The 72,089-nt window shown below is 40.4% G+C and overlaps 1 protein-coding gene across 1 annotated transcript; it reads right to left on the reverse strand.

Annotated features, from left to right (window-relative positions):
* Positions 1–25,010: 25,010 nt before the first annotated feature.
* On the reverse strand, positions 25,011–40,067 carry LOC115823801 (SCAN domain-containing protein 3-like). The gene is made up of 4 exons (XM_030787826.1): positions 38,717–40,067; positions 38,294–38,530; positions 37,525–37,584; positions 25,011–25,207 (listed from the first exon to the last, which is right to left on the reverse strand). Exons 1-4 carry the CDS (start codon positions 40,065–40,067, stop codon positions 25,011–25,013), a joined length of 1,845 nt encoding a protein of 614 aa, XP_030643686.1.
* Between the last annotated feature and the right edge of the window lie 32,022 nt (positions 40,068–72,089).

The following is a 72,089-nucleotide window of genomic DNA, read 5'->3' on the forward strand; positions in this document are numbered from 1 at the left end:
TCAAGATGAGTGATTGTGAAGAAAATAATTCAACTGAGCGTGCACAAGAAAAGGTAAGACATGTCCACATAATGTATATAACTAAACAATTTTCTCCAAAACTACTCACTTCATGGGAAAAATAATCAAATGGCACAGCACTTGGATGGTACTGAACTCAGGGCTTTGATCATGAGAAGTTTCTCTCTCTCCCTGTGAATTTAAGTAAAGATACTTAAACCCAATATGCATAGCACTATATCCAAAAATCTGCTTTCTTTCAGCTGGAAATGGTTCCTAATTGATTCTAATAATTACTGACTTACATTTTTACTTTTTCATCCTCAGAAGATGTCTCATTTCATTTTAAATTGATATTATGCCATCATGTACCACTTCAGAAATTCACAAACAACCTTTTCCATTCAAACTGTTTCAGTTTAATGTCTAGTTTTATATGCAGTTTGGTATGGTGTAAGTATCAGGTAGTTTGTACATAGTTTGAGTTTTTCCAGAAGATGTTAGCACAGTTTGAATTGTTGGCATGAATCAGCAGGTCAGCGGCACTTTGAGTAATAAAAGAAATCACAAAAAGCATTTTTGAATAAGTATCATCCTCAGTTTATTGCGACGGCTGTTCCTCAGGGAGAATCAGCACTGGGCTGGATCTTAGCCGAGGCATCAACAGTAAACGAACATGTCAAATCAACACAAGAATACGGACACTTGTCGGTGTGGCAGGTACGCACTAAGGAGGCACTGCTGGAGACGCATCAGTAAACACACACCTGTAGCACACGGAAGATCTCCAGCCACCAGATAAAAGTGTGTGTCTAGAGGGAGGTAAGCAGAGAGTGCAGAGGTGAACTAACACTGTGTATCTCTTTCTTCTCCCTCAGACGTCGCGAGGAAGGACTGAAGCTGACTCAGAGGAAGAATTCCCGCTTCTCACACAGGAGACCTCCACTCCTGACCCAAATATGTCAACATCAGCACCAGCACCAGCACACAGCATAGCCAGTGACCAAGCCAATGTTAATAAAATAACTAGTCAAACTTTGCATTTTTTTCAATAAAGCTATTTTTCTCTTCTTTGCTAATGTTCCCTATATATTTAAATTCATGTAAATTTTCATACTCACATATATTTATTCAATACATCAGTTTAATGTGCATGTCCTTAAACTCTTTATTTATTTATTTTAAACAAACAGTGTCATCATTTAACTGTTGAAAAAAAATGTTCTAAGATCAAATTTTTAATCAGCTAACATAAACCAATACGTCGCATTTATTAGCTACACAAAAGTTTTTATTTCATCACACAAAAGCGAGCCCGCGTGTCTTTCAGCTTCTTACTTCCTTGTTTCCAAAATGTCACTATTAGCTAGGCCTTATGGGATACTGGAACGGTGTCTCCACTAAATCAACAGAGTGACGCAGAACATGAGTTAAGTCTCTGGGTGTCCTCAGGTAGAATCGTCTGCTCTGCTGCATGAGCCATCGAAGGGGAGCTGAGCTACGAGTCAGGGTAGACTCGTCTACTGCATGAACCATCGAACTCGGAGCTTTCGAACTCGAGCTGTCCAAGTTTGAACTCGTGGTTTCGAACTTGAACTTCCCGAGTTCGAACGCGAGCTTTCAAAATTGGTTTTTCGAACTCGAGCAGACTGAGGTCGAACTCATGCTTCCGAACTGGAGCTTCCTGGCTACGGAGCTGCAGAAGGCTGATAGTTGAGACACCAGAGTGGTTTAAGTCGATTCAAATCCTTTTGTTCATAATACAAAGATAAAAAATAATTACTTCACTGTGGTAACTGTAAACACTTGTAAATTTAAAAAGATCATTTTTTTGGGCCCATTAGTCCACACTTTCTTGCTCTTTGTTGACTGTTATTAGCACATTCCTGTGCACACTACGTAGTAATACCAGAGGTTTACGACCGATTGCGTGTAGTTGACTGGGAGCAGCTGAATTAGAAAAAAAGAATGACTCAGTTGTGCTGGTGAACCGGCACGAACGACTCACTAAAAAGATCATTCAAAAAGAACGACTCGTTTACAAACTGCACACCACCACTCTCTTCAGAACACATCTGTCCGTTAATGCTGCAAATTGGACGCCAAATTAAGCTTCGTTTAAGTAAGCATAAATTAGGCTATAGGCCTGTCTCACCAGTTGGGTAACCAGATTCAGAAATGTAATGTTAATCTCTCAGTATGGTGTTATGGACCTTTTCGTTGGTTTGTAGAAAGGAGGATGAATGATGATTAAAAGATTGTTGAATGTGGCTCACTGCTCTACTACTGCAAAAACTGCATTGTACCATCAAATTTACCATAATCTGTTGTTAGCAGTCAGTCTTCCTTTTGGTTCAGAAAAAGCATCAGACTTCACAGTATTTCATGGTATTTTGGAAAAACAGTACACCACTGGCTGTTTGGCTGTATTTTTACAGCAGTTTCTTAGAGTGCATGACTTTACGCAAAAATGTGTAAAAACAAACAAACAAACAAAATACCTCATGCTGCTGTCGCAATGCCATTGGGTTCTGACCCAACTCACACTAAGGCAAGGTGTGGTCCAAATATCCAAAGTGGGTTGATTTTCTATTGCTTTAAGTGAATTTGAAGGGGAAAGGTTTGAGGTACAGTCAAATTAAGGGACACGACCCCAGATGAGGTGTGAGAGGCCAGGCAGTTTTTAACTAAATATTTTGAACAAGTCACGATATAACTGCACTTATATGTCACACCCGCCTTCATCCAGCTCTCTGTTCAGTCATTTCAATCTCACCCTGCTCTGCCTCACCTGATTATTAGCAATCCCTGCTGCTCATTGACCCTTTATCCCCATTTATGTATGTATAGGACTTTTTGTCAGTCATCTCTTTGAGAGCCACTGAGTGTTTAAAGATGCATACTGAACTGTTATTTTCATATTCTCATTATCCTAGTTCTTATGCACAACTTGTGTCTGCATATTTAGTAACTGATTTCCTTGTCTTACAACTTTTCTGTGTTGATATTCCCCGCTCATTGTTGACTCTAGTCTGTTTTCAACCCATGCTTTTGGATTTTGTCTTGTATTACTGTGCACATATCTGTAACTGACCTCGCGTTTTCACACATGGAACCTCAGACTCCATCTTTACCGAATACCTCACCTAAACATGGATCCAGCGGAGGTTGAGGTGACACTGGAGGGATTCAATTCCTACAGGCTACCATGCAGTATTTTCAAGATATCGACCACCACCCGAAAATGTTCAGAGCAGGGAAAGATAAAATTCACTTTGTTATGGTCACGCCGTGTTATTGTTTTTGTCATTTTCACTTTGCCGCTTACGGAAAGAGGTTTGGAGTGGGCACCTGCACTGTGGCAACAAAACAGGACAACAGGGAGTTCTGAAGTCCAATTCTGTTGACTCATCAAGGAGGTTGTTGATCATTCTGCTGCTGAACATGATGCTGGGAATCAGTTTATTGAAGCATTTCGGAATGATTGTTTAGCAGCGGATTATGCCTTGGAATTCCGTAGTTTGGTAGCGGATAGTGCGTGGACTCGGCCCGCTCTTCCCAAAGTGTATTGTTCAGCCCTGACCTTCTAAATCGTCTAACTGGGTTTGGCTGGTTGTGGTGACGCGAAAAATGAACAAGACATTCAGATGTCAGCTTTTACTGATAATCTGCTCCATGATACAGGGAAGGGCACCACACAACCATCTCTGCAGCTCTTTCATCTGTCCTAGTCTCATCACTGACTGCATCTGTGGCCTGGCCTGTCCCTGGTCCTGAACTCATGCAAAGTGGACAAGCTCCCTTAATGCCAGAGACTCTGCCAACTCTGATTAAGCCTGTTCTGTGGTGGAACTTCAGGCTACCAGGTAAAACTTACCTAGCAAACAGACGAAAGGTGACTGAATCTGCTAGTTGCAGGACTGTTTCAGGCAGTCAAGATACTTGTAAGTGTTGTCCGTGATATCATTCATTCATTTATTCATTTTGTAGGGCGCTTATCCTAATTAGGGTCGCGGGGTTCTCCGCTCTCACTGGGCGAAATAAGAGGAAACACCCCGGACAGGTCGCCAGTCCATCTGTCAGTGATATTAATTTTACATTATTAGAATGATCCTCGAGAGAGTGCGAAGATAGTGAACCAGTCTAAAAGCTTGCAGTCTAGTTTATACCATTTCAGGAGTATACTGACCAAGCGCCAGCCAGAGGTTTACACATACTTGAAATGATTACTAAACCAATTTAAACTTCAGCTTCGTCGTATAATTAGCTTTCAATGAACTTTGTGAAAGCGTGACAACAATGGCCAGTAAAACATCAATAAAAGGACTACAATGTTTTATGCGTGATCCAACTAGAAAGCAGCGACAAATTTTATACACTCAGTCCCAATGACAGTAACGTTGGAATAACATTGATTTATAGTTGTCCTGATTATAACTGATTGAGCATCGATTTGTAGTTGACCAGGCAACGACAATGATGATGAAAAGCCATCGATTTATAGTTGACCGGGAAATGATGACGTGACATTGAAAAGCCATCGATTTATGGTTGACCAGTATGATCGAGAAGTCATCGAATTATAGCTGACAGAGTGACCATTGTATGAAAGACTAACGGCACCTCACACATCTGATTTGTGAATCCATATCAGGTAAGCATGCATTTATTTATCTAATGTTTGAATGTTGAATTGTACCAAATTGAATATTTGTAAACGTTTATAGTTTATTTACACTGTCTAACATTATATGCCGTCGTACAATCGTCCCTGTCACAATGGCCGTTATAATTCAGACACCTTTAAATGTCATTGAAACGTTAGCATCTGTTGCCAGGTTTAGGCATCACAGTTCACTCTACAGTTTTACAAATACCTACACTAAGTTAATTTAGTCAGTTAGCTAACCTTGGTTTACTGTTGTGTTTTTGTGGTATCTATAAATTAACTTAAATATTTGGGATGTTTTATTGTGAAAATGTCAACACTGAGAGATACAGATGCGTTAAATTAGCTCGCGGATAACTTTAAAGTTAGCATTAGATGACAGGACAGCGTTGGCTAGGACGAGTTGAGAGGAAGAGAGAGGTGTGCATATATTTCGTAGACAGCCCAAAATCTGAACAAAGATAAAATACACGCTATTTTCATGAATTACAGTCCTCAGTGCAGGATTATTTCTTCCGACGACAAAGTTAGCATTTTGCTTTTATATAGCGAAATTATCCTACTAAGTTACTGATGGGGCTCGGATATTGTGCTATAAAGTCATTATAAAATGGTATCGAACACTTATATTATTGACACTGTTGTATTATTTTGGTAATTGCACACTTTTACAGTCACTGAAATTGCTGACTTTATTTTTTTGCTCCTCTGTTTTCTGTTTTACATACGCTGACTTCTGACCAGGTGGGTGGGGATGGACGACAGACAGCGCAGAAGTAAAGTCGCAAGTAATTGAAATAAACTTGTTTTTTAACTGATGTAAAGTTGTCCATTGTCATTTACGTATAGATGAAACCTTATGTTTAATAATATAGGGCTATAAATATATTTAATAACATCCTGGCTGTAGATAAAGCAGGACATATTTTTTCACAATATTTTAAAGTAGTAATGGTAATTTGCTATGGTTTAAATTCGGTTGAAATACCATTGAAGTCCCGATCATCTTTAGTTATGATTTCAACGTTGTCTCAGTATAAACCGAGGGTGCAAAAGTTATGAAGAATCAACATCAGAGTTCGACACTGATTCAATGAACTTAACGTTGACAGTGGAATGTTGATTTAACATCATTTCAATGATTGTTTGCTATCTGGATCTTTCCTTTTAACTTCAGGGTCAAAAGACGTCTCATACAGTTGTGCGAATAAAAAAGGGAAGAAAGAGCGGTCACACTACTGGTGATGTTAATGTTCAAAGAAAAGATGTAATTCCTTAAATCTCATCATCGCCCGCCGACTGTACCTTCCTTCTCCCCCCCCCCCGGGACGGACCACCCCGAAGACACATCCTCATCTGTTATTGGCTATCTACCAGGTCGAGGGCGGAGTTGGTAACCTTCAGCGTATCAATGCTCCACCTGTGCCATAGTTTAGAGTTTAGAACCGCAGTCAGTGACACTCGCACAGGCGGTTTTGAGATTCAGCCACATTCTAACTACGTCGGACAATACGTCGATGCTCAAGATTTAGTCATTATCTTTCTGGCACGGACTTTTGCTCGATTTCCCTCCCATTTGAAAAGTTTTTCGTTTCTTAATGTCAGTCAAACACACCGCCGTTTTTTCTGCGCAAATGAGACCTAACATCTTCACTGGGTATTCTCATGTCCTCATCTGTCTTCTCTTCGCAAAAGGTACTGTTGTTTCTGTAATTATTTTGTTTAAGAACACCTACTTACAAAAACCCCTTTCGAAATAGATTCTGAACATTTGTAAACCTGTATATGTGATGCTTTTCGAGAATACGCTCACTGATCTACTAATAAGAAGAGTAATAAGAGAGTAAGAACGCACACTTAGCGGCTCAAGTTCAGCGCTAATACTTGGTGTGGCAAATGCGCACGCCGACTGTTACGAACTAGAACGTCCAAGAATTGTTAGTCTGTGCTGTAAGTGTTTGGATAGTCGCTGTTATAGGCTATTCGTTATAAGTGTCACAGACTTTTGAACCGCTGAAAACAAGGACATTCTAAAACGCTTACCGTGAAAAACGATTAACGTGGCTTAATGTTCCAGAACAGCGATCAATGATCACCAAATTTCTCTCGGATATGTCTCGTTGTAAACACACTAAATAAATTCTGATAATTTTCATTAAGTTTCGGGTGTTTTATTTAACTTTTATACACCTGTGATGTTCCCGGTCAAAATGACTGGTCATTAGAAATGAATGGGTGAGACTACAATAAGTGTGTAAAACTGACTTCAGGCACATGTCCACTCATCAGAGGGACACAGTTCCTCTCCCACTCCCTCACAAGTCAATGGAGAGGAAACAACTAACGTAGGACGACGACCATATTCGATGGATTTTGGTTTTGATTTTTTGATTTGTGAAAGTGTTTATGACAAGAGTTGTGTGAGAGAAATTTGGTTATCATTGATTGCTGTTTTGGGACATTAAACCACGTTAAGCTTTCTCCTTATAATGGGCGTCAATGGAGAGGAAAGCGCTTAATGTAAGACAACTTCCATACTCATAGGATTTCGGTTTTGATTTTTTGGCAGGTGGGAGTGTTTATAACGAGATATATCCGAGAGAAATTTGGTGATAATTGATCGCCGTTTTGGAACATTAAGCCACGTTAATCGTTTTTCACGGTAAGCGTTTTAGACTGTCCCGTGAAAACAACATGACGTCGGCTTGCACACGAGATAAACTATAAAATGTGTCGTGTTCACTTTAAACCGCTAGAGGCCTGTACATATTAAGATGGTCCTCTGTGTTCTGCTCTATAAGGGAGATACAGGACATAGTAAGCACTGCCTTCAAAATGCGACAATTTTATGTTTTGTGTGTGTGTGTGTGTGTGTGTGTAAGCATTCGCCTATGTGGTTTTAGTTAACTACAGTAAAACTCAAAACTCTCTGTCTGCCTGGTCTTTGTACCCTTATAGTGATTGTCCAAGGTCTTGTATTTTCTGTTTTTTGTTTTGTTTTCTTTTACTGATGTTTCTGTGAACAATCACATTGTGAAGATTTCTGTTGAAACGATGCTATGTAGAAGACTGAGTTGAAAATGTGTGTTTTTGCTTCACAGGTTTGTCAGGAGTTACTGTGGATGAGGAGAAGACAGTGACAGAGGGAGAGACTGTTACTCTACACACTGGTGTTACTGGACTCAACACCAGCGATCAGATACAATGGTTTTTTGGAGTGGATTCAGTATCACTCATTGCTGACATTTATAAAATGAAGATAACGTCTAACTACAGTGAAAGGTTCAGAGACAGACTGCAGCTTGACGGACAGACTGGATCTCTCACCATCAGGAACATCGGCACCACAGACTCTGGTGTTTATGAAGTAAAAATAACCAGAGATGAGATCTCATCTAAGAATGTCAATGTCACTGTGTATGGTAAGCAGTTTCTTTTTTATTGTTTTTATTATTATTATTATTAATATTATTATTACTTTAACACAGGTCTATTCACAGATACACATTAAATGCATGAGTCACTTTTCAGCATACATGATCCATAAGCAGCTCTTGACTTGGTTTACAAACAGATTTTTGTTTCCACATCGGATCTATTAGATGTATTATTCGCCCCTTCCTTAGTGTGAGGGATTCTGGGAAGGAATGTGCACATTAATGAAGAGAAGTTCCTCTTAGTTTATCTGCCTGCATCTAAAAGTGAGATGTACCGTGAAAAGAGAGAACTGACTTATTTTTATTTGAAGATGTGCTTAGCAGCTTAATGGGGAGTAAAGAGTAATTCAGAGTTATCAGACTCTATCATAGGAAGACACTGAGTTGATTCATACATATTAAAATCTGCTTGAGATTCATTCTGCCATCAAGATGATTTTTCAGCACAGTTCTTATCATTGTTCATTTCTCTCCATTTCTACCAGCTACTGTTCCTGCTCCTCACATCAGACAGAGTCACTCAGCAGTAAATGGATCATCTGGTCCAAAGTGTTCAGTGGAGTGTTCAGTGGAGAATGGGAGAGATGTGACTCTGTCCTTGTACAAAGGGAAAGAGATACTGAAGCAGACCAGCAGCCCTGATCTCAACACTAACCTCTCTCTCCCTCTGGAGATAGAAGATCAGGACAACAACACCTACAGCTGTGTAGCTGCTAACCCAGTCAGTAACCAGACAACACAACTCAACGTTACTGAGATGTGTAAGAAGTTGGAAAAAGTTTCAGGTAAGATCAATATTACTGAGCTCTGCTTTCAAGCTCCAAGTAAGAACATTATTGTGAATCTTAACTAGAGGCCAAAATGCAACAATATACCATCACTTCTTTCTTTTTTTTTCTTTTTTTTTAAATTTTTGAAATCTCTCTCTCTCTCTCTCTCTCTCTCTCTCTCTCTCTCTCTTTCTCTCTCTTTCTCTCTCTCTCTCTCTCTCTTTCTCTCTCTCTCTCTCTCTCTCTCTCTCTCTCTCCCTCTCCCTCTCTCAGAAAATCCAACTCAGCTCACAAAGCTTTGTAAGATGTTTGACAGTAATTTGAGTAAAATTTTCCTTTTTGAAAGGTTTAGTTTTATTTAGCCTTCTTTTGAACTGAGAATCATTTTGAACTCAAATGATATAGAGCTCTTGACTCCACCCACTTCCATTGTTTTTTTTATTTTTTATTTTTTAAATTTATTTATCTTTCCTGACACAGAGTCTTACGCAAGCTTAGAGAGCATAATCTCAAGACTTGCAGGTATTCTAACTCTTTTTTTTACTAAATTATCCTCTTTTTCAGAAGAGGATCCTTGGCTGATCGCTGTGATAGTGATCGCTGTGATAGTGATCGCTGTGAAAGTGATTGCTGTGATAGTGATCGCTGTGATAGTGATCGCTGTGATAGTTTGTGTCGTGATAGGCCGAGCGGTAGCGGCATATTTGGTTCTTCGGCGAAAGGGGTGGAGGTAAGTATTTAGAAACCACACTTCACATTTCAGTATTCAGGTATAATTGTTGCAGTTGTGAATTACTTGAAATGTATTTGAGCTTAACTCTTCCTTTTCTCAGTCCCTCAAGACGTACCATCAAGATGAGTGATTGTGAAGAAAATAATTCAACTGAGCGTGCACAAGAAAAGGTAAGACATGTCCACATAATGTATATAACTAAACAATTTTCTCCAAAACTACTCACTTCATGGGAAAAATAATCAAATGGCACAGCACTTGGATGGTACTGAACTCAGGGCTTTGATCATGAGAAGTTTCTCTCTCTCCCTGTGAATTTAAGTAAAGATACTTAAACCCAATATGCATAGCACTATATCCAAAAATCTGCTTTCTTTCAGCTGGAAATGGTTCCTAATTGATTCTAATAATTACTGACTTACATTTTTACTTTTTCATCCTCAGAAGATGTCTCATTTCATTTTAAATTGATATTATGCCATCATGTACCACTTCAGAAATTCACAAACAACCTTTTCCATTCAAACTGTTTCAGTTTAATGTCTAGTTTTATATGCAGTTTGGTATGGTGTAAGTATCAGGTAGTTTGTACATAGTTTGAGTTTTTCCAGAAGATGTTAGCACAGTTTGAATTGTTGGCATGAATCAGCAGGTCAGCGGCACTTTGAGTAATAAAAGAAATCACAAAAAGCATTTTTGAATAAGTATCATCCTCAGTTTATTGCGACGGCTGTTCCTCAGGGAGAATCAGCACTGGGCTGGATCTTAGCCGAGGCATCAACAGTAAACGAACATGTCAAATCAACACAAGAATACGGACACTTGTCGGTGTGGCAGGTACGCACTAAGGAGGCACTGCTGGAGACGCATCAGTAAACACACACCTGTAGCACACGGAAGATCTCCAGCCACCAGATAAAAGTGTGTGTCTAGAGGGAGGTAAGCAGAGAGTGCAGAGGTGAACTAACACTGTGTATCTCTTTCTTCTCCCTCAGACGTCGCGAGGAAGGACTGAAGCTGACTCAGAGGAAGAATTCCCGCTTCTCACACAGGAGACCTCCACTCCTGACCCAAATATGTCAACATCAGCACCAGCACCAGCACACAGCATAGCCAGTGACCAAGCCAATGTTAATAAAATAACTAGTCAAACTTTGCATTTTTTTCAATAAAGCTATTTTTCTCTTCTTTGCTAATGTTCCCTATATATTTAAATTCATGTAAATTTTCATACTCACATATATTTATTCAATACATCAGTTTAATGTGCATGTCCTTAAACTCTTTATTTATTTATTTTAAACAAACAGTGTCATCATTTAACTGTTGAAAAAAAATGTTCTAAGATCAAATTTTTAATCAGCTAACATAAACCAATACGTCGCATTTATTAGCTACACAAAAGTTTTTATTTCATCACACAAAAGCGAGCCCGCGTGTCTTTCAGCTTCTTACTTCCTTGTTTCCAAAATGTCACTATTAGCTAGGCCTTATGGGATACTGGAACGGTGTCTCCACTAAATCAACAGAGTGACGCAGAACATGAGTTAAGTCTCTGGGTGTCCTCAGGTAGAATCGTCTGCTCTGCTGCATGAGCCATCGAAGGGGAGCTGAGCTACGAGTCAGGGTAGACTCGTCTACTGCATGAACCATCGAACTCGGAGCTTTCGAACTCGAGCTGTCCAAGTTTGAACTCGTGGTTTCGAACTTGAACTTCCCGAGTTCGAACGCGAGCTTTCAAAATTGGTTTTTCGAACTCGAGCAGACTGAGGTCGAACTCATGCTTCCGAACTGGAGCTTCCTGGCTACGGAGCTGCAGAAGGCTGATAGTTGAGACACCAGAGTGGTTTAAGTCGATTCAAATCCTTTTGTTCATAATACAAAGATAAAAAATAATTACTTCACTGTGGTAACTGTAAACACTTGTAAATTTAAAAAGATCATTTTTTTGGGCCCATTAGTCCACACTTTCTTGCTCTTTGTTGACTGTTATTAGCACATTCCTGTGCACACTACGTAGTAATACCAGAGGTTTACGACCGATTGCGTGTAGTTGACTGGGAGCAGCTGAATTAGAAAAAAAGAATGACTCAGTTGTGCTGGTGAACCGGCACGAACGACTCACTAAAAAGATCATTCAAAAAGAACGACTCGTTTACAAACTGCACACCACCACTCTCTTCAGAACACATCTGTCCGTTAATGCTGCAAATTGGACGCCAAATTAAGCTTCGTTTAAGTAAGCATAAATTAGGCTATAGGCCTGTCTCACCAGTTGGGTAACCAGATTCAGAAATGTAATGTTAATCTCTCAGTATGGTGTTATGGACCTTTTCGTTGGTTTGTAGAAAGGAGGATGAATGATGATTAAAAGATTGTTGAATGTGGCTCACTGCTCTACTACTGCAAAAACTGCATTGTACCATCAAATTTACCATAATCTGTTGTTAGCAGTCAGTCTTCCTTTTGGTTCAGAAAAAGCATCAGACTTCACAGTATTTCATGGTATTTTGGAAAAACAGTACACCACTGGCTGTTTGGCTGTATTTTTACAGCAGTTTCTTAGAGTGCATGACTTTACGCAAAAATGTGTAAAAACAAACAAACAAACAAAATACCTCATGCTGCTGTCGCAATGCCATTGGGTTCTGACCCAACTCACACTAAGGCAAGGTGTGGTCCAAATATCCAAAGTGGGTTGATTTTCTATTGCTTTAAGTGAATTTGAAGGGGAAAGGTTTGAGGTACAGTCAAATTAAGGGACACGACCCCAGATGAGGTGTGAGAGGCCAGGCAGTTTTTAACTAAATATTTTGAACAAGTCACGATATAACTGCACTTATATGTCACACCCGCCTTCATCCAGCTCTCTGTTCAGTCATTTCAATCTCACCCTGCTCTGCCTCACCTGATTATTAGCAATCCCTGCTGCTCATTGACCCTTTATCCCCATTTATGTATGTATAGGACTTTTTGTCAGTCATCTCTTTGAGAGCCACTGAGTGTTTAAAGATGCATACTGAACTGTTATTTTCATATTCTCATTATCCTAGTTCTTATGCACAACTTGTGTCTGCATATTTAGTAACTGATTTCCTTGTCTTACAACTTTTCTGTGTTGATATTCCCCGCTCATTGTTGACTCTAGTCTGTTTTCAACCCATGCTTTTGGATTTTGTCTTGTATTACTGTGCACATATCTGTAACTGACCTCGCGTTTTCACACATGGAACCTCAGACTCCATCTTTACCGAATACCTCACCTAAACATGGATCCAGCGGAGGTTGAGGTGACACTGGAGGGATTCAATTCCTACAGGCTACCATGCAGTATTTTCAAGATATCGACCACCACCCGAAAATGTTCAGAGCAGGGAAAGATAAAATTCACTTTGTTATGGTCACGCCGTGTTATTGTTTTTGTCATTTTCACTTTGCCGCTTACGGAAAGAGGTTTGGAGTGGGCACCTGCACTGTGGCAACAAAACAGGACAACAGGGAGTTCTGAAGTCCAATTCTGTTGACTCATCAAGGAGGTTGTTGATCATTCTGCTGCTGAACATGATGCTGGGAATCAGTTTATTGAAGCATTTCGGAATGATTGTTTAGCAGCGGATTATGCCTTGGAATTCCGTAGTTTGGTAGCGGATAGTGCGTGGACTCGGCCCGCTCTTCCCAAAGTGTATTGTTCAGCCCTGACCTTCTAAATCGTCTAACTGGGTTTGGCTGGTTGTGGTGACGCGAAAAATGAACAAGACATTCAGATGTCAGCTTTTACTGATAATCTGCTCCATGATACAGGGAAGGGCACCACACAACCATCTCTGCAGCTCTTTCATCTGTCCTAGTCTCATCACTGACTGCATCTGTGGCCTGGCCTGTCCCTGGTCCTGAACTCATGCAAAGTGGACAAGCTCCCTTAATGCCAGAGACTCTGCCAACTCTGATTAAGCCTGTTCTGTGGTGGAACTTCAGGCTACCAGGTAAAACTTACCTAGCAAACAGACGAAAGGTGACTGAATCTGCTAGTTGCAGGACTGTTTCAGGCAGTCAAGATACTTGTAAGTGTTGTCCGTGATATCATTCATTCATTTATTCATTTTGTAGGGCGCTTATCCTAATTAGGGTCGCGGGGTTCTCCGCTCTCACTGGGCGAAATAAGAGGAAACACCCCGGACAGGTCGCCAGTCCATCTGTCAGTGATATTAATTTTACATTATTAGAATGATCCTCGAGAGAGTGCGAAGATAGTGAACCAGTCTAAAAGCTTGCAGTCTAGTTTATACCATTTCAGGAGTATACTGACCAAGCGCCAGCCAGAGGTTTACACATACTTGAAATGATTACTAAACCAATTTAAACTTCAGCTTCGTCGTATAATTAGCTTTCAATGAACTTTGTGAAAGCGTGACAACAATGGCCAGTAAAACATCAATAAAAGGACTACAATGTTTTATGCGTGATCCAACTAGAAAGCAGCGACAAATTTTATACACTCAGTCCCAATGACAGTAACGTTGGAATAACATTGATTTATAGTTGTCCTGATTATAACTGATTGAGCATCGATTTGTAGTTGACCAGGCAACGACAATGATGATGAAAAGCCATCGATTTATAGTTGACCGGGAAATGATGACGTGACATTGAAAAGCCATCGATTTATGGTTGACCAGTATGATCGAGAAGTCATCGAATTATAGCTGACAGAGTGACCATTGTATGAAAGACTAACGGCACCTCACACATCTGATTTGTGAATCCATATCAGGTAAGCATGCATTTATTTATCTAATGTTTGAATGTTGAATTGTACCAAATTGAATATTTGTAAACGTTTATAGTTTATTTACACTGTCTAACATTATATGCCGTCGTACAATCGTCCCTGTCACAATGGCCGTTATAATTCAGACACCTTTAAATGTCATTGAAACGTTAGCATCTGTTGCCAGGTTTAGGCATCACAGTTCACTCTACAGTTTTACAAATACCTACACTAAGTTAATTTAGTCAGTTAGCTAACCTTGGTTTACTGTTGTGTTTTTGTGGTATCTATAAATTAACTTAAATATTTGGGATGTTTTATTGTGAAAATGTCAACACTGAGAGATACAGATGCGTTAAATTAGCTCGCGGATAACTTTAAAGTTAGCATTAGATGACAGGACAGCGTTGGCTAGGACGAGTTGAGAGGAAGAGAGAGGTGTGCATATATTTCGTAGACAGCCCAAAATCTGAACAAAGATAAAATACACGCTATTTTCATGAATTACAGTCCTCAGTGCAGGATTATTTCTTCCGACGACAAAGTTAGCATTTTGCTTTTATATAGCGAAATTATCCTACTAAGTTACTGATGGGGCTCGGATATTGTGCTATAAAGTCATTATAAAATGGTATCGAACACTTATATTATTGACACTGTTGTATTATTTTGGTAATTGCACACTTTTACAGTCACTGAAATTGCTGACTTTATTTTTTTGCTCCTCTGTTTTCTGTTTTACATACGCTGACTTCTGACCAGGTGGGTGGGGATGGACGACAGACAGCGCAGAAGTAAAGTCGCAAGTAATTGAAATAAACTTGTTTTTTAACTGATGTAAAGTTGTCCATTGTCATTTACGTATAGATGAAACCTTATGTTTAATAATATAGGGCTATAAATATATTGAATAACATCCTGGCTGTAGATAAAGCAGGACATATTTTTTCACAATATTTTAAAGTAGTAATGGTAATTTGCTATGGTTTAAATTCGGTTGAAATACCATTGAAGTCCCGATCATCTTTAGTTATGATTTCAACGTTGTCTCAGTATAAACCGAGGGTGCAAAAGTTATGAAGAATCAACATCAGAGTTCGACACTGATTCAATGAACTTAACGTTGACAGTGGAATGTTGATTTAACATCATTTCAATGATTGTTTGCTATCTGGATCTTTCCTTTTAACTTCAGGGTCAAAAGACGTCTCATACAGTTGTGCGAATAAAAAAGGGAAGAAAGAGCGGTCACACTACTGGTGATGTTAATGTTCAAAGAAAAGATGTAATTCCTTAAATCTCATCATCGCCCGCCGACTGTACCTTCCTTCTCCCCCCCCCCCGGGACGGACCACCCCGAAGACACATCCTCATCTGTTATTGGCTATCTACCAGGTCGAGGGCGGAGTTGGTAACCTTCAGCGTATCAATGCTCCACCTGTGCCATAGTTTAGAGTTTAGAACCGCAGTCAGTGACACTCGCACAGGCGGTTTTGAGATTCAGCCACATTCTAACTACGTCGGACAATACGTCGATGCTCAAGATTTAGTCATTATCTTTCTGGCACGGACTTTTGCTCGATTTCCCTCCCATTTGAAAAGTTTTTCGTTTCTTAATGTCAGTCAAACACACCGCCGTTTTTTTCTGCGCAAATGAGACCTAACATCTTCACTGGGTATTCTCATGTCCTCATCTGTCTTCTCTTCGCAAAAGGTACTGTTGTTTCTGTAATTATTTTGTTTAAGAACACCTACTTACAAAAACCCCTTTCGAAATAGATTCTGAACATTTGTAAACCTGTATATGTGATGCTTTTCGAGAATACGCTCACTGATCTACTAATAAGAAGAGTAATAAGAGAGTAAGAACGCACACTTAGCGGCTCAAGTTCAGCGCTAATACTTGGTGTGGCAAATGCGCACGCCGACTGTTACGAACTAGAACGTCCAAGAATTGTTAGTCTGTGCTGTAAGTGTTTGGATAGTCGCTGTTATAGGCTATTCGTTATAAGTGTCACAGACTTTTGAACCGCTGAAAACAAGGACATTCTAAAACGCTTACCGTGAAAAACGATTAACGTGGCTTAATGTTCCAGAACAGCGATCAATGATCACCAAATTTCTCTCGGATATGTCTCGTTGTAAACACACTAAATAAATTCTGATAATTTTCATTAAGTTTCGGGTGTTTTATTTAACTTTTATACACCTGTGATGTTCCCGGTCAAAATGACTGGTCATTAGAAATGAATGGGTGAGACTACAATAAGTGTGTAAAACTGACTTCAGGCACATGTCCACTCATCAGAGGGACACAGTTCCTCTCCCACTCCCTCACAAGTCAATGGAGAGGAAACAACTAACGTAGGACGACGACCATATTCGATGGATTTTGGTTTTGATTTTTTGATTTGTGAAAGTGTTTATGACAAGAGATATGTGAGAGAAATTTGGTTATCATTGATCGCTGTTTTGGGACATTAAGCCACGTTGAGCTTTCTCCTTATAATAGGCGTCAATGGAGAGGAAAGCGCTTAATGTAAGATAACTTCCATACTCATAGGATTTCGGTTTTGATTTTTTTGGCAGGTGGAAGTGTTTATAACGAGACATATCCGAGAGAAATTTGGTGATCATTGGTCGCTGTTTTGGAACATTAAGCCACGTTAATCGTTTTTCACGGTAAGCGTTTTAGACTGTCCCGTGAAAACAACATGACGTCGGTTTGCACACGAGATAAACTATAAAATGTGTCGTGTTCACTTTAAACCGCTAGAGGCCTGTACATATTAAGACGTGACAGAGAAGCCTGGAAGAGCAGAAGATGCGATGGTGTAGGCTGCATTTATATAAGTATAAAAGTTGATACGAAAGACGAGCAACATACAACAATTTTGTGCAAGTCTGCAAGGTAAACTTGCCCGTTCCGAAACATTAAGTTACAAGAGGAAATCAAACTGTGGCAGCAGAGTTCAAACTGGGCTTGGAATGATTCTTGCTGAAAGAATTTAACCAGTATATTTCTCAGCAGGGGCGCCCGCATAATTTCATCTTAGGGTACGCACAGAAACCTGACCATGCACACACACACACACGCGCACACACACACACACACACACACACACACACACACACACACAGCGAAAGAGCTGAGAGAGAGAAACACCCCTGACTGATTAATGAATAATTAAGGCCTGCCTACCTGTTTGAAGTTTACTCTCCTTTATCACATTGAATTAGAGCACTTTCTCACTGTCTATTTTTCATTTCAGGATGAATGCCCATAGGGGCAAGTCCAGTAAGTCTTTAGATGCCAAGGAGTGCTAAATGAGTGTTTGGCAGAGGCCGTGGACACTGGCATAGTCAGCAGGACTTTCAGCACGCAGTGAATGTTGGTAGAAATCTGCCGCGCACTAACATGAACTCAACAGTATCTGTCTGCAGAGCCTCAGAGCGGCAGGTTTATATCAGGCCAGTGGCGTTCAGCACATGCGCTGACACTTTATGGTTAGGGTTAGGGTTAGGGTTAGATGATCGGCCATTGGCCTGAAACTGCTGGTGTGAAACTACGGCTCTTTGGCTCTGCGGTCAGTCCCTTCTCCATGAACTAACTAGCGCAGGAGTATAATTTGTGATCATTTGGGGGGAAAGTGCCACATTTGAAAAGATACAGTTACAGATTCTGGGCATCAGCTAACCAATCAGATTCCCCTTGTGCGTGTATTTGCACAACAAGAGTTTGAAGACACCAACCTCCTTTACGATTGTTTCTATGGTAGCATTGACAACAGACCATTCATTGATCACGTAGCATACACTGAAGAGTGTTTAGCCGGAAGAGAAATATGAAGTTGACTTACACATGATCTGTGAATATCATTAAACACTCACCATGTCATTCCCTGCTCACAAGTTGAGAGTCTCATGGTACGCACTGTGAGTACAGTCCTACAGCTGCCAGGCACCCGTGTCTCTCAGCATATGCAGATGATTTATGCTAGCTGCAACTGTAAATTCCCTTCCACTGTTGAACACTTCTGTAGATTTTTTTTTCTGGAATACGGTACAAGAGATGCCACAAAAAGATTTTCCTTGATTTAGAGCAGGGCTATTCGATCACAAATTCAGTAGGATCCGGATCCAAAACCAGGTCTTATTCATGGATCAGAAATGCCCCTAATTTTCGTATTTATAATTGAAGCCCTGTGTAATGATGATTTTCCTGTTACAGGAGCTCTTAACTGCACTGATCTGGATAAGAACAGCATTAAGCCACATACAGCAACTCATCTCTTTATGATATTTGATGTATGGTGTATTGCCACAGCCTATACTAATTTTCAAAGCAGTACACTAGGCCTTATATGTGTAAGGAACTCCTCAGAAAGTTATGCTGTATTCTGTTAATTTAAACGAAAAAGTTTGACAGATTGCAAGCATGTTTGTAACACCCAGAAGAACTCAGCTGGGCTTACAGTCTAAAATCAGATATTTTATGAGTAACTGTTGTGCTTAAGTGTGAATGTTTTTGTATCTGTTGTGACCACAGCATGTTTAGATAAGTTCCTTTGTGTTTCACTGATTTGCACATTAAACACTGTGTTAGATTCAGGGTCTTAGTTCAAAAGCTTCACTGTCAGTTCTTTTGGGATGTGTTTATTAATGCCGGTTTGTGTTTGCATTGTGGTAAAATGATGAAGAAAATCAAATCATTTAAATTTTGGGCGAGAGATAAATTTCCCAGAGTAGAGAGCAGAAAATTGGCACTACTGAGTGTAAGGATTCCCTGGACTGTTTACGGATTTAATGAGAGCAACTAAAACACTTGAATTCAAAACCAACAGATGACAGTGGGGGACAAAGAGGTATATAAACTGTAGTTAAAACAGAAAACTGTTTCTTCTTCATGTCCCCATAGTGATTATCCAGAGTAAAGATTTTTTTAAACTGATGTTTACAATTACATTATAAGGATTTCTGTTGAAACCATGCTATGTGGTGGAAAGCTGACATGAAAATGTATGTTTTTGTTTTATAGGCTTGTCAGGAGTTACTGTGCATGAGATGGAGAATGTCAGAGAGGGAGAGACTCTTGTTCTACACACCGGTGTTACCAAACAAAGTCTTGACCAGATACTGTGGTTTTATGGACCAGTGGATCCAGAGACACTCATAGCACAAATCTATAAAACGGATATTGAATCAAATTACAGTAAGCGGTTTGGAGACAGACTGCGGCTGGACGGACAGAATGGATCTCTCACCATCAGAAACATCAGCACCACAGACTCTGGGGTTTATGAAGTACAAATCATCAATCTCAGAAATGAGCAGTCATCTAAGAATTTCAGAGTCACTGTGTATGGTGAGCTGGTTCTGCAGTTTTTTTTATTATTATACTTTAACACAGGTCTATTCACAGATACACATTAAATGCATGAGTCACTTTTCAGCATACATGATCCATAAGCAGCTCTTGACTTGGTTTACAAACAGATTTTTGTTTCCACATCGGATCTATTAGATGTATTATTCGCCCCTTCCTTAGTGTGAGGGATTCTGGGAAAGAATGTGCACATTAATGAAGAGAAGTTCCTCTTAGTTTATCTGCCTCCATCTAGAAGTGGGATGTAATGTGAAAAGAGAGAATGAACTTATTTTTATTTGAAGAAGTAGTTCTTATCATTGTTCATTTCTCTCCATTTCTACCAGCTACTGTTCCTGCTCCTCACATCAGACAGAATCACTCAGTGGTCAGTGGATCATCTGGTCCAAAGTGTTCAGTGGAGTGTTCAGTGGAGAATGGGAGAAATGTGACTCTGTCCTGGTACAAAGGGAAAGAGATACTGAACCAGACCAGCAGCCCTGATCTCAACACCAACCTCTCTCTCCCTCTGGAGATAGAAGATCAGGACAACAACACCTACAGCTGTGTATCTGTTAACCCAGTCAGTAACCAGACAACACAACTCAACATTACTGAGCTCTGCTTTCAAGCTCCAAGTAAGAACATTATTATGAATCTTTACTAGAGGCCAAAATGCAACCATCATGTACACCATCACTTTTTTTTTAAATTTGACTTTTATACAGGTCCTCTCATAGACACATATAAAATGTATGAGTCACTTTTCAGTATAGATGATTCATAAGCAGCTCTTAAGATGGTTTGCAAACAAACTAAACACTTAATTTCATTAAACTGAATCCATTAGATGTTTTCTTCAGCCCTTCCTCTGTGCAAGGGAAAGAGATACTGAGTCAGACCAGCACTCCTGCTCTCAACACCAGCTCTAACCCTCAAGGTAAGAAAATTCTTGTGGATCTTAACTACCACTTTCTCTCTCTCTCTCTCTCTCTCTCTCAGAAAAATAATCCAAACAAAAAATGTAGCTCAGCTCACAGAGCTTTGTAAGATGTTTGACAGTAATTTGAGTAAAATATTCATTTTTGAGAGGTTGTTTATTAGCCTTCTTTAGAATTGAGAATCTAGTCTGAGAACCATTTTGAACTCAAAATGATATAGACCTCTTGACTTTACCCCTTGCCATTGTTTTTTTTTAATGTTTGTTTTTGTTTTTTTCTGACACAAAGTAATGCACAAGCTTAGAGAACATAATTTCAAGATTTGCAGGTATTCTAACTCTTTTATTTACTAAATGATCCTCTTTTTCAGAAGGAAAATGTCTTCCTTGGCGGATCACTGCGATAGTTTGTGTCGTGGTGATAGGCCTAGCAGTAGTGGCATGTTTTGTTCTTTGGCAAAAGGGTTGGAGGTAGGTATTAAGTAACCACACTTCACGTTTCAGTTTTCAGATGTAATTGTTTCAGTTGTGAATTACTTGAAACATAAATGAGCTGAACTCTTCCTTTTCACATTTCCTCAAGATGTACCAAGGAGACTCAGACGTCGCGAGGAAGGACTGAAGCTGACTCAGGGGAAGAATTCCAGCTTCTCGATACTGACCCGAATATGTCAGCGTCAAGACCAGCACCAGCACCTGCACCAGCATAGCCAGTGACCACACCAATGTTAATAAATTAACCTGTCAAACTTTGCTTTTTTTCAGTAAAGCTATTTATCTCTTCTTTGCTAATGTTCCCTATATATTTAAATTCATGTAAATTTACATACTCACATATATTTATTCAATACATCAGTTTAATGTGCATGTCCTTAAACTCTTTATGTATTTCTTTTGAACAAACAGTGCCATCATTTAATTGTTGAAAAAAAAAGATTCTAAGATCAAATTTTTAATCAGGTAACATACACCAATACGTCGCATTTATTAGCTACACAAAAGTTTTTATTTCATCACACAAAAGCGAGCCCGCGTGTCTTTCAGCTACTTACTTCCTAAGTCGTATTTATGTTTTTATTTCGTGCTTTGTTTACTGTTGTATATTTGTTGCTGTTGTAGTGTTGTGTCCTCTCTCTCTTTCTCTCCTCTCCTCCCTCTTTCCATTTAACAGGTCATCAAGCACCATGGAAACGAGGGAGGGCCGATTTGTCAAACCGCCCTCCCATTGGCTGAGAGGAAAGAGGCCAGGGGATATAAACAAGCCTGTCCTCCTCACTAGAGACCTTTTGTTCCTTCTCCTTACTGAGACTGTGTTGGTTGTTGGTTTTGATGGTTGATGAGTTGTTATTGCTTTATTTGCTTCTTGCTTACTATGTGTTCTTTTTTTTTTTTGTATTGTATATAGATTTGGATATAGCTTTGTACATAGTGTGGGAAGCCCTGTAGGGAGGTTGGGTGCCTTTTTGTTTGAAACTGTTTTCTCCTGTTTTTTTGGTTAGTTAAGGAGTGAGGTTAGTTTGTGTTGTTAATTTTGTTTTCTTTTTAACGGTAGGTAAGTTAGAGTCCACGCCTCGTAGATAGATTGTTTTGTTTATTGTTTTGGCCTTTCCCCCTCCTGAAGTCTCTTGGTTTTTGGTTGACACTTCCTGTTCTCGTTTAAGTTTGATAATAAATTCAATTACTATCCTCTTAAAAGTGGATTTTTGTTGTATGGTGGTGTGCTTGGGACACTCGTTTAGTTCATTTAGACTGTTATTTATTGTTACGTTCCCTTACCCCCCTGGACAAAAAGGGGGGAACGTAACAGCTTCCAAAATGTCAAAGAAGTATCTGTTAGCTTGGCCTTATGGGATACTGGAACGGTGTATCCACTAAATCAACAGAGTGACCCAGAACATGAGTTAAGTCTCTGGGTGTCCTCAGGTAGAATCGTCTGCTCTGCTGCATGAGCCATCGAAGGGGAGCTGAGCCACGAGTCAGGGTAGACTCGTCTACTGCATGAACCGTCGAACTCGAGCTGTCCGAGTTTGAACTCATGGTTTCGAACTTGAGCTGTCCAAGGTTGAACGCGAGCTTTCAAAATCATTTTTTCGAACTCGAGGAGACCGAGGTCGAACTCGTGCTTTCGAACTGGAGCTTCCTGGCTACGGAGCTGCAGAAGGCTGATAGTCGAGACACCACAGTGGTTTAAGTCAATTCAAATCATTTTGTTTGTAATACAAAGATTGAAAATAATTACTTCACTGGGGTAAATGTAGACACTTGTCAATTTAATAAAATAATTTTTTGGGCCCATTAGTCCACATTTTCTTGCTCTTTGTTGATTGTTATTAGCACATTCCTGTGCACACTGCGTAGTGATACCAGAGGTTTACGACCGATTGCATGTAGTTGACTGGGAGCAGCTGGATTAGAAAAAAAGAATGACTCGGTTGTGCAGGTGAACCTGTATGAACGACTCACTAAAAAAATTCATTCAAAAAGAACGACTCGTTTACGAACTGCACACCACCACCCTGTTCAGAACACATCTGTCTGCTCATGCTGCAAATTGGACGCCAAATTAAGTCTCGTTTTAGTAAGCATAAATCAGGCTATAGGCCTGTCTCACCAATTGGATAACCAGATTCACAAATGTAATGTTAATTTCTCAGTATGGTGTTATGGACCTTTTCGTTGGTTTGTAGAAAGGAGGATGAATGATGATTGAAAGTTGGTTGTTGCATGTGGCTCACTGCTCTACTACTGTAAAAAAGAAAATACTGCATTGTTCCATCAAATTTACCATAACCTGCTGTTAGCAGTCAATCTTCCTTTTGGCTCCAAAAAGGCATCAGACTTCACAGTATTTCATGGTATTTTGGAAAAACAGTACACTGCTGTTACAATTTGGCTGTATTTTTACAGCAGTTCCTTAGAGTGTATGACTTTTTGCAAAAATGTGTAAAAACAAACAAAATACCTCATGCTGCTGTCGCAATGCCATTGGGTTCTGACCCAACTCACACTAAGGCAAGGTGTGGTCCAAATATCCAAAGTGGGTTGATTTTCTATTACTTTAAGTGAATTTGAAGGGGAAATGTTTGAGGTACAGTCAAATTAAGGGACACGACCCCAGATGAGGTGTGAGAGGCCAGGCAGTTTTTAACTAAATAATTTGAACAAGTTACGATATAACTGCACTTTTTGTAATACTCTCAATACTGTAATAATATTGAATGTCACACCCACCTTCATCCAGCTCTCTGTTCAGTCATTTCAATCTCACCCTGCTCTGCCTCACCTGATTATTAGCAATCCCTGTAATTCACTGACCCTTTATCCCACTTTCTGTATGTATAGGACTTTTTATCAGTCATCTCTTTGAGAGCTACTTTGAGAGCTTATTTTCATATTCTCGTTATCCTAGTTCTTATGCACAACTTGTGTCTGCACATTTAGTAAGTGATTTCCTTGTCTTACAACCTGAACGTGGTGCTTTTCTGTGTCGATAGTCCCTGCTCGTTTTTGACTCTAGTCTGTTTTCAAACCATATTTTTGGATTTTGTCTTGTATTACTGTGCACATATCTGTAACTGACCATCTTTACCGAACACCTCACCTAAACATGGATCCAGTGGAGATTGAGGTGACACTGGAGGGATTCAGTGAGCTTGTGCAACTCTTACAGGCTACCATGCAGTATTTTCAAGATATCGACCACCACCCGAAAATGTTCAGAGCAGAGAAAGATGAAATTCACTTTGTTACGGTCACGCCATGTTATTGTTTTCGTCATTGTCACTTTGCTGTTTACGGGGAAGAGGTTTGGAGTGGGCACCTGCACTGCGGCAACAAAATAGCACAACAGGGAGTTCTGAAGTCCAGTTCTGTTCACTGTTCGAGGAGGTTGTTGATCATTCTGCTGCTGAACATGACACTGGGAATCAGTTTATTGAAGCATGTTGGAATGATTGTTTAGCAACACATTACGCCTTGGAATTCCGTACTTTGGTAGCGGATAGTGCGTGGATTCAGCCCGCTCTTCCCAAAGTGTATTGTTCAGCCCTGACCTTCTAAATCATCTAACTGGGTTTGGCTGGTTGTGGTGACGCGAAAAATGAACAAGACATTCAGATGTCAGCTTCTACTGATAATCTGCTCCATGATACAGGGAAGGGCACCACACAACCATCTCTGCAGCTCTTTCATCTGTCCTAGTCTCATCACTGACTGCATCTGTGGCCTGTCCTGTCCCTGGTCCTGAACTCATGCAAAGTGGACAAGCTCCCTGAATGCCAGAGACTCTGCCAACTCTGATTAAGCCTGTTCTGTGGTGGAACTGGGCCTCAACGGTCGCAGTATCCTATTCGTCCCTGTTCGAATTCTGTGTAACTCTGTCCTTTAAAAGCCTGTGCAAATTGTCCTTCATACTGCAGGGTATCAGATTCAGACACCTGAACACCAAATGTGAAAGACTCTCCCACAATACTCTTCACTTCTTGTCTTCTAGCAGTGGTGATAGAAGTTACAAAGACACAGAGTTCTACAAAGGAGGGGGGAAAAAAGAGGACATTTTGTGACACAACATTGATCATGGAAAAAACAAACATTTGTTTCAAAATCTATCTTGACTGATGCCTTATCTATTGTTACAGTTTTTACCTGTTGCTTTATTTAAATTTTTCCGGTTACATCAACAGTTAGTAGTTAAATGGTTGTGCACTGGCCTATGTTCTACATAAATTGTGTTGTTATTTAATTTCTCCTCTGGAGGGAGCTCAAAATATGTTTTGCTGAATGGTTCAGTTGTCACCACTGTTTATTGCTGTTGAAGTAGAGTCTAACAGGAAGTGTGCTTTGTTTCCGCACAGCAGCCAATGAGAGTTTGGGATTTTTTGTTGGACAGACAAATCAATCTAATGTCAATTGTGCTAATAGCTGTGGTAATTTTGTTGTGAGGCCCTGAAGTGGCAAACTTCTTCACATTAAAACTTGCCAAATTCAGCTAAACCATGTGTTCCTTTGACTTTCAAGTTTAAAGGACTTTAACCTGCTGTGAGGTCTCCGTACAACCCAGTAAGATAACACTGTGAGACAGTTGTGCACTTTAATATGACAGCTATTTTAATCTAATGTGGCAGGAACTCCTGTCAATGCTTCTTAATTGTAATTCTGCCAAATTCCTCATATATTGCATTCAGACATTCAGACAACTGAATAGGAAACATTCAAGGGTCTCTCAGTGTGTTTTACTTGTAGTTGCTTGTGCTGAATGTTGAGATTTACAGGGCTGTGAGGAGAGAGAGAAGGATCAGGATGGACATCGTCAGTGACCACTGAGCTGCTGTTTCCACATGACATTATTAATCGAGGACATACAGACACACATAACACCCAGAGAACAGTTCAACATGTCTGTCAGAATCTATGGCTGAGAAATGGCTGATGTTAAAGCAGGAAGTGATTAGGCTTCTTCCTGTGTTACTATAGTGATGACCAATATAAAAGCCAGAGATTAATTATAAGTAAAACCGCCTATGGTCACATTGGTCTAAATGCTTTGCTCGATGTTTCCAGTGTGGGGAGATCCTCTTACAACTATCATTCACTCCCATTTGTGCTTCTCTGAGAGGAAAGTAATCTAATGTCTATGCATTTGAACATTTTTGAACCCAGGTAACTTCTGGGTAAGTAGTAAACCTCCGAATAGATGAACCCTATGGTTTCATTCTCCTAGCAAAACAAAGTCATAGGGCTCTTCTGTTAGGAGGTTTACTACTTACTTTGAGTTAACTTAACCAGAAGTCATTGGGATAAGCCAGTTAACTCGCTTCATAGTACAGCGCTCTGGTGATACTGTGGGGCCGAGCTGAATACTTTGACCGTCACCAGACCTCTCTGGTCTCTTAGTGAGGTGTAGTGGTAAAATACGATCACAGGTATATATTTTGTTAAGTGAATGGAATGTGTGGACATACTTTTCATCTTGTGTTACACTTCTCTCACTCAAACACTGGTTTATCAACCAAGCTCTCACACACCTGCCCCACAGTTGTAGAGAGCTCTCATTATCTATGGGCGTCAAGGCCGAAGGCTCTTGGCTGCACGGGTATATCTGTGTGTGTGTGAGACCTTGTTGTCAGTCTTTCACCATCAAGACTCTAGTCTTCCACCATCAAGACTCTAGTCTTTTCACCATCGAGATTCTGTCTGGATGCCTCTGATGACCTCCTCTCTGCTTTTGCTGTATACGCTACCTTTTACTCAATAAAGACAAAAAGCTACCTTAAGTCATCGTCGTGCCTGTTTATTATTTTCAACACTTTTAAAAAACATTGATGCCCAACAATACCAACTGGATTGAAGTCCAATGCTAGGTTTCCACACGCACTGCGAACTTTCACACTGGAGGTCTGGTCACGAAAACGTTCATCTAGCTCCAATAACACATTAATTAAAGCTCCAAAACAGACCCAGTGGGGTGGCCCCTGGCACTAGCTTTTGCATTCTGTGAGCTGTTGATTTAGGTCTATGTGATATGATCTTTGAAAGTTGCTTTGGACAAAAGCATGTGCAAAATGAATAAATGTAATGTCAATGCTTACTACAAATAAGCCATCATAATAAAAGGCTCATCCAAGGAGTTCTTATGACACGTTTAGTGTAACTGTTGGATAACAGGATGTAAAGCCCTTGAGGTGAATGATACAGAAAGAAAGAAAGAAAGAAAGAAAGAAAGAAAGAAAGAAAGGGAGAAACACAGAACTCTTCAGCATCTATAAAAGGTTCCTGAACTTTGATGGGACAGCACCTTATGGTGCACACTCCCTTCTTTTTTTCCAAAAGTGGAGACCATGAAATTTATTCATCCCCAGTAAATGCAATGTTTCAGACTGCATACACAGTTTTCACGCAGTGTTTTCAGACACTGTCAGTAAACGCAACGTTTCAGAGTCCACACATACTGTTTTCGGTGGTCTCTGTCTCTCAGTTTTAACAGGAAGTGGTTGGGCACACAGGGGGGAAGTGTAGGATGGACTTCGCTGACAGAATGAAAGTTAAGGTTACTGATGACTTCTACTGAAAAGGTCTTTTTTTCTGTGTCAACCATCATGATAGAAAACACTACAAACATTCTGTGATTATCCAATAAAGGTGGAGGACACAATTTTAGGTACCTTTCATAAATTTGATCTGATATATATATGTATGTCGAATACTATACACCACACGCATGTGTCAGACAGTAAGTGAAACATAAACAGAGAGACAGAGACAAAAGGAAGCACAACAGTGAAGGATGTAAAACTGAACAACAAGGTAAGTACAGCAGAAAAGTCTTGTACATTTATACATCATCTAATGCAAAGTCCACATATGCATCTCTACAGAGACAGACTGGCACCTGTGGGTGTTCTGTTTACGTCAGTCCACTGGGACAGAAATAGGGTAGATGTGGTTTGTGTTTGTGGAAATGATGCATCAACGAAGCTTATGCTCGTGACAAGAGCATCTGTGTAGTGGGCGAATCTGTCTGTGTGTGGTTTTGTCATCTCACAGACACAAAGAAGAGTGAACACGGAGACCAAACACATTCTGACCACAATCACATGCTTTATTTCTTCTTGGCTGATTAAGCTCGAGCTGAAGGCTAGTGAAATAAGTGGTCGAGCACGTTCAAACTATTGCATTTAATCCGTAGAAAACGCTCTGTAAACGTTTTGCGTTTGTATGAGTAAACTCTTATGTGCTGCACATGAGGGATCAAATGGTAACTCACTATTCTGTCCTTAAGAGTGTGGTGGAGGTGGCTTGAGGGGTCGGGGGGGGGGGGGAGGGTTGTAGCGGTGGGAGGTGGCACAACTTATTGTTTAGTGTTCCCTTCAGTCCTGACGGGCAGTGCTTTTGAATAAGTCCATCCCGAATACTTTAAACTAGTAACCTATGAGTTCGGACAACATTTTTTGACCTGTCTTGTCAGTAACCGCGATAACAGTCAATAAGCTAGTCAAAAGGAAAACTGATCAAAGTAAAAGAAAGGTGTGAATTATACTAACGGCAGTTTCACACCGGCGGCTTCAGGCTCCCTCTCCGTCTAGTTGCCTCTCGCGCAGTGTTACTTCCGTAGAGCATTTACAAAATGTTTCTTAACAACGACGGACTTTGGAAATGACACGCCATAACATTCTTACTGGATATCTGACTCAAATTCTCATCTGGACATGTTTTCCCGTCGTAAAAGGTAGGATTTCTGATATATTGCTGGAGAGATTGTGCTAAGGGAAGATCCGTCAAAAGAACCAGTCAAAACGTCCTGAATGAATTCTTCCCGAAATATTTAAATCTAGCAAATAGCTCTCTTTTCACGTCACCATCGTTTTTCATTAAACGTTTCTAAGCTGCAGCCCTCGTCACCACTGCCCTCAGATGGCATGTATTGAATAATTGTATATGTCTGTACTATAAATGTTTTTACTCAACAGATGTACTGGGTGTTACTTTGCATGAGAATGTCAGAGAGGGAGAGACGGTTACTCTACACACCGGTGTTACCAAACTACAAAGTCATGACCAAATACTGTGGTCATATGGACCTGTGTATCCAAGGACACGCATTGCACAAATCTATAAAACGGATATTGAATCAGATTACACTGACAGATTCAGAGACAGACTGCAGCTGGACGGACAGACTGGATCTCTCACCATCAGGAACATAAACATCACAGATTCTGGAGTTTATAAAGTACAAATCATCACTAGAGGGGTTTCGTACAAGAGTTTCAGTTACACTGTGTATGGTGAGTTAGATCTAAGTGTTTTTGTTTGTTTGTTTGTTTGTTTGTTTGTTTGTTTGTTTGTTTACTTTAGATTTTCCACTGCCTCCTATTTCAGGCCTTTGTCTTGACTTGAATGTAGGAGTTACATCTACATACATATGATATACATCAGTGATTATTACTCAAGATTCAGCTCAATCAGTGCTTGTTATCCCTTGGCCAGCAATTCCTCACTATGTTGAGGGGTGCGTATGTTAATGGATAAAATGAACAATAATAAAATAACGAAATCTGACTCAGTAGTTCACACTGACAGAGGCTCTCTGCCTCCTGACAGTTCAATAGAATGATTTTTGGGGATGAAGAATGCTTATGTCTGCATCCATTGACAGTATGTGACAGGACTGATAAAACTGGCATCATAACTTCAAAGAAAATTATTAATTGATGCAATGTGCAATCTGATATTTAATGAAAATCTGATGATGTACCTTTCTGTGTGTAGTCAGAACGATCTTTCCACCACACAGCATGTAATTCTAATATAGTAAATATAATATAATCTTACTGTGGTTAATACCTCTCCATTTTCACCAGCTACTGTTCCTGCTCCTCATATTAGAGTCAGTCAGAGTCGTTCAGCAGTAAGTGGACCATCTGGTCCAAAGTGTTCAGTGGTGTGTTCAGTGGAGAATGGGAGAGATGTGACTCTGTCCTGGTACAAAGGGAAAGAGATACTGAACCAGACCAGCAGCCCTGATCTCAACACCACCCTCTCTCTCCCTCTGGAGATAGAAGATCAGGACAACAACACCTACAGCTGTGTAGCTGCTAACCCAGTCAGTCATCAGACAACACAACTCAGTGTTACTGGGATGTGTAATAAGTTGGAAAAAGTTTCAGGTAAGATCCTACAGACAAGACCATTACCCTGAGTTTTGGTTACAACAGGCAACAATACATGGTCCTTGTACCCTTTTCTCTGTCCTGTCCTGTGTTGTTTACCCTCTCTCTCTCTCTCTCTCTCTCTCTCTCTTTCTCAGACTGTAGGGGCTGTACCCAATGCTGTGGCTTCACTGCGTTTGTGGTGCGTTCGGTTCTCTCTGCACTAGTGGGCGTGGTCACGATTGTCCTGCTGGTTGATCACCTCAGACTCGGACACTCAGAAAAGAAGAACTCTGTGACATCATCATAGATGCAGAATGATGTCATACGTCAGCCTGTCAGCAGCTTTTCACATGCAGGCTTTGAGGAGACATTGCAACTCTTGTGTTGTTGAGAATGACTTTCTGTCATTTTTTAACATGTGGCAAAACTTGATCGATATTTAATTTCACTAATCTGCATAAAAGAATTATTTTTTCTTTTCCAGAAATAAATCTTGAAATATGCCAACAATAAATGAGGTAAATCTGGGTTTGCAACAGTGGTCCTAAGTTGTCTACTGTTTTCAACTGCACTGAAGTATTACCCAGCAGAGGGCGCTAGATGCTTCTTAGTCATCAGTGAAGCTGTGTTCACTGTCCTCAACTACATTCTAAGCATCAAAATCAAAATATTCTAACTGACCTCAGTGTAAAGTTAAAGAGTGAAAAACTGTAATCATCAAATATGAATAAGATAAAAGGGTTTATTGTTATTATTCATAAACATATTTTTAAGTAACTGCTACCAGTGATGGCTTGTTGTTAAGAGGATCCTCACGGGAGGAGCTGGTTGTGATCTTCTGTTAGAGAAATTATCATGTGACCATAGGGTGTCAGGTTCAGGTTTTAAGTTCAGTGTCTCTTTTCCACTGTTAACTTTAACAGGGCAGTAAAAGACTGAACCTTACTATCTCCTCAGAGGACTGACACCTCAAACATAGTCACTGTTGTCAGTCTGTCTGCATAAGGGAATCGGTTAAATGCAACCCCCCCCCCAAAAAAAACGTAAATGTATTATCTCTGCAAGTTAATACCTTTCAAAACATCATGACATTTATACAAAACTAGATGATCCAGTAAGCATGTATTTGTGGATTAAAAAAAAGCCTGAAAACAGTAATGATGCTTGTGTGTTGCGCCTTCATTAATGTTTTGTTTTTAAAAGCCTCTGTGATGAAACCATGATCCAGTAAATGCTGATGTGCTATAAGGCAGAGAGACATGTTTTGATCTAAAGTGACTGAGTCCTGGAGACAATGTCAGTGCTGTTTATCAGTCCACTAACAGATTTAAAAAAAACTCACATTGTTATCTACAAGAATGCAGGGACCTGCCTTAAGATTATAACCATATGACTACAGGAACATACAGCAGGAAAAGCAAATGTTGCTGATTCATTGTCAAGACTGTCTTTACCAGACACAGTAGACAACAGTTACATTTAGCACTACATGGACAGTGTAATTTTCACTACCATGCATGAGGTAAATGTCTCAACACTTCAAGACATGAACGAGGCTACCAGAGAGGGTGGCATACTGAAAGAGTTGATGTTAATTATCAAGACAGGACATATGCCAGAACTACAACCTTACAACAAATGCTGGGCTGACTTATCCTCACATGATCAGTGGAGTTGGAGGCGAAAGCAATTATTGGGTTACTGGAGTTGGAGCCTGTAAACATGTACCGACTCCAACTCCAAGTAAATGTGCTGTACATGCCAACATATAAATCAATCCAGTCAGGGTGTAACGGTCCTGAAACCAAGACCAAAACCGCAACTGCGATAGAAACGTCCACGGCCTCCTTTTATGTTTAATATTACTCAATGTTTGTAATTACTCTTATAAATAAAATAAAAATAATATTTAAAAGCCACAATGGCGTAGCGATAGCCTTTAAACCCAAACTTTAACAGATTAGGGTGCTAAAAAGGTAGCTTGATGATTCACGCTGGCAGTGATGAAATGCTTTTTGTGCTCTCAGTCAATATAGGAAGTATAATTAGTCTAATTAGAAATAGTGGAGTCGGAGTCAGAGTTAGAGTCAGAGTTGGTGTTACTATAAATTGAGGAGTCGGAGTCAAAGATAGTTTATATGAGTCTCTATCTTTGTCTCTCTCTATTTGCTCCTCACTGTTCTTGGCATGTAGGGGAAGATTTTTAGTGTTTCGTAGTGAAAAAAAACCTCTCTCAAATGAGAGAAACTTGAGCATAACTGTGGCAAAAAATGCTTTAAATCTTGTTCCAATATTTTTACATTTGGGGATTTCATCCTGACAGTAACACACTCCAGAAATCACTTTCAACTCAGACACAGAGACCACAGTAAACACATCAGCAGGAGTGGAATCTGACACAATGAATAAAGTTCACTGGCTACGTTACTGGTAATGAAAAAGATGACATGGCCCATATGTAACAGGAGCAGATACAGGGACCGCAGAAATAACTGCTTGGAAGCAGCGGACATCACAGATGATGGGGAGGAAAAGGTAAACTGATTAGTGCCTACACTTTATGTTTTCTTCTATATCCATTTACTGGCTCCTGAGGGATGTGCTCCCCTTTGGCTGATTCTGTCTGAATGATTAAAGCACCAGCAGAGAAAGTGAAGGTCTTGAAATTGCCTGCTGGAGGCAAAATCTTCTGTCAAAGACTGAGAGATGCTGGATTCAGGTGTAGGCAAATATTTAATGCAAATCATAGTCAAAATACTCAGACAATAAAGAGGCAGAGTCTGATAATCGAGGGATTGTCCAGGAGACAGGGAGGTACAGATAGAGTTTAAAATCTAAGCCAGAGATCTCTTGTTTGAATTTTCTCAAATAAACACGTAGTCATTATTTGTACAAACACAGAGTGGTTCTTTAACACACCAATTCTCTAAGGACACTCTCCATGTGCTTTCTTATTTGAAAATATACTGATCCTATCCAGTTATAGCCCAGTATATTCTGCTTAAAAACATATGAGATCCACTTATAATTCCTCTAGTCATTTTACACAACGCGATGGAGCAGGTTTGGCCTGTTCCTCACAGAATTGCTAAAGCTGCAGCAGGTTAGTTGGGCGCAGGAGTGATTTTGAGATCATGATCGGGCAAAGGTCAGGACTCTGACTTGGTGCTCAGGGACATCGGTTTTCATTTTAAGCCCCTTCAGTGTTGCTCTGGGTTGTTGCCCTGTTGTACAGTGTGGGATGGTGCTGCCTGGCTCATGTACAGTTTAAGTAACACCGCATGTATCGCTTAGTGTTGAAGCCAAAAAGGTTCCACTTTGTTCTCATAGGACCATGAGAATTTCTATCACGTCTTTATGTCCGAAATATCGTCAATAGGGATGTTTTTCAAATTCTCTACGGGGAAGGGCTTCTTCCTCGCCACATATCTATAAAGGCCCTTCTTGTGCAAAGTTTTAGAGATGAGCCATGATCATTATTTACAACTACAGCCACTGACACCTGCAACTCAGAGTAGCCTCTGTAAAAAGTGCCATTCTCGCTCAGTGACTATGTGTAGAGGGATGGCTTGAACAAGGCAGTGCAGGTGTACTTTTCTATGGACCTGCACTGAGCTCTGAGGCGCGTTCACTGCCGTCGAGAACAACTTTCACTCTTCCCCCGATCTGTGTTTCCGTCACACCTAACGTATTATGTGTACCTTCCCCCACCCTGGCAGGCCGTTTAGACTTCTGTTAAGACCTGTTTTCTTTGATTAAATCAGTCAGTCATTCAGTGATCTGTTACACCTGTTTCTGCTCCCTTTCTTCCTGTTTCACCTGTCTTCTGTCAACTTACCTAGTTCTGAGTTTATATAAATACAAATGCCTTTCTTCAGTTTACTGTGATGTCTTATAAATGATGTACATTTGCGACACATGTAAGAGCAGTATCTGGCCTGTTTACTTGAGAATCCTGTCTCCTGCCTTGTGTAATCCAAACCTTGTCCAACCTGTTAGTTTGTGTACAGTCCCCCGTATCATTCTGTGAGTCTGTTTTATTCTTGGTTTGTGTTTCTCAACCTTGTATCTTAACCCCAATTTTGCTTTTTACGAATTTTTACGAAATTGTTGAGAGGTCTTGGACTCTTGATTTGATATGATGGCGTACCATTTTTTTTAGATCAGTTGGAGGGAAAAGCCTACTTTAACGTATTTTGAATTTAGAATCTATGGCAAAAAAAAAAATAGTTTTGGGGGTCTGAACAGTTTTTCAACTCTCTGTCTGTCTCTCTGTAGTCTAAAGGCCCTGCTTTACTTGCACTGAAACTATGGATGGTTCTAAGACCCTGCTTTTTCCAACCCCAGTGTATGTCTTTTTCCTGCAATCATCTATCCTGTCACACCTGAACAGACATGAAAACTAAATTTCCTGAATGGCATTTCAGCTATGCCTTTTCACATCCTCTTCATAGAGCAGGAAAATCTTCCAAACTGAGCTTATTTTTCCCCCTTAAATGTTTTTTTTTTTAAAATGAAGTAACATACATCTGAAATGTTCCCTTTCCCAGAAAAAAAATCAAGAAAGTGGTGTCACTGGCGTAAACTTTGCTTTAACCAAAATGCCACTCTCAGTCAAGTTACGAAACAACTGTATCTGTCTAGGAACGCTTGCACAACTATGTGCACACTAGACGCTGAGTTAAATTGTTCCGGTGCTTGTCCACATTCCCATGGTGAGCAGTGCATGCTCGGTCCATGTGCCCTGTCTGCTCTGCACATCTGTCCCTCACAAACCAACTGCACCTCCCACGCTGACTGATCCCAGTGCGTTAGCACTTTTCTATAACTCATGAAATCTGTGTCAATAAGTCTGAGACGTGAAGATAAGGAAAAGGCAATTTAAAAAAAAAAAAAAGCTACAAAGCTAAGGAATGTACCTCTGCCATCTCAAGTGACCCCTTCACCTCCACCACACAGACACACAGAGCGAGGGCGAGAGAAATCGTGCACATTTTGGGCTAAAATCTTTTGCACTCTTCAGACTTGTTCCTTTGACGTGTCTGCCGTTGAACGAAATAATTTCAGCGAAATGCCAGTGAAACCTACCGTTTATGATGGGAACGCGTATCCAAATGGGAGCCCGATATGCAGTGAAAATATTGTGCCGTCTCATGTTTAAAATCCCTCATGCTTCATTAAATAACTTTTGGTATCAAACTACAGAGGTGAGAGTGCAGCAGTCTGAACTATGTTCAGGTGATATGATTAGAGGCGCTCCTCTTGCTCTGAATGGGAGGGACCTAGAGAAAAGCATTTGTGTGACTTTGCTGTTTGTGGGGTTTTCGTTTTTTTGCTTTTTCATGCGAACAGCGAATAACGTTGAAATCTCATCAGCGGCAAGTTAGGTCATGAGTCTGTTGGCAGAGGCTAAATTCTTTCGGTTCTTTCAGACCTGTCTAAAGTGCAGTTATTGTAGAAGATATAACATTCCAGTGTTAACCAGCATGACCCAACCTGTACCAGTCTCACCATCCTTTTATTTCAGCTAGATGACTGATAAAGTGAATTTAACCTCTGCATTTAACCCATCATATACGCCCAGTGGTGTGCGCACACACACACACACACACACACACACACACACACACCAGGCGAAGGAGCAGTAGGCACCACACCTGCAGCCGGAGAGCAAATGGGCTCATTGTGAATGTTTAATGTTTGTAACTTAGTTCACAAACCCTTGGCTGATTTGGCTGAGGCAGCTTTCTTTGCATTAATGAAATAGAGAAATATAGCAACACAGCAGTAAAATCTACAATCAATAATAATAATAATAAAGAAAAGAAATTTGAAAAAATAAGTATGTTTTCTAACAAATTAAAATCCATGAAAGACTCTCTCTTAAATGGTTAAAATCTTAGAACAATTAAAAACATTTTAGAAAGAAACAGCTGCACTTATATAGTTATAATAGATTTGCACTGACAAATAGAACAAACACCACCATATGACAGAACATGAACATGAAAACACTTGTTACTCAACATGTTCTTGAAGTGTTCATCTCCAACGGCGCGAAGTTTCTGCCCTTACCAGAACGTCTTGTTTTCTGGCACGGTGAATATTACACGACCTCCGATCAGGCGGCAGGCATGCAGAAACACATTTCAGGATCTGCAAACTTCACCAGTGATAGAAACCTTTTTGCTGGTCTTAAGAAGACAGTAAAATGTCTGTGCTTTAAAAAAGGCTTTGTGCTATGATGGATTTTTTTAACCATAGCCTGGATCCTCCTGTATGCATCAGATATAACAGATCACTCAGAGGGGAGAGAGAGAGAGAGAGAGAGAGAGAGAGAATATGTGTCAGTGTGTGTGTTGGGAGGAGTGGGGGGGGCATCATAAATTCAGGGTGTTTTATGAATTTTTATGGAGATAGCTTACGTAAATGGAAATAGACTTGTGTCAAAGGGATACACTGAGAGAGTTTTGTTTCTACCGCTCTGGGCCTGACTGAGTTCATGTAACACGTAAACAACAGCCCGTGCTGATGTAGACACAAATGGTTGCCCATACATCTTTTAATCATACACATGTTTTCATGCTTCATGTTGCATTCAGCCTCTGCCATCTTGGTCAGACTTCCGCCTCTCTGGAGGACGTCACATACCAAACACGTCACCCGCTGAACCGATTGGTTCTTGCATGGTTCTCCTTTGCAGACAGTTGAAAATTCGCCACTTCAGTTTCACTTGCTTCCGTGCATTCGCACTGATTTCGCACAGTCAGTGCGACTTTTGCAGCCGTACAACCTGAGGGAGTGCGATGGGAAATCCGCTGCAGTGGAAGCATACCGTTACACTGACTGCATTGTCGTCGTTGATAGTGATACGTACTGTGATTATTTATTAATGATAAATAAGTGTTAATTAATGACTTATTCGTTTTTTCTCTTTAATTTGTTAACATTCAGATTGTACAACAAAGTTGAGCTGTTTGACTTCCAGTGTCAGTTTATCCAAACTGCTTCAGATAAAACACCCTCTGTTCCTCTTAGTGTGTGCAAGAGAGATGTTATCTTTCTGAAAACGACTGCTGTGTTTCATATCATTTCTCCAGCGGGAAAGCGCTGATTCAGTGTGAGGACATGAGGTGCCTAAACTGTCATTAAAATCCATTTATCAATTTATCACATGAGTTGCTGGAATTACCTGTGAGATTGAAAGAGAACTGGAGGGAGGAAGAGGGGAGGGCGGAAAGGTGGGAGGTGTCTAAGAGAGGGAAAGGGGGAGGGGCATAGTTATGAATACGCTCTTCACAGCCTGATACAAACAAACAGCAAACATCTTTATGAATCAAATGAAAATGGACATCAACGAACGAGAGCAAAGATGTCTAAAAACCATTCTTTTCAAAGTCTGAAAAGTGTGATATTTTGCAAAAACTGTTACGTCCCTCATCTGTGGTGTAAAGAATTTCTTACAGGTGAATTTGTAGCGCTGTGAGAGACTGAAACACTGTACAGGGTCAAATGGCGGCTTCAAAGGATAATAGATTATAAAGACGTTTGAAAAGCTCCAACCTATCTCTAATCCAGTGTTTTTCAACCTTTTTCGAGCCAAGGCACATTTCTTTCATTGAAAAAATCCCGCGGCACACCACCAGCTGAAAATGTGAAAAAAAAGCTTATTTCAACAATATAAGTGTTAGATTGTTAATATAAGCGTTTTTTAACATTGAAGAATGACGTTATATTATAACGTCTTGAATAGGAATCAAATAAACACAAAGAAAAAAGTATTTTATAATCTTTCATATTTACACTCACTCAGTGTGAAACCTGGGCCTGTTTGGATGAACACAGAGCTGATATCCTGGCAGGAATCGATGAAAGACACACACGAAGCTCTTCCTCCACAGCTCTCAGTCTTTCTCTGTTTTTAGTTTTTACAGCAGTCAGGCTTGAAAAGCTCACCTCACACAGGTATGTTGTGGAAAATGGGAGCAATGTCAAAATAGCTTTGTTGGCCAGCATGGGGAACTCCTTGACAGCTGCCAACCAAAAACTGTCCAAAGGTAGATCAGCAAAGCTTAGCTTGAGACCACGATCTTGTCTCAGTTCAGTTAGCTCCTCCTGCTCCTGTAAAGTCATGTCCTTTCCAACAGCTGATGCTGAGCTGAATGGGTTCCTAACCCAGTCAAGGCACTCCGTGGAGGCTGAAGAGAAATAAAATGACATCTTCTCCTCAAGAGTTTTCAAATGTTTAACTATTATCTCACACAGTGCAGCAGTATTAACATCTTGCCAATTATTGGTGAGTGGGAACATTTCAAGATTGCCACTTTCCACATTTTGCTGCCAGAGTTGCACCTTTGAACGGAATCCATTTATTTTATCTGTACTTGTAAGCAGGTTTTCATTTCGGCCTTGCATTCGTGTGTTCAGTTCATTCAGATGATGAAAAATATCTGCCAGGTATGCCAGCCTTGCACACCACTCATCACTTGCAAGCAGCTTTGCGTAGTCGGACCCCTCATTTGTCAGAAACTCTTTAAGTTCCTCTCGCAGCTCATACACACGGGCCAGCACCTTGCCGCGCGACAACCATCGGACCTCCGTATGAAACAGCAAGGCTTTATGCTCCGCTCCCATTTCTTCACACAAAGCCGCAAATATGCGACTTTTCACAGGTCGTGACTTCACAAAGTTTACCATGCGCACAACATCATCCAACACAGGAACGAGGTCTGCTGGTAAAGTCTTGGCTACGAGGGCTTCGCGGTGTAAAAAACAGTGCGTAATGATCACATCTGGGGTTTTTTCCTTCACTCTGCTTACAAAGCCTTTGGTGCGCCCGACCATGGCTGCAGCTCCATCAGTGCAGACACTCGTGCAGTTTTCCCACTTAAGTCCTCCTTTTTCCAGATATTCTGATGTGACCCGAAAAATTTCCTCTCCTGTTGTTTTTCCTGGCAAAGCCTTGCAAAATAAAAAGTTTTCTCTGATTGTGTCTCCATCTACAAAACGCACATTGGCCAAGAGTTGAGCATGTCCACTTATATCAGTAGACTCATCAAGTTGCAACGCAAATTTATTACTGATACGGATCTTGTCCAAAACCACACTTTCGATATCTGCAGACATATCATCAATACGTCTGGAAATTGTGTTATCTGAGAGAGGGACTTTGGCTATTTCTTTAGCCGCTTCGGGTCCGAGCATCTCATTTACAATGGCTTTGCAGGCGGGAAGTATTAATTGCTCTGCCACAGTGTGGGACTTTTTTGATTTAGCCACAAGTTCAGCGACGTGGTAGCTAGCTTTGAGGGCTCTCTCGTTTACCTTTGCGGTTTTTCTCATGAAAGTTGCTTGTTTATCCGTGTGTTCACGCAGGCGAACAAAATACTCCACATTTTTGTTTTGAAGTGAAGGGTGTTTCGTTTGGAGATGGCGTTTAAGCTTACTTGGGACCATAGCACTGTTGGAGAGCTTTTCACCACATACCAAGCACAACGGAGTCGGTGCCGTTGCATCTCCGGTAAAAGTAAATCCAAATGCAAGATAGCTTTCGTTGTATTGCCTCGCGCCAGAAACTTTGCTGGACGTCTTTGCTTTCTTTTGACCTCCACTCATACTAGGGCCTTCATCTGGGTCCGGATTTTGTCCAGGGTCCAGTTCAGAGTCAGCATTTTTCCTCTTCAAAAACTTATCCATCACTTTCACCGTCGTCCTGCTATCCACCTGTCGCTGCATCCATGCGTCACTAATTCGCTTGTCTCATGTAGTACTCTTCCATACCAGTAGGTGGCAGCAGCAGCAGGTAGCTAATTGCCTTGTGCTTAGAGTCTAAGCAAAAGGCAATTAGCTACCTGCTGCTGCTGCCACCTAGTGGTATGGAAGAGTACTACATGATTACTCTGCCAGGCGCTGGACTGCACAGGCACACAAATTGGATAATTTCCCACGGCACACCTGACAATATCTCGCGGCACACCAGTGTGCCGCGGCACAGTGGTTGAAAAACACTGGCCTATACTACTACGTTGAATAAAACTAATCTAAAATGTAAAATATGTCCACAGAATTCCACCACCAGCACACCCAGTTTGGGAACAATTATCAAACAGAAAAGTAAAAAAACAACTTGATCAATTCTCTTCAGATACTGAAATTAAGCACACTGATACAGTTATCATGAGCACCACCATCCTCGCCCACAACTGGAAAGTGTACACGAGCAGGTAACAGATGTATTTTAAAGCATGTAATCCTGATGATGAAATATGTACAAAAATGCAAAACTTAAAAAAAACAACAACTCAACGCTATCGCCAATAACTTGGGGGCGCATTTTTCAAATATTTAAAGGTTTACATTTACGTTCATTCATTTAGGAAATGCTTTCATCCATAACAACTCCCTTATCATGTCTATGTTGCCTGTGTCGTTATGTTGCACTCTGAAAATTTGGATCTCGCATACAACACAAGAAAAGCAGGAAAAAACAAGAAAAAAGCAAACCAATCAGTTTAAGTGCAACCCTTGCTAAACACAAAGACTAGAACTATGTCGCCCTCTGGCGAAATTTCAGAGAAATAGCAGCCGCACTCCTTACACCAGATCTGAGAGTGGGTGTCAGACGCAACTGTAACGAACACTAACCACTCTGACTCTTCTTGACCACATAAATTGCCCGTCCGGTGCGGAGCCAGTGCTGCCTTGGTGCCTTTTGAGAACCGGCCCGCATTTCCACTGGTTTAGGAACCGAACGCTACATAGCGAAAGTTTGGGTAATTTCCGTGGGGAAAAAATAATGTCGGACAGAACGCATCTGCTTGATCTTTATAAATTTACTTTTACGCTAGGCTTCCACACAGCGAAACACCTCACGAATTTTGTCCCATAACTTTTCGCTCTGGGGGCACAATTCATGAAAATAGTAAGTCTGTCACCTAGCTCAAAAGTTAAAACGAGTGTTTAAATGAAGGTCTGCATGCAGTGGTTTATTTGCACCAGCCGGAGCCGAGAGAGAGTGTGTCTTTTTCTACCACTCTGGGTCCGACTACGTTCATGTAACATGTAAACAACAGCCCGTATTGATGTAGACACAAATTGTTACTCATGCATCTTTTAATCATATACATATTTTCATGCTACAAATATCCTTTAGCCTACCGCTACTTGGTCAGACGTTTTTTGTTACTCCCGCCTCTCTTGAGAACGTCACGTATCAAACGCTGAACTGATTGGATCTCGCGTGGTTTTTATTTGCATAGCCTCTGACGTCAGCGGTTCCAACTTTTGGGACCAGCAATTCTGTGGTGCCGAGCCGGTGCCAGCTTTTCGGCTCCGGCACGAGTATTTTGTCAGTGGAAAAGCGCAGCCCCGGTGCTCGATCGGGCACCGGCACCGCGGCAGTGGAAAAGGGTATTAAGAAACAAAGAACAAAGAATGGGTCAGTTATCTCATGAAAAGAGCGAGAGGAACGTTCCGAACCACATGGTTCATAGACAGGGCTCCCAACTACCTACCGCATTCCGTTAAGACTACCGCATTCCGTTAAGAGGGAGATACGGATAGGTTTCTTAAGTGATCAAATAACGTCACACCCATGGTCAGGAGCATCAAAACGGCCAAAACTGAGGCTTTACAACGATTGCTACACCTTTTATTGAAGGGCTATACTTGCTATTTTCAGTTCATATCGTGGGCCCACATATTTTTCCAAAAGTCGTGTTTAAAATTTGCCCATGAAATATGTTTATATTTGATGAAATATGAAACTATGTCTGAAATTTGTTATATGACATGTGGAATTTGTTGAATTAAACTGAATGTATCTGATTTACTGAATTTAAAAAAACGCTAATTCATTTGAATGTTGTGGTCACTATCATCGTCTTTCCTTCATTTGGGACGTATTGCAGCGACAACCCACATGTCCCGCCCATTGCTTTAACCAGACAACTGACTGGCACAATCACGAACTGCGATTCTTCCGAAGTATCAAGGAACTGTGATAGCTTTGGGAATAAGTGTGACTTAAGTGCCTTACAAAATGTCTATGGACGTGTGACGGAATGCTGGCGTTCACATATGTCGTGCATCCTTTACTGTAACCGTCACTCTGCCACGCCTGAGGTGAATTATCACGAAGATTCCGCAGCTTTCACTCCTTTCCGCTTTCTATTTGGCATTCTGTGCAGCACTACGCCTGCGAGATGAGGCGAGGAAGTAAAGACGACAATTCGTGCCACAAGCCTTTTGGTAACGGTGGCTTTTATTTTTGAATGAGTAAGTTTAGTTGCTAGCTCTCTCCGCTCCTTATTCTCGTCACCAGTTTTTAGGATCACATGGACCGTGTAAAACGCGGCGTTTGAAATGCTTATAGGGCTTAAAGGTGTTTTAAAACCCAATTTTGTCATGTAAGATGTGTGTGTGATACTCATTTACCTACCTAAGCGTTTTCTGCTCCACTGATTTAAATGGGAGATCAGACCTTCATGTCCAGTTAAACTGGATTTCGAAAGTGCAGTGCTCAGGGACTGATAGTTAAACTCTCCTGTCAACCTCCTGTAAAGTGACTACCTTTCAGTTTGCTATGCAGTTTACAGCTCTTGTCGGACTGAACATGTTTACTTCCTAAGGTTGGGAATCAGACTTTAAATAGCTGAGTACCCTGTGAAGTCCACTTTGTAGGGCAGTGCCAAGCCATTGAAATCTCTATATCTTGGGATTTTGTGACATGGACCAAAGCAAACTGACCGCTACTAATACAAAAAGGTAAAGGTCAGAGGCCATTAGGTTTAGTGAAAATGCATCTGTCAGTCATCGACCATAAGCTTATATGATATTAGAGAAGGGGATGAATGAATGTGAGGGATAAAAACATATATTTATTACATACCTTAATAACATGTACAATATTTGTATAGAACAGTTACGAGTAAATGATGTACAGACATAAATCATGTTTCTGTTTCTAACAGCTGACAGTGAAGTGTTTTGAGTATCCACCCTCAGTGTTTACACTGTGTTTGTCTCTCAGGTAAACAGGAAGTGATTGGGCAACCTTTAAAGGGCAGGAAGGTAATACCTTCAGTGGCACAGAGAATACCAAAGAGTTTTATAAACAACAAAAAAAGAAAGAAAAAAACCCCATCACACAAGCATTTGAAGCTTGAACAAGAATCCATGTCTATAATGATTATACTTGATTATCCTTGTTTGTGACAGGAAAACATATTACACTTTCAAACATGCAAATCAAATATGCTAAGAAGTGATTGAAATGCCAGAATCTAACACTCTCAACACACCTGTTCTAAGCAAGCAGGGTGTGTCACTTAAGGCAGTAGTTAACCCATAGCCTCAAGTTCTATTAACTGTCCTATTTGAATATGCTAATATTACTCAAATTTGCAAGTTGTTCTAAAGGCATAGAAAAACATACCAGACATAGACACACATCAAAGACATAGAAAGATGACAATGCTGTTTACAATCAAATGAGGAGGCCTGAGAGGGTGTAGAACCCCTGCCTGGGAGAGAGAGAGAGAGAGAGAGAGAGAAAGAGAGAGAGAGAGAGAGAGAGAGAGAGAGAGAGATGGGGAAAAAAATGAGGCATGTGAAAAAAATCAGATTTGCCATGTACTTGCCTGAGAGCATTTACACACTGTTGTAAAGCATTAAAAACATTGACATTCAAATAGCTTTTACTTTACATAGATTCAAATGAGAACTTACCATGCTGTCACTGTGAGACATCGAGCAGTTTATACCAATTCTTAAGTATATTGGCTATGTGCCACTTATACATACTTGACCAGATAACCAAACCGGCTAAAGCAGCTTAAACAATTTGGTGTATATGTCTTACAGGCGATCTTGTGTCTGTGGTGTAACCACTTTCCTTTAAATTTGAATAAGAAAAGTAATATGCAAATCCGTTTGGAAAGTGGCCACAAACAGTTTTAGCGCTCAGCCAGATAAACCTCTTGTCCTTTCTATCTCCATAGTACACTAATGTGGGAAAAATATTGCTTTGCATTATGACTGTTACTTTTGGAAGGAAAATGTGCCTCATGACTATTGCCATGATGATTAATATTTTAGGGACCTGGGCTTGCTTAATCACTATATGCTGCAAAATGTATCATTGTGTTAGAACAATGAACATTTATCATGTAGAAGACAAGGCCTCTGAGTGAACTGTATGTCTGTATAACCTGAAGAGCGAACACCAAGTATCCTGTGTTCCATGAGAAAGGTTAAGTGGTAAACACCCACTCATGTCCATGGACTTGTTTGTCTTACTGTATGAAAAGCTCTGCACTCCTTAACCTCAGTGAGAACTGCACTTCATCTCTGAGATGTGCCTCTCCCATGTGCATGAAATAATATCTATACTGGCTGATTCTTCAGAAACTTAGCAACTCTCTTCAATACAGAGAAATTTCCCCCACTTAGGAGGAAATTCATGAGGGGTAGCCAAGGTCCTTTCTGTGAGGAGTTTGTGTGTTCTCCCCGGGGTTCCTCCCACAGTTCATGAGGAGCAGCCAAGGTCCTTTCTGTGTGGAGTTTGCGTGTTCTCCCCGGTTTCCTCCCACAGTTCATGAGGGGTAGCCAAGGTCCTTTCTGTGTGGACTTTGCGTGTTCTCCCCAGTTTCCTCCCACAGTCCAAAGACATGCAAGTCAGGCGAACTGGAGATGCTAAACTGCCCGTAGGTGTGTGTGTGCGTGACTGTGTTTGTCTGTGTGTCTGCCCTGCGAAGGACTGGCGACCTGTCCAGGATGTTTCCCCACCTTCTACCCAATGAGCGCTGGGATAGGGTCCAGCACCCCTGCGACCCCTAACTAACATAAGCAGGTTAGACGGTGAATGAATGAATAATAAACATGATTTATGAAAATGCCCAGAGTTCATCAGTGTAGTGGGTATATCAATATTTACAATGGGTTTTGAAACCAAGACTCTACAGAGTACTGGATACAATATCTCATTTACGCAAATTGGCATATGTTATTCAAATTAAAATAAGACAAATCACAGTATTATTTTTGTCTACTATCCTAACACATTTTCTCCCTCTGCTATTAGATAAAAATCCTCATGTTATTATCTTGGAGCTCAACTGGCACAAAAACTCAAATTCCGAGTTGATTTAGGTAAAAACACAAAGGGAGGATGAATCTTAAACCAAAATGATGTTCAGGTCATAGATGAAGTTATTGAGCAAGAAAGCTTGTACATGTGAATCATTTTGTGTGGACATTCAGCTGCAAAACAACACCCTTCAGATCTTAAATGAACATGCACTCTAGGGGTGTTCAGAGGGGCCACAGTTTCCATATGTATCTGTGTTTGTTGGATTCATAAAATTAAACACAGATGGGTTAGGTTTAGACCAGGAGTGGTTCCAAAACAAAAGAAAATAATTTTTTTTAATTAGATGTAAATTCATATTTATTTACAATTATAATGTCTTGTTCCATTTCTAAAACCAGAGAGCTTTCATCACTCATGTCCTTGGACTTGTTTGTCTTACTGTATGAAAAGCTCTGCACTCCTTAACCTCAGTGAGAACTGCACTTCATCTCTGAGATGTACCTCTCCCATGTGCACGAAATAATATCTATACTGGCTGATTCTTCAGAAAGTTAGCAACTCTCTTCAATACAGAAGAATTTCCCCCACTTAGGGGGAAATTCATGAGGGGTAGCCAAGGTCCTTTCTGTGTGGAGTTTGCGTGTTCTCCCCGGTTTCCTCCCACAGTTCATGAGGAGCAGCCAAGGTCCTTTCTGTGTGGAGTTTGCGTGTTCTCCCCGGTTTCCTCCCACAGTTCATGAGGGGTAGCCATGGTCCTTTCTGTGTGGAGTTTGCGTGTTCTCCCCGGTTTCCTCCCACAGTCCAAAGACATGAAAGTCGGGCGAACTGTCCAGGATGTTTCCCCACCTTCTACCCAATGAGCGCTGGGATAGACTCTAGCACCCCTGCGACCCCTAACTAAGATAAGCAAGTTAGACGATGAATGAATGAATAATACACATGATTTATGAAAATGCCCAGAGTTCATCAGTGTAGTGGGTATATCAATATTTACAATGGGTTTTGAAACCGAGACTCTACAGAGTACTGGATACAATATCTCATTTACGCAGTAAACACTTTGGTCACGGTAGGTTAACAGAGCAATACCTGTGAAACCCAGGGACATGTACATGAAAATCATGAGAATTAAATTTACAAGGGGAATTTGTAATTGCACAACTAAATGGCAATGTTTTCTGAGCTGCTGACAAGATGACACACACACATGCCCTGTGGTAGAAGAGGGTCAGTAATGTTTCAGATAATACAAGAGATAAACAAGGTCTAATAATATGTAGTGAGGAACAGAAGTGGGCAGAGGGAGAAGACCTATGCTACTGTAATGTAGTTCTACGCTCCATCAAAACCTATTTTCCTTGCTTCCTTCATATTCGTATTCATAACAGAAAGCCTGTCTAACCTTGTTAAGAACTCACATAAAGCCACATACAGCCTTTCATCCGTCATCGCCAAAATCAACACAGTGAAACCACCAGTTGAACTGGTGACCAGGGCCACTGTAGATGGTGTGTATTGACTCATCTACTCACAGTCACACAGGTTCCCCATCTGCAACTGTTTTTCTTTCTTTCTTTCTTTCTTTCTTTCTTTCTTTCTTTCTTTCTTTCTTTCTTTCTTACATTCCCTGGCTTGGAAGATCCAGTCATCCAGGAAATTAATGTGTCTGCTTTCACAACATATTTTACTCACAAAATATCTGTCATAAAGAATAAAAAATATTTTATGCCATGAAGTAATTTTTTTTTTTGGGGGGGGGGGGAACTACCAGTTTATCAGTTACACTGATTTTATTAAAACCGACTTTCATTAATTTAATGGGCTTTAATTAGTGTTTGGTGTTGTGACACTCTTTCGGATGTTCTTTGGAGAGCAGCGCACAGAGGAATATCTTTTTTTTCCACAACAGACGATCAACATTTGGCAGATTTGGCAGCCTGTCCTATCAGATTTACCCACACGCCAGTCAAACCATCTTCAAGGGTATATGCGTTGAATCATTTGCATTCTCAAGTAGTCTGTAGCAGACCACCTCCGAATTTGGTCTGAGCGATCGGATCTCAATGTGACCTCAGTGCGCATTGGATGCGTTTACACCTGTACTTTAGAGCTGTCCACTTGTGATCGGATCACCAAAATCGGATCTTAATGCAAGGTGTAAACAGGGCCGGGGGGACTCTGACCTAAATGACTAGTTGGTCAGAGACTGGAGAAAGTCTGACAGGGACAGTAAGAAAAGAACATTCTTTTACTGAGGGAGTGGTCAGTGGAAAATGTCAATCCAGATGACTCCAAAGACTGGCACCCATTTTACATGAACAGATCCTAAAGATTGCCTCCCACTACTTACTGCAATGTATTTGTAGAACAAATGTTAGAAAATTTCAGTGGTAATGTAGGGAAGAGCAGTGATACAGCATACACATGCACATGTTTTGTATTGTTTTGTTTTGTTTTACTGACGTCTCTTGTTTTGTTTTACTGACGTGTTTTTATATTATAGGTTTTTCAGACGTTGCTGTGGATGAGTTGAAGAGAGCGAGAGAAGGAGAGACTGCTCTCCCCCCTTAATAAACGTGGTAACATTGTACAAGAAACGAGAATTCCACAGCAAATGATCATGAATGTTACTTCTCAGCAAGTAAACAATGACGTGATCACCGCGTTGCGATTGAACAGCATGCTTATTATGAACAAGAAAATAGGTTTTCTCTTAAGGTATTCCAGCATTTTACAGATTAACTGGGCCTGGTACTTGGCTAACTGTACCTCTTCCCTTTTAACCCCAGGAGTCGTAAATTCGTTCGAATCAACAAGTAGAAGAGATACCGGTCAAAGAGGAGGGAATGTTAATGTTTAAAGAAACAGGCTAATCGTATGAAGTGTCATCGGGGTCATTTTCTCCATTCATGGACCAGCCCACAAGTGCCACCCGGTGCTCCCACAGACATATATAGTGTGAAACAGTTTTATGTCAACGCGCCTTTTGCCTGTCAACCAGCAACTGCTGCAGCGCTCGCTTGACTGAACGCGAATCACACTCAGACTACAAAGGATAATAAGTCGATGCTGAAGATTTCGTCTTTATCAGTCTGATACGGACGGTTTCTTGATATCACTTCCATTTGCGTGGTTTTTATTTTTTTTGATGTCATTTATACACGCCGCCGTTTTCTCCGCACAAATGGAACGAGCTAACATCTTCATTGGACATCATTGTCTCCTCTGGACATGTCTCATCTTCGCAAAAGGTACCGCTGCACTGCTGTGTTTCTTTAAATACTATGTAAAAACAGACTTCCCTGCAAGAACCCATTCGAAAGATCCTGAACTACTAGAACCCTAAATGTGATGTTTTCAGCAACACGCTCCCTGATAACTCAGTGAAAAGAGCAATACGCATTTAGGTATTCAAATTCAACGTGCGTGAGGTGGCAAATGGGCACGAAGGCTGTTTCAGCAGAGTACATTGAAAGCGAGCCGGGAAGAACGTTACCCTATGGAATTCCGTTTCCGCCACTTAAAAGAAAAAATAAACAGGTCGTAAGTCGTTATTTTGAGATTTCATTTCGTTATTTACACACAACATCTCATTATTTAGAGATAATAGATCGTTATTTAGAGATAGCATGTCATTATTTACAGATAATATCTTAATATTTCCTTATTATTCTGAGATATGTTGTTCTTTGGAGATACTATCTCGAACTATTGTGATAGTATCTTGAAATATTGAGATAATATTTCGCCATTTAGAGACAGTATCTCATTATTCTGAGGTAGTATATCGTTATTTAGAGATAGCATCTCATTATTTAGAAATTAAGATGTTTCTTTGTCGGTCATCGTCAATAATGGATTCAGTCATTGATAACTATTTCAGACGTGGCTTCACAAATCGTGAAATACTGCAGCTTTTAAATGACATACATAATATAAAAATAAGCCTCAGAACCCTAGAAAAAACTTTACGAAAGCATAAACTTTGGCGGGGACGAAACAAGACTGATGTTGCTGAAGTGGCGTAGTTCATTCACTATCAGCTACATACTGCGGGTAAACAACACGGCTACCGACGGATCCACCAGACGTGTTGGATGGCCGGGATCGTTACAGACAGAGAGACTGTGCGCCTTCTGTTAATGGACGGTGGTGGGGTAGATCTCCGCGCACGGCACCGTTTGACACGTCGTGTTTATGCCAGTCGTGGGCCAAATTACGTTTGGCATATTATGACAAATGAAAGCCATATGTAATCTGCATCGGTGGTTGTATAGATGGGTTCTCGTGGAAGATTATATGGCTAGAAACCTACAAAACCAACAATGACCCACGCATTTGTCGCAGGTTGTCCACAGAAGGTCAGGTTAGATCATGGAACAGAGAATAAGCACATTGCAGCAATGCAGAGCTTTCTGCATAACAAGTGAGGATGACATTTCAACAGACTGTGTCACTTTGGGTCCAAGCACTGGGAACCAAAGAATTGAGCGCTGGTGGTGTACGTTGCGGAGTGAATGCATTCAGTTTTGGATGGATCATTTCGACCAGTTGAATGCAGACGGTTATTATGATGCCAGCTTCATTGATAAGTCATTAAACCAGTTTTGTTTCCAGAACACCATACAGGTAGACAATCCCTTCCTAACATGCATGGGTGGGCGAAAATCTCATATCACCTTTGGGGGGAGAGGGGGGGGGGGCACTGAGAGTGTATCCTAATTACTCTGTTACTGGAAAATTAATAGACAATAACTGAAGGGATGTCCCAACGTGTTTAAATCGTTATATTAAAACTACTAATAATTCCCTCATCAGTCCAGCATTATACAGATTTTTGTATTTACAACCAATACCAAGAAAGGTCACAAGGTGGCAACGGTGCTCGATGTATGGATGTAGTTTTCGTGATTATGGTGCGGTCTCATGAAACAAAACCATTGTCACCTCACCACACATTAAACTGCTGGCTTCTCTCAGTGGCTCCAATTCAAACAGTATTTGTTTATTTATGTATTTGCTCACATTATTGTCCTTCAGGTATATTATTATAGGTCTTGATCTTTTAATTTTTTTTTTACAACAAATATCACTGCCTGCACCTGTAAGGAGATTTACTAATGTTTTCAGTATTTTTATCTAAATATATAGGAGGAGCTTGATGAAGTTGCAGCTGCCTGGAATGACCATCACATAAGGGCATCTCACAATCCTAGGGCATAGAACATTTTATCAAGAAAATAATATCAGTTCATCACAGTACAGAACATGTGGTTTTAAAAGAACATAATATCAATTCATTATCATATTATATCCATCACCCACATATTGCACTCCAGAATTTTGTTCATTTCTGAACTGAAGTCGGGGTAACTATCATAATGAATGGACAACTCCAGCACACAGCCACACGTGTGCACTACAGGACGCTCTAGTCCTTGGAGCTGGTTGAAGTCAATGGTAATTTTCTTCCGCAGGTACAGATCCGAGTCTGTGCAGAATCTGAGGAAGCTACACAGATGCTGTGTATCAGCGTTCCGCAGATATGTGGTCTGATGCTTTTGCGTGTCCTTCCGGCGGACATTTAGACTGTATGGAAATAAGAGGAACATCAGAACCTTTTTCGCAGTTGGTTGAAGAGTTGTGTAAACTGTTGTGAGGTCTTCAAAACTGTGCCTAGCGGTGCTGAGAACTTTCATCCACTGTTTCGATTACATAAGCAGGCTCTTGAATGAGGGTCTCGAGGGAGTTTGGAATCGCCACAGGGCATCCGCTCAAGGATTAAATTATGAATTTCTTCTTATTAATTCCAACACACCAACCACACACTCATTTCACTTGTTGTTTATAGATGTGGTTTCTGGTAAAGACAAATAGAATGACAATACAAGGGAAGAAAAATAGACATAACTAAGGTATTGAATTAGTGCTATACCCAGCCGGCATTTCAACGTTTACTCAATGTTGAGTCAACGTCATGGACCAAGGTTGTATCACCGCTGAATTTCGTTTTGAAAATCGAATCAACGATGATATCGCGACGTTGTTTCAACGTCTTGCTTTTCAACATTGGTGAATATAAGATCCTGCGTCGACGTCGAATTAAAGTTGAATTAAGTATTGGTTTTGAAACTAACTCCACCAACACATCCACACATATACTTCCCCATTACTTCCATACAATCCACTGTATGCAATACTTGGTCTTGTCTTGTCTTGTTATGTCAGTCTGTCTGTCTGTCTGTCCGTCCACCTGCTTGGTTTTGTCACGTCCCATTATGGCCAGTGATGTCAGTCTGTTCATCTGTCTGCCTGTCTACTTAGTCTTGTCATGTCTTTTCATGCTTGTGTTTTTATGTGCCGGTCTGTCCTTTTGCTTGTTGTTGTTGTCAGAGAAAATACTCATTTGCAAGATAGTCCGCTAGGCCTTACACAAGTAAGAGACTCCAAGGATAGGAATATTGCACTGTTTTAAATTAAAAAAGAAGGGAGGGGTGGCAGACTTGTTGCATTGTCCACAATCAGGTTTGCCACACCCAGAAGAACTCAGCTGGGCTTACAGTCTAAAATCAGATATTTTATGAGTAACTGTTGGGCTGAAGTGTGAATGCTTTTGTATCTGTTGTGACCACAGCATGTTTAGATAAGTTCCTTTGTGTTTCACTGATTTGCACACTGTGTTAGATTCATGGTCTTAGTTCAAAAACTTCACCATCAGTTCTTTTGGGAGTTGTTTATTAATGCTGGTTTGTGTTTGCATTGTGGTAAAAAGATGAGCAGAAAACTGGCAGTAGAGAGTATGAGGATTCCCTGGATTGTTGAAGGGTTTAGTGAGGGCAACTAAAGCACTCTAATTCAAAACCAGATGGTAATGGGTGATGATACTGGGCACTGACACTGGGATGTTTGTAAATGCTGTGAGATTAAGATGGTCCTCTGTGTTCTGCTCTGTAAGGGAGAGACAGGATGTAGTAAGCACTGTCTTCAAAATGCGACAATTTTATGTTTTTTTTATGTGTGTAAGCATTATGTGGTTTTAATTAACTACGGTAAAAACTCAAACTCTCTGTCTGCCTGGTCTTTGTATCCTCATAGTGATTGTCCAGGGTCTTGTATTTTCTGTTTTTTTGTTTTGTATTCTTTTACTGATGTTTCTGTGAACAATTACATTTTGAAGATTTCTGTTGAAACGATGCTATGTAGAAGACTGAGTTGAAAATGTGTGTTTTTGCTTCACAGGTTTGTCAGAAGCTACTGTGGATGAAGTGAAGACAGTGAGAGAAGGACAGACTGTTACTCTACACACTGGTTTAACTGGATTCGACACTATAGATCGGATACAATGGCTTTTTGGAGTGGATTCTGGATTATGTATTGCTAACATTGATAAAATGAACATAATTTATAATGACAGTGTGGTGTTCAGAGACAGACTGCAGCTGGACAGACAGACTGGATCTCTCACCATCAGGAACATCCACATCACAGACTCTGGAGTTTATACAGCACAAATCATCAATCTCAGAGATGAGATCACATATAAGAATTTCAGAGTCACTGTGTATGGTGAGCTGGTTCTGCAGTTTTTTTTATTATTGTACTTTAACACATCTCTATTCACAGATACACATTAAATGCATGAGTCACTTTTCAGCATACATGATCCATAAGCTTGACTATTGAGTTGGTTTATAAACAGATTTTTTTTTAAATCGGATCTGGTAGATGTATTATTCGGCCCTTCCTTAGTCCTTAGTATGAGGTATTCTGGGAAAGAATGTGCACATTAAAAACAGTAGAAGACGACTTAACAAGGTTAGACAGGCTTTCTGTTATGAATACGAATATGAAGGAAGCAAGGAAAATAGGTTTTGATGGAGTGTAGAATTACATTACAGTAGCACAGGTCTTCTCCCTCTGTCCACTTCTGTTCCTCGCTACATATTAATAGACCTTGTTTATCTCTTGTATTATCTGAAACATTACCAACCCTCTACTACCACAGGGCATGTGTGTGTGTCATCTTGTCAGCAGCTCAGAAAAAGTTGTCATTTAGTTGTGCAATTACAAATTCCCCTTGTAAATTTAATTCTTATGATTTTCATGTACATGTCCCTGGGTTTCACAGGTATTGCTCTGTTAACCTACCATGACCAAAGTGTTTAAATGAGATTTTGTATCCAGTACTCTGTAGAGTCTTGGTTTCAAAACCCATTGTAAATATTAATATACCCACAACACTGCTGAGCTCTACGCATTTTCATAAATCATGTTTATTATTCATTCATTCATCGTCTAACTTGCTTATCTTAGTTAGGGTGGCAGGGGTGCTAGAGCCTATCCCAGCACTCATTGGGTAGAAGGTGGGGAAACATCCTGGACAGGTCGCCAGTCCTTCGCAGGGCAGACACATAGACAAACACAGTCACGCACACATTCACACCTACGGGCAGTTTAGCATCTCCAGTTCGCCTGACTTGCATGTCTTTGGACTGTGGGAGGAAACCGGGGAGAACACGCAAACTCCACACAGAAAGGACCTTGGCTACCCCTCATGAATTTCCCCCTAAGTGGGGGAAATTTCTCTGTATTGAAGAGAGTTGCTAAGTTTCTGAAGAATCAGCCAGTATAGATATTATTTCGTGCACATGGGAGAGGCACATCTCAGAGATGAAGTGCAGTTCTCACTGAGGTTAAGGAGTGCAGAGCTTTTCATACAGTAAGACAAACAAGTCCATGGACATGAGTGGGTGTTTACCACTTAACCTTTCTCATGGAACACAGGATACTTGGTGTTCGCTCCTCAGGTTATACAGACATACAGTTCACTCAGAGGCCTTGTCTTCTACATGATAAATGTTCATTGTTCTAACACAATGATACATTTTGCAGCATATAGTGATTAAGCAAGCCCAGGTCCCTAAAATATTAATACTTCATCATGGCAATGGTCATGAGGCACATTTTCCTTCCAAAAGTAACAGTCATAATTCAAAGCAATATTTTTCTCACATTAGTGTACTATGGAGATAGAAAGGACAAGAGGTTTATCTGGCTGAGCGCTAAAACTGTTTGTGGCCACTTTCCAAACGGATTTGCATATTACTTTTCTTATTCAAATTTAAAGGAAAGTGGTTACACCACAGACACAAAATCACCTGTAAGACATATACACCAAATTGTTTAAGCTGCTTTAGCCGGTTTGGTTATCTGGTCAAGTTTGTATAAGTGGCACATAGCCAATATACTTAAGAATTGGTATAAACTGCTCGATGTCTCACAGTGACAGCATGGCAAGTTCCCATTTGAATCTATGTAAAGTAAAAACTATTTGAACATCAATGTATTTAATGCTTCACAACAGTGTGTAAATGCTCTCAGGCAGTGCATGGCAAATCTGATTTTTTTCACATGCCTCATTTTTTTCCCCATCTCTCTCTCTCTCTCTCTCTCTCTCTCTCTCTCTTTCTCTCTCTCTCTCTCTCTCTCTCTCCCAGGCAGGGGTTCTACACCCTCTCAGGCCTCCTCATTTGATTGTAAACAGCATTGTCACCTTTCTATGTCTTTGATGTGTGTCTATGTCTGGTATGTTTTTCTGTGCCTTTAGAACAACTTGCAAATTTGAGTCATATTAGCATATTCAAATAGGACAGTTAATAGGACTTTGCAATTGAGGCTATGGGTTAACTACTGCCTTGAGTGACACACCCTGCTTGCTTAGAACAGGTGTGTTGAGAGTGTTAGATTCTGGCATTTCAATCACTTCTTAGCATATTTGATTTGCATGTTTGAAAGTGTAATAAGTTTTCCTGTCACAAACAAGGATAATCAAGTATAATCATTATAGACATGGATTCTTGTTCAAGCTTCAAATGCTTGTGTGATGGGGTTTTTTTCTTTCTTTTTTTGTTGTTTATAAAACTCTTTGGTATTCTCTGTGCCACTGAAGTTATTACCTTCCTGCCCTTTAAAGGTTGCTCAATCACTTCCTGTTTACCTGAGAGACAAACACAGTGTAAACACTGAGGGTGGATACTCAAAACACTTCACTGTCAGCTGTTAGAAACAGAAACATGATTTATGTCTGTACATCATTTACTCGTAACTGTTCTATACAAATATTGTACATGTTATTAAGGTATGTAATAAATATATGTTATTATCCCTAATATTCTCTAATATCATATAAGATGACTGACAGATGCATTTTCACTAAAGCTAATGGCCTTTGACCTTCACCTTTTTGTATTAGTAGCAGTCAGTTTGCTTTGGCCCGTGTCACAAAATCCCAAGATATAGAGATTTCAATGGCTTGGCACTGCCCTACAAAGTGGACTTCACAGGGTACTCAGCTATTTAAAGTATGATTCCCAACCTTAGGGGGTAAACATGCTCGGTCCGACAAGAGCTGTAAACTGCATGGCAAACTGAAAGGTAGTCACTTTACAGGAGGTTGACAGGAGAGTTTAACTATCAGTCCCTGAGCACTGCAATTTCAAAATCTAGTTTAACTGGACATGAATGTCTGATCTCCCATTTAAATCAGTGGAGCAGAAAACGCTTAGGTAGGTAAATGAGTATCACACACACATCTTACATTACAAAATTAGGTTTTAAAACCCCTTTAAGCCCTATAAGCATTTTAAACGCCCCGTTTTACACGGTCCATGTGATCCTAAAAACTGGTGACGAGAATAAGGAACGGAGAGAGCTAGCAACTAAACTTACTCATTCAAAAATAAAAGCCACCGTTACCAAAAGGCTTGTGACACGAATTGTCGTCTTTATTACCTCGCCTCATCTTTCCGACGTACTGCAAAAAAAGAATGCCAGATAGAAAGGCGAAAGGAGTGAAGGCTGCGGAATCTTCGCGCGAGATAATTCACCTCAGGCGTGGCAGAGTGACGGTTAGAGTAAAGGATGCACGACATGTGTGAACGCCAGCAATCCGTCACACGTACATATACATTTTGCAAGGTAATTAAGTCACACTTATTCCCAAAACTATCACGGTTCCTTGATACCTCAGAAGAATCACAGTTCGTGATTGTGCCAATCAGATGTATAGTAAAAATAAGGGGTGCGGGGGGTTGTCGCTGCAATACGTCCCAAATGAAGGAAAGACGATGATAGTGACCACGACATTCAACTGAATTAGCGGTTTTTTTTTTTAATTCAGTAAATCAGATACATTCAGTTTAATTCAAGAAATTCCATATATCATATAAGAAATTCCCGACATATTTGCATATTTCATCAAATATAAACATATTTCATGGGCAAATTTTAAACACGACTTTTGGAAAAATATGCAGGCCCACGATATGAACTGAAAATAGCAAGTATAGCCTTTCAGTAAAAGGTGTAGCAATCGTTGTAAAGCCTCAGTTTTGGCCGTTTTGATGCTCCTGACTATGGGTGTAACGTTATTTGATCTCTTAAGAAACATATCCGTATTTCCGTCTTGTCAAGCTTAACGGAATACGGTAGGTAGTTGGGAGCCCTGTCTATGATCCATGTGGTTCGGAACTTTCCTTTCGCTCTTTTCATGACATAACTGACCCGTTCTTTGTTCTTTGTCTCGTACTGTGGTAGAGAAAAGTCAGAGTGGTGTCTTTCTGTGATTCATATCTGTGTGCAGCCCCTCATCCCCAGTACACCATATAGGCGAACTGATCAAGGGCACGTCTCGATTTTTGTTTTCTCGCGCTGTGATGGCGAAGCACCTAAATCACACGGACTGCTACATAACACTCACAGGTATCTCTCCTATTAGAATGTACATGAAAGAACTACAGTGGACAAATGTGCGCGCTCTACATGTTTTTCCTCTCTTTGAAATCACTGGAACAAAGTGTTTTTAGTGTTCGTTACAGTTGCGTCTGACCCCCACTCCCGGATCTGGTGTAAGGAGTGCGGCTGCTATTTCTCTAAAATTTCGCCAGAGGGCGACATAGTTCTAGTCTTTGTGTTTAGCAAGGATTGCACATAAACTGATTAGTTTGCTTTTTTCTTGTTTTTTTCCTGCTTTTCTTGTGTTGTATGCGAGATCCAAATGTTCAAAGTGCAACATAACGACACAGACAACATACACATGATAATGGAGTTGTTATGCATGAAAGCATTTCCTAAATGAATGAACGTACATTTAAACCTTTAAATATTTGAAAAATAAATGTACCCCCAAGTTATTGGCGATAGTGTTGAGTTGGGTTTTTTTTTTTAAGTTTTGCATTTTTGTACATATTTCGTCATCAGGATTACATGCTTTAAAATACATCTGTTACCTGCTCGTGTACACTTTCCAGTTGTGGGCGAGGATGGTGGTGCTCATGATAACTGTGTCAGCGTGCTTAATTTCAGTATCTGAAGAGAATTGATCAAGTTGTTTTTTTACTTTTCTCTTTGATAAGTGTTCCCAAACTGGGTGTGCTGGTGGTGGAATTCTGTGGACATATTTTACATTTTAGATTAGTTTTATTCAACGTAGTAGTATAGGCTACTTTGAGATGAAAGCTTTCTGGTTTTAGAGATGGAACAAGACATTATAACTGTGAATAAAACGGATTTTTCACTATTTACTATTTAAACTAGGAAGGTTTGTTTATTTAACTGAGATAGATTAGAGATAGGTTGGAGCTCTTCAAATGTCTTTATAATCTATTTTCACTTGAAGCCCCCGTTTTACCCTGTACCGTCTTTCAGTCTCTCACAGCGTTACAAATCCACCTGTAAGAACTTCTTTACACCACAGATGAGGGACGGAACAGTTTTTGCAAAATATCACACTTTTCAGACTTTGAAAAGGATGGTTTTTAGACATCTTCGCTCTCGTTCCTTGATGTCCATTTTCATTTGATTCATAAATATGTTTGTCGTTTGTTTGTATTAGGCTGTGAAGAGCGTGTTCATAACTATGCCCCTCCCCCTTCCCTCTCTTAGACGCCTCCCACCTTTCCTCCCGCCCCTCTTCCTCCCTCCAGTTCTCTTTCAATCTCACAGGTAATTCCAGCAACTCATGTGATAAATTGATAAATGGATTTTAATGACAGTTTAGGCACCTCATGTCCTCACACTGAATCAGCGCTTTCCCGCCTCAGTTTATAGAGAAATGATATGAAACACAACAGTCGTTTTCAGAAAGATAACATCTCTCTTACACACACTAAGAGGAACAGAGGGTGTTTTATCTGAAGCAGTTTGGATAAACTGACCCTGGAAGTCAAACAGCTCAACTTTGTTGAACAATCTGAATGTTAACAAAGTAAAGAAAAAAATGAATAAGTCATTAATTAACACTTATTTATTATTAATAAATAATCACAGTATGTATCACTATCAACGACGACAATGCAATCAGTGTAACAGTATGCTTCCACTGCAGCGAATTTCCCATCACACTCACTCAGGTTGTATGGGTGCAAAATTCACACTGACTGTAGGATCATGTGTATGATTAAAAGATGTATGGGCAACCAGTTGTGTCTACATCAACACGAGCTGTTGTTTACATGTTACATGAACTCAGTCAGGGCCAGAGCGGTGGAAACAAAACTCTCTCAGTGTATCCCTTTGACACAGGTCTGTTTCCATTTACGTACGCTATCTTCATAGTATGTTTCATAAAAATTCATAAAACACCCTGAATTTATGATGCCCCCCCCTCCCAACACACACACTGACACATATTCTCTCTCTCTCTCTCTCTCTCTCTCTCCCCCCTCTGAGTGATCTGTTATATCTGATGCAAATATCCATCATAGCACAAAGCCTTTTTTAAAGCACAGACATTTTACTGTCTTCTTAAGACCAGCCACAAGGTTTCTGTCACTGGTGAATTGTACAGGTCCTGAAATGTGTTTCTGCATGCCTACCGCATGATCGGAGGTCGTGTATTATTTACCAACGTGCCAGAAAACAAGACGTTCTTGTAACGGCAAAAACATCGCGTCGTTAGAAATGAACACTGCAAGAACATGTTGAGTAACAAGTGTTTTCATGTTCATGTTCTGTCATATGGTGGTGTTTGTTCTATTTGTCAGTGCAAATCTATTATAACTATATAAGTGCAGCTGTTTCTTTTCTAAAATGTTTTTAATTGTTCCAAGATTTTAACCATTTAAGAGAGAGTCTTTCATGGATTTTAATTTGTTAGAAGACATACATATTTTTTCAAATTTCTTTTCTTTATTATTATTATTATTATTATTATTATTATTATTATTATTGATTGTAGATTTTACTGCTGTGTTGCTATATTTCTCTATTTCATTAATTCAAAGAAAGCTTTCTCAGCCAAATCAGCCAAGGGTTTGTGAACTAAGTTACAAACATTAAACATTCACAATGAGCCCATTTGCTCCCCGGCCGCAGATGTGCTTCCTACTGCTCCTGCGCCTGGCGTGTGTGTGTGTGTGTGTGTGTGTGTGTGTGTATGCGCGCACCACTGGGCGTATAGGATGGGTTAAATGCAGAGGTTAAATTCACTTTATCAGTCGTTTAACTGAAATAAAAATATGATGAGGCTGGTACAGGTTGGGTGGTGCTGGTTAACACTGGAATGTTATATCTTCTACAGTGACAGCTCTGCAGACAGGTCTGAATGAACCGAAAGAATTTAGCCTCTGCCAACGGACTCATGACCTAACTTGCCACTGATGAGATTTCAACGTTATTCACTGTTCGCATGAAAAAGCAAAAAACGAAAACCCCACAAACAGCACACAAGTCACACAAATGCTTTTCTCTACATCCCTCCCATTCAGAGCAAGAGGAGCGCCTCTAATCATATCACCTGAACACAGTCCAGACTACTGCATTCTCACCTCTGTAGTTTGATACCAAAAGTTATTTACTGAAGCATGAGGGATTTTAAACATGAAACGGCACATTATTTTCATATCGGGCTCCCATTTGGATACGCGTTCCCATCATAAACGGTAGGTTTCACTGGCATTTCGCTGAAATTATTTTGTTCAACGGCAGACACGTCAAAGGAACGAGTCTGAAGAGTGTGAAAGTTTTCAGCCCACAATGTGCACGAATTTCTCTTGCCCTCGCTCTGTGTGTCTGTCTGGTGGAGGTGAAGGGGTCACTTGAGATGGCGGAGGTACATTCCTTAACTTTGTAGCTTTTTTTTTTTTTTAAATTGCCTTTTCCTTATCTTCACGTCTCAGACTTATTGACACAGATTTCATGAGTTATAGAAAAGTGCTAACGCACTGGGATCAGTCAGCGTGGGAGGTGCAGTTGGTTTGTGAGGGACAGAGGTGTAGAGCAGACAGCGCACATGGACTGAGCGTGCACTGCTCACCATGGGAATGTGGACAAGTACCGGAACAATTTAACTCAGCGTCTAGTGTGCACATAGTTGTGCAAGCGTTCCTAGACAGATACAGTTGTTTCGTAACTTGACTGAGAGTGGCATTTTGGTTAAAGCAAAGTTTACGCCAGTGACACCACTTTCTTGGTTTTTTTTCCGGGAAAGGGAACATTTCAGATGTATGTTACTTGATTTAAAAAAAAACATTTAATGGGGAAAAATAAGCTCAGTTTGGAAGATTTTCCAGCTCTGTGAAGATCTATTAGGATGTGATAAGGCACAGCTGAAATGCCATTCAGGAAATTTAGTGTTCATGTCTGTTCAGGTAGGCTTTTCCATCTGACTGATCTAAAAAAAATTGTACACCATCATATCAAATCAAGAGTACAAGACCTCTCAGCAATTTCATAAAAATTTAAAAAGCAAAATTAAGATTAAGGGGTTAAGATACAAGGTTGAGAAACACAAACCAAGAATAAAACAGACTGACAGACTGATACGGGGGACTGTACACAAACTAACCGGTTGGACAAGGTTTGGATTACACAAGGCAGGAGACAGGATTCTCAAGTAAACAGGCCAGATACTGCTTAAAATTACATGTGTCGCAAATGTACATCATTTATAAGACATCACAGTAAACTGAAGAAAGGCATTTGTATTTATATAAACTCAGAACTGGGTAAGTTGACAGAAGACAGGTGAAACAGGAAGAAAGGGAACAGAAACAGGTGTAACAGATCACTGAACGATCGGCAGATTTAATCAAAGAAAACAGGTCTTAACAGAAGTCTAAACGGCCTGCCAGGGTGGGGGAAGGTACACATAATACGTTAGGTGTGACGGAAACACAGATCGGGGGAAGAGTGAAAGTTGTTCTCGACGGCAGTGAACGCGCCTCAGAGCTCAGTGCAGGGCCTTAGAAAAGTACACCTGCACTGCCTTGTTCAATCCATCCCTCTACACATCGTCACTGAGCAAGAATGGCACTTATTACAGAGGCTACTCTGAGTTGCAAGTGTCAGTGGCTGTAGATAATGATCATGGCTCATCTCTAAAACCTTGCACAAGAAGGGCCTTTATAGATATGTGGCAAGGAAGAAGCCCTTCCCCGTAGAGAATTTGAAAAACATCCCTATTGACGATATTTGGGACACAAAGATGTGATAGAAATCCTCATGGTCCTATGAGAATAAAGTGGAACTTTTTTGGCTTTAACACTAAGCGATACGCGAAGTGTAGCTTAAACTGTACATGAGCCAGGCAGCACCATCCCACACTGTACAACAGGGCAACAACCCAGAGCAACACTGAAGGGGCTTAAAATGAAAACCGATGTCCCTGAGCACCAAGTCAGAGTCCTGACCTTTGCCTGATCATGATCTCAAAATCACTCCTGCGCCCAACTAACCTGCTGCAGCTTTAGCAATTCTGTGAGGAACAGGCCAAACCTGCTCCATCGCGTTGCGTAAAATGACTAGAGGAATTATAAGTGAATCTCATGTTTTTAAGCAGAATATACTGGGCTATAACTGGATAGGATCAGTATATTATCAAATAATAAAGCACATGGAGAGTGTCCTTAGAGAACTGGTGTGTTGAAGAACCACTCTGTGTTTGTACAAATAATGACTACTTGTTTATTTGCGAGAATTCAAAAAAGAGATCTTTGGCTTAGATTTTAAGCTCTATCTCTACCTCCCTGTCTCCTGGACAATCCCTCGATTATCAGACTCTGCCTCTTTATTGTCTGAGTATTTTGACTATGATTTGCATTAAACATTTGCCTACACCTGGATGCAGCATCTCTCCGTTTTTGACAGAGGATTTTGCCTCCAGCAGGCAATTTCAAGGACTTCACTTTCTCTGCTGGTGCTTTACACATTCAGACAGAATCAGCCAAAGGGGAGCACATCCCTCAGGAGCCAGTAAATGGATATAGAGGAAAGCACAAAGTGTAGGCACTAATCAGTTTACCTTGTCCTCCACATCATCTCTGATTTCCACTGCTTCCAAGCAGTTATTTCTGCGGTCCCTGTATCTGCTCCTGTTACATATGGACCATGTCATCTTTTTCATTACCAGTAACGTAGCCAGTGAACTTTACTCATTGTGTCAGATTCCACTCCTGCTGATGTGTTTACTGTGGTCTCTGTGTCTGAGTTGAAAGTGATTTCTGGAGTGTGTTACTGTCAGGATGAAATCTCAAATGTAAAAATATTCGAACAAGATTTAAAGCATTTTTTGCCACAGTTATGCTCAGGTTTCTCTGAGAAAGGTTTTTTTTCACTACAAAACACTAAAAATCTTCCCCTACATGCCAAGAACAGTGAGGAGCAAATAGAGAGAGACAAAGATAGAGACTCATATAAACTATCTTTGACTCCGACTCCTCAGTTTATGGTAACACCAACTCTGACTCTAACTCTGACTCTGACCCCACTATTTCTAATTAGACTAATTATACTTCCTATATTGACTGAGAGCACAAAAGGCATTTCATCACTGCCAGCGTGAATCATCAGGCTACCTTTTTAGCACCCTAATCTGTTAAAGTTTTGGTTTAAAGGCTATAGCTACGCCATTGTGGCTTTTGAATTTAATTTTTATATTATTTATAAGAGTAATTACAAACATTGAGTAATATTAAACATAAAGGGAGACCGTGGACGTTCCTATCATTTTGGTCTTGGTTTCAGAACCGTTACACCCTGACTGGATTGATTTATATGTTGGCATGTACAGCACATTTAGTTGGAGTTGGAGTCGGTACATGTTTACAGACTCCAACTCCAGTAACCCAATAATTGCTTTCGCCTCCAACTCCACAGCACTGATCATGTGAGGATAAGTCAGCCCAGCATTTGTTGTAAGATTGTAGTTCTGGCATATGTCCTGTCTTGATAATTAACATCAACTCTTTCAGTATGTCATCCTCTCTGGTAGCCTCGTTCATGTCTTGAAGTGTTGAGACATTTACCTCATGCATGGTAGTGAAAAGTACACTGTCCATGTAGTGCTAAATGTAACTGTTGTCTACTGTGTCTGGTAAAGACAGTCTTGACAATGAATCAGCAACATTTGCTTTTCCTGCTGTATGTTCTTGTAGTCATATGGTTATAATCTTAAGTCAGGTCCCTGCATTCTTGTAGATAACAATGTGAGTTTTTTTAAATCTGTTAGTGGACTGATAAACAGCACTGACATTGTCTCCAGGACTCAGTCACTTAAGATCAAAACATTTCTCTCTGCCTAATAGCACACCAGCATTTACTGGATCATGGTTTCATCACAGAGGCTTTTAAAAACAAAACATTAATGAAGGCGCAACACACAAGCATCATTACTGTTTTCAGGCTTTTTTTTTAATACACCAACAACATATCCTTACTGGATCATCCAGTTTTGTATAAATGTCATGATGTTTTGAAAGGTATTAACTTACAGAGATAATACATTTACGTTTTTTTGGGGGGGGGGTTTTGCATTTAACCGAATCTCTTATGCAGACAGACTGACAACAGTGACTATGTTTGAGGTGTCAGTCCTCTGAGGAGATAGCAAGGTTCAGTCTTTTACTGCCCTGTTAAAGTGAACAGCAGAAAAGAGACACTGAACTTAAAACCTGAACCTGACACCCTATGGTCACACAATAATTTCTCTAACAGAAGATTACAACCAGCTCCTCCCATGAGGATCCTCCTAACATCACTGGTGGCAGTTACTTAAAAATATGTTTATGAATAATAATAATAGACCCTTTTATCTTCTTCATGTTTGATGATTACAGTTTTTCACTCTTTAACTTTACACTGAGGTCAGTTAGAATATTTTGATTTTGATGCTTAGAATGTAGCTGAGGACGGTGAACACAACTTTACTGATGACTTAGAAGCATCTAGCGCCCTCTGCTGGGTAATACTTCAGTGCAGTTGAAAACAGTAGACAACTTAGGACCACTGTTGCAAACCTAGATTTACCTCATTTATTGTTAGCATATTTCAAGATTTATTTCTGGAAAAGAAAAAGTCATTCTTTTATGCAGATTAGTGAAATTAAATATCAATCAAGTTTTGCCACATGTTAAAAAATGACAGAAAGTCATTCTCAACAACACAAGAGTTGCAATGTCTCCTCAAAGCCTGCATGTGAAAAGCTGCTGATAGGCTGACGTATGACATCATCTTGCATCTATGATGATGTCACAGAGCCCTTCTTTTCTGAGTGTCCGAGTCTGAGGTGATCAACCAGCAGGACAATCGTGACCACGCCCACTAGTGCAGAGAAAACTGAACGCACCACAAACACAGTGAAGCCACAGCATTGGGTACAGCCCCTACAGTCTGAGAGAGAGAGAAAGAGAGAGAGAGGGGGGGGGGGGGGGTAAAGGACACAGGACAGAGAAAAGGGTAAAAGGATCATGTATTGTTGCCTGTTCTAGCCAAGACTCAGGGTCTTGTCTGTAAGATCTTACCTGGAACTTTTTCCAACTTATTACACATCTCAGTAACGTTGAGTTGTGTTGTCTGGTTACTGACTGGGTTAGCAGCTACACAGCCGTAGATGTTGTTGTCCTGATCTTCTAGCTCCAGAGGAAGAGAGAGGATGGTGTTGAGATCAGGGCTGCTGGTCTGGTTCAGTATCTCTTTCCCTTTGTACCAGGACAGAGTCACATCTCTCCCATTCTCCACTGAACACTACACTGAACACTTTGGACCAGATGAACCATTTACTGCTGAGTGACTCTGACTGACTCTAATATGAGGAGCAGGAACAGTAGCTGGTGAAAATGGAGAGGTATTAACCACAGTAAGATTATATTATATATTCTATATTAGAATTACATGCTGTGTGGTGGAAAGATCGTTCTGACTACACACAGAAAGGTACATCATCAGATTTTCATGAATATCAGATTGCACATTGCATCAATTAATAATTTTCTTTGAACTCATGATGCCAGTTTTATCAGTCCTGTCACATACTGTCAATGGATGCAGACATAAGCATTCTTCATCCCCAAAAATCATTCTATTGAACTGTCAGGAGGCAGAGAGCCTCTGTCAGTGTGAACTACTGAGTCTTAGATAAGGAATCTGGGAGCTACAGTAAGCTCTGCATTTCATGTTCCAGATTTCGTTATTGTATTATTGTTCGTTTTATCCATTAACATACGCACCCCTCAACATAGTGAGGAATTGCTGGCCAAGGGATAACAAGCACTGATTGAGCTGAATCTTCAGTAATAATCACTGATGTATATCATATGTATGCAGATGTAACTCCTACATTCAAGTCAAGACAAAGGCCTGAAATAGGAGGCAGTGGAAAATCTAAAGTAAAAAAACAAACAAACAAACAAACAAACAAAAACACTTAGATCTAACTCACCGTACACAGTGTAACTGAAACTCTTGTACGAAACCCCTCTAGTGATGATTTGTACTTTATAAACTCCAGAATCTGTGACGTTTATGTTCCTGATGGTGAGAGATCCAGTCTGTCCGTCCAGCTGCAGTCTGTCTCTGAATCTGTCAGTGTAATCTGATTCAATATCCGTTTTATAGATTTGAGCAATGCGTGTCCTTGGATACACGGGTCCATATGACCACAGTATTTGGTCATGACTTTGTAGTTTGGTTACACCGGTGTGTAGAGTAACAGTCTCTCCCTCTCTGACATTCTCATGCAAAGTAACTCCCAGTACATCTGTTGCGTAAAAACATTTACAGTAGTACAGACATATACAATTATTCAATACATGCCATCTGAGGGCAGTGGTGACGAGGTCTGCAGCTTAGAAACGTTTAATGAAGAACGATGGTGACGTGAAAAGTACAGTGTACTATTTGCTAAATCTAAATATTTCGGGAAGCATTCATTCAGGACGTTTTGACTGGTTCTTTTGACGGATCTTCCCTTAGCACAATCACTTCAGCAATATAGCAGAAATCCTACCTTTTACGACGGGAAAACATGTCCAGATGAGAATTTGAGTCAGATATCCAGTAAGAATGTTATGGCGTGTCATTTCCAAAGTCCGTCGTTGTTAAGAAACATTTTGTAAATGCTCTACGGAAGTAACGCAGCGCGAGAGGCAACTAGACGGAGAGGGAGCCTGAAGCCGCCGGTGTGAAACAGGTCAAAAAATGTTGTCCGAACTCATAGGTTACTAGTTTAAAGTATTCGGGATGGACTTATTCAAAAGCACTGCCCGTCAGGACTGAGGGAAACACTAAACAATAAGTTGTGCCACCTCCCACCGCTACAACCCCCCCCCCCCCCCTTAAGCCACTTCCACCACACTCTTAAGGGCAGAATAGTGAGTTACCATTTGATCCCTCATGTGCAGCATATAAGAGTTTCCTCATACAAACGCAAAACGTTTACAGAGCGTTTTCTACGGATTAAATGCAATAGTTTGAACGTGCTCGACCACTTATTTCACTAGCCTTCAGCTCGAGCTTAATCAGCCAAGAGGAAATAAAGCATGTGATTGTGGTCAGAATGTGTTCGGTCTCCGTGTTCACTCTTCTTTGTGTCTGTGAGATGACAAAACCACACACAGACAGATTCGCCCACTACACAGATGCTCTTGTCACGAGCATAAGCTTCGTTGATGCATCATTTCCACAAACACAAACCACATCTACCCTATTTCTGTCCCAGTGTACTGACGTAAACAGAACACCCACAGGTGCCAGTCTGTCTCTGTAGAGATGCATATGTGGACTTTGCATTAGATGATGTATAAATGTACAAGACTTCTCTGCTGTACTTACCTTGTTGTTCAGTTTTACATCCTTCACTGTTGTGCTTCCTTTTGTCTCTGTCTCTCTGTTTATGTTTCACTTACTGTCTGACACATGCGTGTGGTGTATAGTATTCAACATACATATATATATCAGATCAAATTTATGAAAGGTACCTAAAATTGTGTCCTCCACCTTTATTGGATAATCACAGAATGTTTGTAGTGTTTTCTATCATGATGGTTGACACAGAAAAAAAGACCTTTTCAGTAGAAGTCATCAGTAACTTTAACTTTCATTCTGTCAGTGAAGTCCATCCTACACTTCCCCCCTGTGTGCCCAACCACTTCCTGTTAAAACTGAGAGACAGAGACCACTGAAAACAGTGTGTGTGGACTCTGAAACGTTGCGTTTACTGACAGTGTGTGAAAACCCTGCGTGAAAACTGTACACAGTCTGAAACATTGCATTTACTGGGGATGAATAAATTTCATGGTCTCCACTTTTGGAAAAAAAGAAGGGAGTGTGCACCATAAGGTGCTGTCCCTCCAGAGTCCAGGAACTTTTTATAGATGCTGAAGAGTTCTGTGTTTCTCCCTTTCTTTCTTTCTTTCTTTCTTTCTTTCTTTCTTTCTTTCTTTCTTCCTTTCTTTCTGTATCATTCACCTCAAGGGCTTTACATCCTGTTATCCAACAGTTACACTAAACGTGTCATAAGAACTCCTTGGATTAGCCTTTTATTATGATGGCTTATTTGTAGTAAGCATTGACATTACATTTATTCATTTTGCACATGCTTTTGTCCAAAGCAACTTTCAAAGATCATATCACATAGACCTAAATCAACAGCTCACAGAATGCAAAAGCTAGTGCCAGGAGCCAAACCACTGGGTCTGTTTTGGAGCTTTAATGAATGTGTTGTGGGTCAGTCTGGAGCTAGACGTGAGAAGACTTGTGATTTGCGGTATGTTTCCTCAGCTGCGAATTTTGCATCACTCTCACTGAGTTTGAATGGGTGTTGCGAAATCGGTGCGAATTCACAGCAGCACAGCGAAACTGAGATGGTGAATTTTCAGTTTTATGCAAAGGAGAACCACGTGAGAACTAATCAGCTCAACATGTGATGTGTTTTGGTACATGATGTTCTATAGAGAGGCGGGAGTAAAAAAAAAAAAAAAAAAAAAAGTCTGACCAAGATGGCGGAGGCTGAATGCTACATGTAGCATGAAAACATGTCTATGATTAAAAGATGTATGGGCAACCATTTGTGTCTACATCAACACAGGTCATTGTTTACATGTTACATGAACTTAGTCAGGGCCAGAGCTGTAGAAAAGAACTCTCTCAGCAGTTCTGGTCGGGGGAAATAGACCACTGTAGACCTTCATTTAAGCACAAACATTGGAGCTAGATGAACGTTTTCTTGACCACCCCCAGTGCAAAAGTTCGCAGTTCGTGTGGAAACCTAGTGTTGGACATCAATGCAGTTGGTATCACCAGAGGGCTGTACCATGAAGCGAGGTAACTGGCTTATCCCAATAACTTCTGGTTAAGTTAACTCAGAGTAGTAGTAGTAAACCTCCTAATAGAAAAGCCCTATGACTTTGTTTTGCTAGGAGAATGAAACCATAGGGTTCATCCATTTGGAGGTTTACTACTTACTCTGAGTTAACTTAACCAGAAGTTACCTGGGTTCAAAAATGTTCAAATGCATAGACATTACATTACTTTCCTCTCAGAGAAGCACAAATGGGCGTGAATGATAGTTGTAAGAGGGTCTCCCCACACTGGAAACATCGAGCAAAGAATTTAGACCAATGTGACCATAGGCAGTTTTACTTATAATTAATCTCTGGCTTTTATATTGGTCATCACTATAGTAACACAGGAAGGAGCCTGACCACTTCCTGCTTTAACATCAGCCATTTCTCAGCCATAGATTCTGACAGACATGTTGAACTGTTCTCTGGGTGTTATGTGTGTCTGTATGTCCTCAATTAATAATGTCATGTGGAAACAGCAGCTCAGTGGTCACTGACGACGTCCATCCTGATCCTTCTCTCTCTCCTTACAGTCCTGTAAATCTCAACATTCAGCACAAGCAACTACAAGTAAAGCGCACTGAGAGACCCTGAAGTGTTTCCTATTCAGTTGTCTGAATGTCTGAATGCAACACTGCGTGAAAAGAGGTGTATCCGGACTGGAATACTCCTGTATATTCCTGGATGCGATATATGAGGAATTTGGCAGAATTACAGTTACTTAAGAAGTGTTGACAGGAGTTCCTGCCACATTAGATTAGAAAAGCTGTCATATTAAAGTGCACAGCTGTCTCTCAGTGTTATCCTACTGGGTTGTACTGAGACCTCACAGCAGGTTAAAGTCCTTTAAACTTGAACTTCAAAGGAACACATGGTTTAGCTGTATTTGGCAAGTTTTAATGTGAAGAAGTTTGCCACCTCTGGGCCTCACAACAAAATTGCCACAGCTATTACTTTAATTTACATTAGATTGATTTGTCTGTCCAACAAAAAATCCCAAACTCTCCTGCTGTGTAGAAGCAAAGCACACTTTCTGTTAGTCTCTACTTCAGCAGCAATAAACAATGGTGACATCTGAATAATTCAGCTAAACCTCTTTTGAGCTCCCTCTAGAGGACAAAAATTAACTAACAACACGACAGTTATATAAAACATAGTCCAATGCACAATCATTTAACTACTAAATGTTGACATATTTTCAGTAGAACTGGAAAAATTTAAATAAGGCAACAAATAAAAACTGTAACAATAGATAAGGCATCAGTCAAGACAGATGTTGAAACAAATATTGTTTTTTCCATGATCAGTGTTGTGTCACAAAATGTCCTCTTTTTTTTCCTCCTTTGTAGAACTCTGTGTCATTGTAACTTCTGTCACCACTGCTAGAAGACAAGAAGTGAAGAGTATTGTGGGAGAGTCTGTCACATTTACTGTTCAGGCGTCTGAATCCAGTACCCTGCAGTATGAAGGACAATTTGCACAGGCTTTTAAAGGACAGAGTGACACAGAATTCGAACAGGGACGAATAGGATACTGCGACCGTTGAGGCCCAGTTCCACCACAGAACAGGCTTAATCAGAGTTGGCAGAGTCTCTGGCATTCAGGGAGCTTGTCCACTTTGCATGAGTTCAGGACCAGGGACAGGACAGGCCACAGATGCAGTCAGTGATGAGACTAGGACAGATGAAAGAGCTGCAGAGATGGTTGTGTGGTGCCCTTCCCTGTATCATGGAGCAGATTATCAGTAGAGGCTGACATCTGAATGTCTTCATTTTTCATGTCACCACAACCAGCCAAACCCAGTTAGATGATTTAGAAGGTCAGGGCTAAACAATACACTTTGAGAAGAGCAGGCTGAATCCACCCACTATCCGCTACCAAAGTACAGAATTCCAAGGTGTAATCCGCTGCTAAACAATCATTCCGACATGCTTCAATAAACTGATTCCCAGCGTCATGTTCAGCAGCAGAATGATCAACAACCTCCTCGAACAGTGAACAGAACTGGACTTCAGAACTCCCTGTTGTTCTATTTTGTTGCTGCAGTGCAGGTGCCCACTCCAAACCTCTCCCCGTAAACAGCAAAGTGAAAATGACGAAAACAATAACACGGCGTGACCATAACAAAGTGAATTTTATCTTTCTCTGCTCTGAACATTTTCGGGTGGTGGTCGATATCTTGAAAATACTGCATGGTAGCCTGTAGGAATTGCGCAAGCTCACTGAATCCCTCCAGTGTCACCTCAACCTCCGCTGGATCCATGTTTAGGTGAGGTATTTGGTAAAGATGGAATCTGAGGTTCCATGTGTGAAAACGCGAGGTTAGTTACAGATATGTGCACAGGAATACAAAACAAAATCCAAAAGCATAGGTTGAAAACAGGCTAGAGTCAACAATGAGCAGAGACTATCAACACAGAAAAGCACCACGTTCAGGTTGTAAGACAAGGAAATCAGTTACTAAATATGCAGACACAAGTTGCGCATAAGAACTAGGATAACGAGAATATGAAAATAAGCTCTCAAAGTAGCTCTCAAAGAAATGACTGATAAGAGCTCTCAAAGAGATGACTGACAAAAAGTCCTATACATACATAAAGTGGGATAAAGGGTCAATGAGCAGCAGTGATGCTGGACCACACTTTGCCTTAGTGTGTGTTGGGTCAGAACCCAGTGGTATTGCCACAGCAGCATGAGTTGTTTTATTTGTTTGTTTTTACACATTTTTGCGTCATACACTCTAAGAAACTGTTGTAAAAATACAGCCAGATTGTAACAGTGGTGTGCTCTTTTTCCAAAATAGCGTGAAATACTGCAAAGTCTGATGTGTTCTTGGAGCCAAAAGGAGGATTGACTGCTAACAGCAGGTTACTGTAAAATTTGATGGTACAATGCAGTATTTTCTTTTTTACAGTAGTAGAGCAGTGAGCCACATTCAACAACCGACTTTCAATCATCATTCATCCTCCTTTCTAGAAACCAACGAAAAGGTCCATCTCATCATACTGAGAAATTAACATTATATTTGTGAATCTGATTACCCAATTGGTG

Source organism: Chanos chanos, chromosome 11 (genome assembly GCF_902362185.1).
Source record: "Chanos chanos chromosome 11, fChaCha1.1, whole genome shotgun sequence".
Lineage (NCBI taxonomy): Eukaryota > Metazoa > Chordata > Actinopteri > Gonorynchiformes > Chanidae > Chanos > Chanos chanos.

What these genes read in the sequence shown, in the direction of transcription:
- LOC115823801 (XM_030787826.1), bottom strand. Translation starts at nt 40,067, where the DNA reads ATGCAGCGACAGGTGGATAGCAGGACGACGGTGAAAGTGATGGATAAG. An exon ending in AAATGAAAACCTGCTTACAA is followed by an intron (nt 38,531 to 38,716) that starts GTACAGATAAAA and finishes ATTTCTCTTCAG; the next exon opens with CCTCCACGGAGTGCCTTGAC. An exon ending in GTTCTCTTTCAATCTCACAG is followed by an intron (nt 25,208 to 37,524) that starts GTAATTCCAGCA and finishes CCTCCTTTGTAG; the next exon opens with AACTCTGTGTCTTTGTAACT.